This window comes from Pan troglodytes, chromosome 20 (assembly GCF_028858775.2).
Source record: "Pan troglodytes isolate AG18354 chromosome 20, NHGRI_mPanTro3-v2.0_pri, whole genome shotgun sequence".
Lineage (NCBI taxonomy): Eukaryota > Metazoa > Chordata > Mammalia > Primates > Hominidae > Pan > Pan troglodytes.
Window position 1 is genome coordinate 50,825,683 of NC_072418.2, and position 56,593 is coordinate 50,882,275.

Sequence of the window (56,593 nt, forward strand, 5' to 3'; positions counted from 1 at the left end):
AAGAATCACTTCAACTGTGGCCCAGAGTGAGGCCTCTGAGGAGCTGATCTGGGAGAAGATGTCAATGTCCCCCCAGGGCTGAGATCAGGGCTGTGGATAGTGAGAGAGGAGGTAGGAAGAAAGTGGTCAGACAGGCAGTTAGGGTGAGTCCTTGGTAAAACTCCTTCAAACGAAGAACAGCCTGAAAATCCAGCTGCAGGCCCCAGATAAGAAAGAGCTCACATCAGCAAAATTTCTTCAAATCAAGAACAGCCTGAATATCAAGCTACAGGCCCTAGATAAGAAACAGCCCGCGTCCTTGAATGGAAATGCCTACTCTGTGAACCTAGATGAACAAATTCCACTCCTTTTTTGGACACATTTTCCTCCCTTTGATGCATGTTTGTCTCATTTCACATGCTTCCTCTGGATTGATCCTTACCTTTCACCTATTTTACATATACTTATCTTTCTGTGATTGGCCGTGGGCAAAATCCTCATTTGCGTAAAGTGTAACATCACTCCAGCCCCTAATTGGTTGCAGGCCAAGCCTTCACCTCAGCCTCTAATTGGCTCTTTTCACTGTTGTGTGTCTTTCTGAGTGGCCAACAGACCAGTCAAGCACACTCCTCCCACTTCCCAGTCCATAAAACCACTGAACTTAGCCCTGCAGCCAGCAACTCTTTGTTGGGTCCCCTCTCTTTGTTGAGAGCTTTTCTGTCACTTTCGCTTGATAAATCCCACTCTGTCCTACTCAGTCTCCAGTGTCGACGTTTCTTATTCTTCTTGGTTGTGGGACAAGAACCTGGAGCTTGCTGGTGGTGGGAGTAAAAGAGCTACAACACTCCCTCCCATTCACTGAACATCAGTAGTGGAAAAGCTGCAACAGGGCTGGGTGTAGTGGCTCACGCCTGTAATCCCAGCACTTTGGGAGGCCAAGGTGGGTCAGGAGTTTGAGACCAGTCTGGCCAACATGGTGAAACTCTGTCTCTACTAAAAATACAAAAAATTAGCTAGGCGTGGTGGCGGGTGCCTGTAATCTCAGCTACTTGGGAGGCTGAGGCAGGAGAAACACTTGAACCCGGGAGGCAGAGGTTGCGGTGAGCCGAGATCATGCCACTGCACTCCAGCCTGGGCGACAGAGTGATACCCTGTCTCAAAAAAAAAAAAAAAAAAAAATTGCCCCTAGTTGAGAACCACTGTCTTAGATGTAAAAGCTGTTATTCAGACAAAGAGGACGGGTGAATGCTGGTGTCATCAGCAGAGAGAAGGGTAGAGTTCATCTCCTGGAGGCACATTTAGAATAGATGCCATCTTTCACATGGGCACATACTTCCATTTCACATTCATTCTTTCTAAAAGAACTAGATTATAGGCCAGGCGCGGTGGCTCGCACCTGTAATCCCAGAACTTTGGGAGGCCGAGGCAGGCGGATCATGAGGTCAGGAGATCGAGACCATCCTGGCTAACATGGTGAAACCCTGTCTCTACTAAAAATACAAAAAATTAGCCGGGCGTGGTGGCGGGCGCCTGTAGTCCCAGCTACTCGGGGGGCTGAGGCGGGAGAATGGCATGAACCCGGGAGGCGGGGCTTGCAGTTAGCTGAGATCGCGCCACTGCACTCCAGCCTGGGTGACAGAGCAAGACTACGTCTCAAAACAAACAAACAAACAAACAAACAAACAAACAAACAAAAAACTAGATTATAAAATTCTAAAAGCAATCATATAAGCAATCATGTATTTTAAAGACAATTATAATAATACTGCCAACAACAAGATTATGTTATTTAGTTTTCACAGTGACCATGGGAAGGGTAAGAAATTATTTTACTTTATTTTACAGATGATGAAACTGAGACACACAGATCTTAAAGGATACTTTTGAACTTTTAAAGTCAGTATTTCTTTTGTTTTCTTTTTTTGTTTTTTTGAGACAGAGTTTCACTCTGTCTCCGAGGCTGGGGTACAGCGATGCGATCTCGGCTCACTGCAACCTCCACTTCCTGGTTCAAACCATTCTTATGCCACAGCCTCCCAAGCAACTGGGATTACAGCCCCCGACCATCATGCCTGGCTAATTTTTGTATTTTTGGTAGACATGGGGTTTCAACCATGTTGGCCAGGCTGGTCTCGAACTCCTTACCTCAGGTGATCTGCCTGCCTTGGCCATCCAAAGTGCTGGGACTACAAGGGTGAGCCACCACACCCGGTCTAAAGTCAGTATTTTTTCTTTTCTTTTTTGTTTTTTTTTTTGAGATGGAGTCTCGCTCTGTCACCCAGACTGGAGTGCAGTGGCGTGAACCTGGCTCACTGCAAGCTCTGCCTCCCGGGTTCACGCCATTCTCCTGTCTCAGCCTCCTGAGTAGCTGGGACTACAGGCGCCCGCCACCACACCTGGCTAATTTTTTTGTATTTTTAGTAGAGACAGGGTTTCACCATGTTGGTCAGGATGGTCTCGAACTCCTGACCTCGTGATCCGCCCACCTCGGCCTCCCAAAGTGCTGGGATTACAGGCTTGAGCCACCGCGCCCGGCCATAAAGTCAGTATTTTTTCATCCATAAACATTTAGATGAAGATTATTTTGTGCCAGACATTCTAAGTACTTTACAAAACATTAAATGATTTGAATGTTTCCAAGAACTCTATGAAGCAGTTAATTTTTTTTTTGGAGACAGAGTCTCGCTCTGTCTCTCAGGCTGGAGTGCAGTGGCGTGATTTCAGCTCACTGCAATCTTCACCTCCTGGATTTTACGCCATTCTCCTGCCTCAGCCTCCCAAGTAGCTGAGACTACAGGCGTGCACCACCTATGCCTGGCTAATTTTTTTTTTTTTGTATTTTTAGTAGAGACGGGGTTTCACCGTGTTAGCCAGGATGGTCTCAAACTCCTCACCTCGTGATCCTCCCGCCTCGGCCTCCCAAAGTGCTGGGATTACAGGTGTGAGCCACCGTGCCCGGCAGCAGTTAATAATATTTTCCTCATTTTACAGATGCAGGATCTGAACCACAGAGAGGTTAGGTTGTGGGCTCAAGAACACACAGCAAACAAGTTCCCACCTCAAATTGAAACCCAGAACATGTGCTCTTAATCACAACACTGTTAGGCTCCCTTTTCTCCCGCAGGAAAAAAATGATTAATTAACTCATCCTTAGTTACAGAGTTAGTGACCCAGCTGTGGCTGGGCATGTTGGCTCATGCTTGTAATCCCAGCACTTTGGGAGGCCGAGGCGGGTGGATCACCTGAGTTCGAGACCAGCCTGGTCAACATGGTGAAACCCTGTCTCTGCTCAAAATACAAAAATTAGCCGGGCATGGTGGTGCACGCCTGTAGTCTCAGCTATTCAGGAGGCTGAGGCAGGAGAATCGCTTGAACCTGGGAGGCGGAGGTTGCAGTGAGCCGAGATCGTGCCATTGCACTCCAGCCTGGGCACAGAGTGAGACTCTGTCTCAAAAAAAAGAAAGTGACCTAGTTGTGATTCAAACTCAGGTTTAGTCCTTTGAATTTGTGCTGAGTCATCATTCTGCTAATGGAATTGGAAAACTTAGAACACTTGTTCCAGGAAGGAATGTTAGGAAAGGAACAAGTGGTCCTGGCAACATTTTATAGTACTTAGTTTAGAAATCAATTTTTCAGTATCCTTCAGTTGCAAAATACAGATTGTGAAATTATTAATGTTCTGTTTTCTTTACTAGTACCTAACAAACCACCCCCAAACTTAGTGGCTTAAAGTAGAGATTTGGCAAACTTTTTTTTGTTTGTTTGTTTTTGGTGGAGGGAGGGAGTGAGGTGGCTCCCTGACCCAAGGTCTTCCATGGTCCAACCTCCCTCACCGCCATTCCACCTGCAAAGGGAGGGCACAGAACTGTTTTCTGTTCTGTGACTCCATAGGGCAGACTTTTTTTTTTTTTTTTTTTTTTTGAGAACGGCTAGAGAATGAATATTTTCAGCTTTGAAGGCCATGTTTCTACTACTCTGCCATTACAGCATGAAAACATTATGGACAATACATCCATGAATGAGTGTGGCCGTGTGCCAATAAAACTTTGCTTACCAAACAAGGTAGTGGGCCCGATTTGGTTTGTATATGGTAGTTTGCTGACTCCTGGCTTAAAACACAATTCTGTGGTTCTAGGGCTTTACTGGGCTCAGCTGAGTGGTTCTAATTTGGAGTCTGTCATGACACTGCAGCCAGATAATATCTAGGGCTGGGATTGTTTGAAGACTTCTTCACTCACACGGCTTGCACCTGGGCTCTGAAGGTTGGAACAGCTTGGGGCTGGTTGGACATCTGTATCTTAAAGATGCCTCTCATACTCCTATTCCAATTTCTTTTATTTCCCCCATTCCGATTTCTAAAAATAAAAGAAAAAAATTAAAAGATGCCTCTCCGTGTGACTAGCTTGGGCTTCCTTACAGCATGGCCGTCTCCCAGTGAGGATGCTCCAAGAGACTTAAGGTGATACTTTCAATGTTTCTTAGGATCTGACTTTAGGAGTCACAGGCATCACTTCTGCTTTATTCTATTGGTTAAAACCTAGTCATAGGTCCAGTCCTGATTCAAGGGGAAGGAATGACACAGGGAATAAATACTGGCTAGATCGCTCTTTGGGTACCATCTTTGGGAACAAGCCACCAGTTTGATTTTTCAGAGAACTTGCTGACTTCCAGATGCTAATATTCTTGTGGCCCAATAAAGATCACACAAACCCAAATAACATGGCCAGGATGGAAATACATACCTTTATGTGATAACTGTTCATAGCAGAAGGTTTTATACCCTCCCTTTGGTAGACAGTTTACTGGAGAAATCTGAAAAGAATGCTATTGATAAAAATTCACTTTGACTGTAAGAATTGTGGTTATTTGATAGGTTTTTGGATGCTCACTGTTGAAACAGAGTGGAGAGTTGATATGTAGGTTGAGAAATAAACATTTAGTCTGGACAATGTGTGTGCATTATGGGAGGATGTGTTAAGCCCTGGCCAGGCCTGCTAGCTTCAGAGAGCTAGCTCATGGGTCAACTTCAGACTCTGGAAGAAGGACTTTCACCCCACTTTCCATCTGCACGCTATGTCAAGTCAGGGGTCCCTGATATCTGTGGTCCAAGCTCTACAAATGCGTGTGTTCACTGTACAGCAGGGGAAGTGTGCCTTTGAGTTTCTGCTAAATAGGCTTAATTCCACCTGCCACAAGCTGACAAAGACCTGAGATCAGGGCTTCATGCTATCTAGTTATCTCCCTGTGTACCTTTGCCCTTTCTGTTTACATATAAATGGCATGCCTGGGCAACGCACCAGGATCTACTTCCATCAGGTTGGTGGAAAAGTAATTGCGGTTTTTGCCATTACATTTACGACATTGCAATTACTTTTTTTTTTTTTTTTTTTTTTTTTTGAGACGGAGTCTCACTCTGTTGACCGGGCTGGAGTGCAGTGGCATGATCTCGGCTCACTGCAACCTCTGCCTCCCAGGTTCAAGCAATTCTCTGCCTCAGCCTCCCGAGTAGCTGGGATTACAGGCACCCGCCACCATGCCCAGCTAATGTTTGTATATTTAGTAGAGATGGGGGTTTCACCACGTTGCCCAGGCTGGTCTTGAACTCCTGACCTCGTGATTCACCCGTCTCGGCCTCCCAAGGTGTTGGGATTACAGGCGTGAGCCACCATGCCTGGCCTTTTTATTTTTATTGATTTTTTTTTAGGTGGGGTCTCACTTTGTCATCCAGGCTGGAGTGCAGTGGCACGATCTTAGCTCACTGCAACCTCCGCTTCCCAGGTTCAAGTGATTCTCCTGCCTCAGCCTCCTGAGTAGCTGGGATTACAGGCATGTGCCACCATGCCTGGCTAATTTTTGTATTTTTAGTAGAGATGGGATTTCACCATGCAACCCCAGCTCACTGTAACCTCTGCCTCCCAGGTTCAAGCAATTCTCTGCCTCAGCCTCCCAAGTACCTGGGATTACAGGCACCCGCTGCCATGCCCAGCTAATTTTTATATTTTTCGTAGAGACGGGGTTTCACCATTTTGGCCAGGCTGGTCTGGAACTCCTGACCTCAGGTGATCGACCCATCTCAGCCTCCCAAAGTGGTGGGATTACAGACGTGAGGCACTGCACCCAGCCAAGAAACCGCAGTTACTTTTGCACCAACCTAATAGGAGCCACTCCTGGACATTGGTCCCGTTTTTATTTTATGATCCAGGGGCTCCATCTGGATTTGCAGGAAGTGAGAACAGAAGTGTCACATTGATTCCAGGCCAAAGCCTTGAGCATTGGCAGAGGACTCCTGCATTTGCAGGATATTTAGGAACGCCCTGGCAACAATAGAAGTGGAACATTCCTCATTTTTCACTGCCCTTCTGACGCTGTGCACGTAATTTTTTTGTAGAAGGAAATAGATCAAATTGTAGGAGTTAGGAAGCAAATGCCTGAGGTTGAATGCGCTCTGTATTTGGTATCTGCTGGATGATAGGAAATGGGTTTTTTTGTTTTGTTTTGTTTTTGTTTTTTTTGAGACAGAGTTTCGCTCTTGCTGCCCAGGCTGGAGTGCAATGACGCGATCTCGACTCACTGCGACCTCCGCTTCCCGGGTTCAAGCGATTCTCCTGCCTCAGCCTCCTGCGTAGCTGGGATTACAGGCATGCACGACCATGCGTGGCTAATTTGGTATTTTTAGTAGAGACGGGGTTTCTGCATGTCGGTCGGGCTGGTCTCAAACTCCCAACCTCAGGTGATCCACCTGCCTCAGGCCTCCCAAAGTTCTGGGATTACAGGCATGAGCCACCTCGCCCAGCCAGGAAATGGTTTTATTGTGGACTTCTATTTTAGTCCCCCACCCCCAGGAAGTATAATCCCTCTAACTGCCTGGATGGCTCCCATCCTGTTTATAAGACTCCAGGGAGGGAATCATCAGTCTCGTTTCAATCTATAGATTGGTGCAAAAGTAACTGTGGTTTTGGCCATTACTTTCAATGGCAAATCTGCAATTACTTTTGCACCAACCTTAATAGGGTTCCTAATTGTTAGGATGTATTGCAAGATACTATAGTGGCATAGCCCAGATGGGGCAAACAGAATATGTATGGTTTGTTTCCTGACTCTGAGCAGTCAGCAGTCGATGCACAGAACTCTGCACGCCCCTCCCCCCACAGTGTCTATTCCGGTTCAAGCATTCCTACTGAAACACTAATTTAAGTCCTTTAATTTCTACCGGTTGACCCTGATGATGTCTGTGATGTTTAGACTTTTGTGTCAGCTTGGCTAGCCTGCAGTATGCAGTTTTTTGTTTTTTTTTTTTAACAGAATCTTGCCCTGTCACCCAGGCTGGAGTGCAGTGGCACAATCTCAGCTCACTGCAACCTCTGCCACCCGGGTTCAAGCAATTCTCCTGCCTCAGCCTCCTGAGTAGCTGGGATTACAGGTGCCCGCCACCACACCCGGCTAATTTTTGTATTTTTAGTAGAGACGGGGTTTCACCATGTTGGCCAGGCTGGTCCTGAACTCCTGACCTCAGGTGATCCACCTGCCTCAGCCTCCCAGGTGTGAGCCACTGTGCCCGGCCCAGTACCCACTTGTTTAATCAAATGCTAGCCTAGGTGTTGCTGTGACAGTATTTCGTAGACACAGTTAACATCTACAATCAGTTGATTTTAAATAAAGGAGATGAATGGCGATAACCTGGGTGGGCCCAAGCTAATCAGTTGAAGGCCTTAAGAACATAAAGAGGTTTCCTGTAGAAGAAATTCTGCCTGAAGACTGCAGCATCAAATCCTCTCTAAGCTTCCAAACTTCCAGCGTGCCCTACAGATTTTGGACTTGCCAGCCTCTACAACTGCATGAGTCAATTTCGTCAATTTCTTTACTCCTCCCTGCCTTTTTTTTCTTTTTTTTTTTTTTGAAACAGAGTCTCGCTCTGTCGCCCAGGCTAGAGTGCAGTGGCACGATCTTAGCTCACTGCAACCTCTGCCTTCCGGGTTCAAGCGATTCTTGTGCCTCAGCCTCCCAAGTAGCTGGGATTACAGGCGTGCGCCACCATGCCCAGCTAATTTTTGTGTTTTTAGTACAGACGGGGTTTCCCCATACTGGCCAGGCTGGTCTTGAACTCTTGACCTCATGCAATCCACCCGCCTCTGCCTCCTAAAGTGTTGGGATTACAGGCATGAGCCGCCGTACCCAGCCCGATTTCTTGAAATCAATCACTTTCCTGTTGATTCTGTTTTCCTGGAGAGTGCTAACTGTCCCCTTATCCTATGGAACAGATTTACTCTTCTGATCCTTTCATTTATTTGATACTTGGTGAATTATATGAACACTAACTATGGGCTGGGCCCATCTTGTCCAATAATTTCCCCTCTGCATATAAGCCCAGACTCAATTTAAGATCCCTAAAACATGCACCAGTGCCCAGATGTCCTTAATGGAGCTAGGGTTTCAGGCTATTGAAGATGTTAGGAAGGGAGGACAGAAACCAAACACAGTAAGTTCTCAACACAGAATTCAGAATTTCTCTCTTATTCTATATGATTGATCTTCTGACTACATATACACCTTTTGTGACAAAATACGAACACCTTTGGAGATTAAGTGCTTAACCAGTGGGGTTGCTTCATATATCATTATCTGTAGCCTCACTCCCTCAATTATTTCTTTCTTTCTTTTTTTTTTTTCTTTGAGACAGGGTGTTGCTCTGTCACCCAGGCTGGAGTGCAGTGCAGGATCTCGGCTCACTGCAACCTCTGCCTCCCGGGTTCAAGCGATTCTCCTGCCTCAACCTCCCGAGTAGCTGGGACTACGGGCATACGCCACCATGCCCGGCTAATTTTTTTTTTTTTGTAAAAAGAGAGGGGGTTTCACCATGTTGGCCAGGCTGGTCTTGAACTCCTGACCTCAAATGATCTGCCTGCCTCGGCCTCCCAAAGTGCTGAGGTTACAGGTGTGAGCCACCGTGCCCAGCCATATACTCTTAAGTTTGGTTGAAGTTTGTTTATATATTGTTAGGTTACAGTTTGCCACATAAGGAGGCAGCTTTAGGCCAAATTTCACTTAATTTAAACGAATGGTTTTCTCAATGCTGCAGTGAGGTGAGGGCAGAAAGGCTTGAGCGCTTGATGTGTCAGGAGGGAAATGTCTTCACTAACGTAGAACAACCTGAAATTTCAATGGATCACATCTGAGAAATGAATCTGAGGATGAGTTGAAATCAAATATATAAAGTCAGGTAGGAGTGAGGACAAAATGCCAATACTTGATGTTTCATAAATGCTTTCATACATACCAGGGAACTATTATTATCTCTATTTTAGAGTTAAAAAAGGGGGTGTTCAGAGTGGTTAATCATTTTACGAAGTCATGTAGCTCCTAAGTGGCAGAGCTGGGATTTGATCCCAGGCACTTTCATTCCAAGTCTGTGTTTTTAATCGGTGACTTATGGTCCCCAAAAGATACGTTCACGTCCCAACCTCTGGAACCTACCATTGTGACCTTATTTGGAAAAAGGGTCTTTGCAGATGGCATCAAGTGAAGAATCTCAAGATGAGAGTATCATTCATTACCTGGTGGGCCTTAAATCCAATAACAAGTATCCTTATGAGATAAAAAAAGAGAAGACACAGGCACACAGAGTAGAAGGCCACATGAAGTTGGAGGCAGAGATTGGAGTGTTGCAGCCATAAGCCACCGAAGGCCTGCAGCCACCAGGCACTGGAAGAGACCAGGAAGGATCCTTCCCCAGAGCCTCCAGAGGGAATGTGGCCTGACCGATACCTTCATTTTGGACTTCTGGCCTCCAGCACTGTGAGAGAATAACCCACAATAGTGTGGTGGTTTGTTCTGGCAGGCACAGGAAGCTAATACAGTGCTCTTTAGTTCTACATGGCCCCGCTTCCTCCAGAGCTACGTGGGCCTTCCCTATTAGTTGATGTTCATCAGTTCTATTGCACAAAGCTGAAGATGTCCAACAACGGTACTCAAATCCCACACATCCTCAGGGACCTTGAGGGTTCTAGGCTCTCTAAGGTAAGGTACCTGTTAGGGAGGACAGAATCCAGAAACAGTGAGTTTGTTTTTTTTCTTTTCTTTTTCTTTTTTTTTGAGAGGGAGTTTCACTCTTATTGCCTGGCTGGAGTGCAATGGCAAGATCTCGGCTCACTGCAACCTCCGCCTCCCGGGTTCAAGTGATTCTCCTGCCTCAGCCTCCCGAGTAGCTGGAATTACAGGCATGTGTCACCACTCCAGGCTAATTTTGTATTTTTAGTAGAGATGGGGTTTCACCATGTCGGCCAGGATGGTCTCCAACTCCTGAACTCAGGTGATCCGCCTGCCTCGGCCTCCCAAAGTGCTGGGATTACAGGCGTGAACCACTGCGCCCAGCCAACAGTGAGTTTTTAATACAGAACCCAGAACTTCTCTCCCATTCTGTACTCTTCTCTAACCATATAAACAAAAATTAATAAGCCAAACGTTTGTGGTGGGGCATGGTAGCTCACGCCTGTAATCCCAGCACTTTGGGAGGCCGAGGCGGGTGGATCACGAGGCCAGGAGTTCGAGACCAGCCTGGCCAAGATGGTGAAACCCCGTCTCTACTGAAAATACAGAAATTAGCTGGGCGTGGTGGCAGGCTCCTGTAATCCCAGCTACTCCAGAGGCTGAGGCAGGAGAATTGCTTGAACTCGGAGGGCGGAGGTTGAAGTGAGCCGAGATTGTGCCACTGCAATCCAGCCTGGGTGACAGAGTGAGACTCTGTTACACACAAAAAAACAAAAAACAAAACAACAAACAAACGTTTGCATCTGAAAGAAATCTGCAGACTTTTGCATCATTTTCGTTGATATTTCTCTCAGGTTCATCAATCTTGCCAGAAAATCTGCAGCATCTGCAGATATTCTTACTAGAGAAGCCACAGTGAGCGTGAACATTTCAGCCGGGGATGGGAGGAAGGAAAAGCAGTCCTGGGGACATTCTTTGCTCCAGGGGACCAGTGATGCTCCATTAAGTAGCACTTGCAGATCAAGTTCTGTTTCTGCTTTGAACAGAATGTTCAGGCACCCGAGAGATAGAACAAAGTGCTGAACTCCGTTCTTCACATCATTAACCTTAATGACGTTCAGACAGTTCCCATCCGTACACAGAGTCCTACAGATTTTTGAGATCCAAAAGGTTATTTTACTATTGTCTTACCAAATTTATAGGGGTCTTGTCTTCAGCATTAGGTAGCAGCTATGTGAATCTTCAAGGGATAAAGGTCCTCTGCTTCCTCACAGGGATTCTCCCACAGTCCCTTCCTGGATGCCACAAACACAGGATGTCCCTTTCCCCTCAATCCCTGCACCTTCCAGGCAACATTTAATGCACCTTTTTTTTTTGAGACAGAGTCTCACCCAGGCTGGAGTGCAGTGGTACAATCTCGGCTCACTGCAACCTCCGCCTCCTGGGTACAAGTGATTCTTCTGCCTCAGCCTCTTGAGTAGCTGGGACTATAGGCACATGCCACCAAGCCTGGCTAATTTTTGTATTTTTAGTAGAGACGGGGTTTCGCCACATTGGCCAGGCTGGTCTCCAACTCCTGACCTCGTGATCTGCCCACCTTGGCCTCCCAAAGTGCTGGGATTACAGGCATGAGCCACCGCGCCTGGCCTTTTTTTTTTTTTTGGGGGGACAGAGTCTCACCCAGGTTGTAGTGCAGTAGCATGATCTTGGTTCACTGCAAACTCTGCCTCCCAGGTTGAAGTGATTCTCCCTCCTCAGCCTCCCGAGTAGCTGGGACTACAGGTGCCCACCACCATGCCCCGCTGATCTTTGTATTTTTAGTAGAGACGGGGTTTCACCATGTTGGCCAGGCTGGTCTCGAACTCCTTACCTCAAGTGATCCATCCGCCTCAGCCTCCCAAAGTGCTGGGATTACAGGCGTGAGCCACTGCGCCCGGCTTCTTGAATTAGTTTCTAGGAGAAGCCAAGAACCCCCCCGGGCTAAGCCTCAATTTTGGGGCTCGCCTGTGCTGCATCAGCTTCACACCTAGAGAAGAGAGTAAAAGAGAAGGGACAGCCGTCCTTTTGGGCTGCCTTGAAATAAAGGTTGACCCATGGGTTCATGTATTGTCATTCATGCTCATTTTCTCTTCCTCTCTTTCTCTCTCTCCCCTGCCCCTTAAGTTAGCTTTTCTAAACCCTACCTGGATAAGGATAAGAAATAGAAGGAGGGGACACTTTGGGATGCTACGAAATAAAATACAACAACAACAACAATAACAGCAGCAGCAGCAACAACAACAACAGCAACAAAAGGGGAAGAAACAAATCTGGCCGCTGCACATTCCTCCTTGCCAACAAAAAGCCGTGGATGCAAAAAGCTGCCCTTCACTGCATAGACAGAAGAGGGCGCGCTCGAGCTATGAATCTCGGAAATTACTCAAACCATCAGCCTCTGCAAGAAGCAAAGCGGACGGCCGGGCGCGGTGGCTCACTCCTGGAATCCCAGCACTTTGGGAGCCCGAGGTGGGCGGATCACGAGGTCAGGAGATCGAGACTGTTCTGGCTAAACCAGTGAAACCCCCCTCTCTACTAAAAAAATAAGAAAAGCGAAGTGGATCTCCCATAAACGAGGTACTGCAGGAAGAAAGCAGAAAATGAGACCCGAGTACACACATGCACGCGGGCGCGCCCACACACACACCACAAGAAATGAACCGAGAGGAAAGGAAATATTTTCAAATAAGCATTTGGAGATGGGAAAAACACCTTGAAACAGAAATTCATAAAGTACAGAAATTTTTTTTTAAGTCAAAAAAGGAACAATAATAAACAGGCAGAAAATGAATAAAAAATTAAATGTCATATCAGAAGTGAAGATAAATTAAAAGTGGTCAAAGGAGAAGAGATCGAAATGCAAACTTAAGAAGGGGCAATTTTTTTTTTTTTTTTTTTTTTTTGAGACGCAGCCTCACTCTGTCGCCCGGGCTAGAGTGCAGTGGCGTGATCTTGGCTCACTGAAACCTCTGCCCCCTGGATTCAAGCGATTCTCCTGCCTCAGCCTCCCAAGTGGCTGGGATTACAGGCATGAGCCACCATGCCCGGCCTAGAGTGATCACGGAAATTAAACAACCTGCTTCCAAATGACTTTTGGGTAAAGACTGAAATTAAGGCAGAAATAAAAAAATTATTTGAAACTAATGAAAACAAACACACAACATCCCAGAATCTCTGGGACACAGCTAGAACAGTGCTCAAAGGAAGTTTATAGTGCTAAATGGCTACATTAAGAAGCTAGAAAGATCTCAAATGAACAGCCTAATATCACACCTAGAGGAATTAGAAAAACAAGAGCAAATCAACCCCAAAGCTAGCAGAAGAAAAAAAAAAAAAAAGCCAAAATCAGAGCTGAGCTGAATGAAATTGAGATGTAAAAAACCATACAAAAGATCAATGATACCCAAAGTTGATTTTTTAAAAAAATTATTTATTATTTATTCCATAAATTATTGGGGTACAGGTGGTATTTGGTTACATAAGCTCTTTAGTGGTGATTTGTGATTTTGGTGCACCCGTCACCTGAGCAGTATACACTACAGCCTATTTGTTGTCTTTTATCCCTCGCCCCTGCCAACTCGTCCCCCTAAGTCCCCAAAGTCCATTGTATCATTCTTACGCCTTTGCGTCCTCATAGCTTAGCTCCCACTTATCAGTGAGAACATACGATGTTTGGTTTTCCATTCCTGAGTTACTTCACTTAGAATAATAGTCTCCGGTCTCATCCAGGTCACTGCAAATGCTGTTAATTCATAAAAAGTTGATATTTTCGAAAGCATAAATAACATTGAAAGACCACTAGCTAGATTAATAAAGGAAAAAAGACAAGATCCAAATAAACACAATCAGAAATGACAGAGGTGACATTACCACTGACCCACAGGCATACAAGAAACCCTGAGACTATTCCACATGCCTCTATGCACACAAACTAGAAAACTAGAAGAAATAGATAAATTCCTGGAAACATCAAACCTCTCAAGATTGAACCAGGAAGAAATGGAAACCCTGAACAAACCAACGATGAGTTCCAAAATTGAGTTAGTCTTACAAAACCTACCAACCAAAACAAAAAACCTTAGACTAGACGGATTCACAGTCGAATTCTACCAGCTGTGTAAAGAAAAGCCGGCACCAATCCTACTGAAATTATTCCACAAAATTGAGGAGGAGCAACTGCTCTCAAACTCATTCTATGAGGTCAGAGTCATTCTGATACCGAAACCTGGCAGAGACACAACGAAAAAAGAAAAATAGGTAAAGTAATACATATGTTAATGATCTCGATTTAGCCATTCTACGGTATATACATATTTCAAAACAATATGTACATGATAAATATGGACAATTTGTCAATTAAAAATAGATAAAAGGAATAGGAAAAAATTCAAATGGCACAGAATTTGAAAGGAGAAGGTACAGAACAAACTCCAGTGTCTTCTTTATTCAACTATCTGAAGCACTTATTTAAATAATTAACTTGTTTAGTTAATTTATTTTAATTAAACAAGTTAATTATTTAAATTATTTAAACAAGTGTTGAATTGCTTTAGTTTCTGCTAATTGTTCTAAATAAACAGACATACAATACAAAAATCACAAAATGTCAGAATAAAATTTCTTTTCACAAACATATAACAAAAACTTAGCAATAATTAATGTAGTAACATAGACTGGTTTAGTGTCTTACATGTGTGAAGAACTTGTGAACAGAATTTGATTCCTCAGTTGAATATTGGTTCTAGAATTTGAGAATCATTATTCATTCTGAGCAATCAAAGTTTAACCTAAAATTAAACAGAAAAATATTTAACTTAAAGCTAGTCCCAGAATAGCACAGCTAACATCACACTTAACTGTGAAACCTTTTCCTCTAAGATCAGGAAGAAGACAAGGATGTCCACTTTTGCCACTACTGTTTAACAGAATAGTGGAAGCCCTTGCCAGAGCAATTAGGCAAGAAAAAATAGTAAGAGGCAACCAAACTGGAAAGGAAGAAATGAATTATCTCTGTTCACAGAAAACATGATCTTGTGTATAGGAAACTCTAAAGATTCTACATACAAAATGTGTTAGAACTAATACATGAATTCAGCAAAGTTGCAGGATATGAAATCAACACATAAAAATCAGTTGCATTTATATACTAACAACGAAGAATCCAAAAAAGAAACAATTCCATTTATAATAACACCAAAACCTCCCAAAGCTTAGGAATAAATTTAACCAAGGAGGTAAAAGACTTGAAGTTAAATAAGATATAAATAAATGAAAAGACATTCCGTGTTCATGGACTGGAAGATTTAATACTATTAAGATGTCAGTATGGACCCAAAGCAATCTACCAATTCAATGCAATTCCTACAAAAGTTATAAAGGTTCTTTGCTTTGTTTTGTTTTCGCAGAAATAGAAAAATCTATCCTAAAATTCATACGGAATCTCAAGAGACTCAGAATAGCCAAAACAGGCTGGGCATGGTGGCTCATACCATGTAATCCCAGCACTTTGGGAGGCTGAGGCAGGCAGATCACCTGAGGTCAGGAGTTCAAAATCAGTCTAGCCAACACGGTGAAACCCTGTCTCTACCAAAAATACAAAAATTAGCCAGGCATGGTGGCACATGCTTGTAGTCCCAGCTACTTGGGAGGCTGAGGCAGGATAATTGCTTGAATCTAGGAGACGGAGGTTGCAGTGAGCTGAGATGGCGCCACTGCACTCCAGCCTGGGTGACAGAGTAAGACTTTGTCTAAAACAAACAAACAAAAAAACGAATAGGCAAAACAATCTTGAAAAATAAGAACAAAGTTGGAGGCTTCACATTTCCTAATTTCAAAACTTACTACAAAACCACAGTAATTAAAACAGTGCGGCGCTGGCATAAAGACAGCCACATAGACCAATGGAATAGAATACATTGAAATTTTCTAAAGGACAATTTTTTCAATTTCCAACTTTTATGTGGTTTAACATTCGTAAGCAAGTTTGTGTTCTTTGAATCACTGAGAGCTTTTGAGCATGTAGCAATATCCTGCACAAATTTTGCATGAGTGTGTTAAAGACGGGTAAGTATTAAATGTCTCATGCAGCCGGACGCAGTGACTCACACCTATAACCCCAGCACTTTGGGAGGCCAAGGCAGGTGGATCAGTTGAGGTCAGGAGTTCGAGACCAGCCTGGCCAACATGGTGAAACCCCGTCTCTGTTAAGAATACAAAAATTAGCTGGATGTGGTGGTGGGGGCCTGTAATCCCAGGTACTTGGGAGTCTGAGGCAGGGGAATCACTTGAATCCAGGAGGCAGAGGTTGCAGTGAGCCGAGATTGCACCACCACACTCCAGCTTGGGTGACAGAGCAAGACTCCGACTCAAAAAAAAAAAAAAAAAAAAAAAGGTCTCATGGAGGAAGTCAGTTCTGTAGAATGACCCCACTGCAAGATGCTCTTCCAGTGCCAGGAAGTGGATTACGTTCTAGGAGCCATGAAGGAGAGTTTACAGAAGCCCATTCTCCGCTTCATCATCATTGTAACACAATGGAAGCTGATGACATGGCTGCTTGGCTACACTGTATTTATCAGCTTCTCCTGCATTTAGACTGGGGGCATGTAACTACACACTCTAAGTAGGTGCTTACCCAGGTCCAGAGTCTCCAGGAATAAGATCAATGTAGAAGAGCAGCTACAGAAGGAGTCGGTTGACTTGAATGACATAAAAATAAATCATGGTAATTGCTTAAGCCTCAGCATTTTTTTTGTACTGTCCCATTTAGATAAATGAATAGAGTTTGACAACAGTCTTTCATGTCTTTGTTGGTGCCACCAAGCTCTGAAATTCCCAAGGAACATAATGTTTCTTCACGTGCTCCATTCTCGTAGGAGGCTAACTACGATGACGTGCAATGTGACTTTTCCCTATCTTAATAGCTGGGCCCACAGGTCTGGGAACCGATGTGAGTCATACGCCTTTCTGAAAATATTTTTTTTCAAACTGTATTACTCCTGGGCCCTGCGGAACTCATTGCAGAAAGTATTTGGTATCACACTGAGCTAACACAGAGAAGTGAACTTAACTCAGGACTCTATCTCATTTTCCTATAATCTTCCACTCTAATCACTGGATATAAGTGGTATTCCTAGTCCTTGAAAACTAATCTTTGCTCAAAACCAGTATTCAGTAGGCTCTGGAAAGTTTATGTATTTACCTTTGTAATTTCTTTCTTTCTTTGTTTCTTTGTTTCTTTCTTTCTTTCTTTCTTTTTTCTTTCTTTCTTTCTTTCTTTCTTTCTTTTTTTTCTGAGAGACTAGAGTTTCGCTCTAGTCTCTCAGGCTGGAGTGCAATGGCGCGATCTCAGTTCACTGCAACCTCCGCCTCCCAGGCTCAAGCGATTCTCCTGCCTCAGCCTCCCGAGTAGCTGGGATTACAGGAATACGCCACCATGCTCAGCTAATTTTTGTATTTTTAGTAAAGATGGGGTTTCACCATGTTGGCCAGGCTGGTCTCGAACTCCTGACCTCAGGGGATCCACCCCCCTCGGCCTCCCAAAGTGCTGGGATTACAGGCGTGAGCCACCGTGCCTGGTCCCTTTGCATTTTTTTACTGTGTCTGCCTATGGCCTTATAGCAGTGCCTGGTTACCCAGCCTTGCCTTCACTCAAGGGGCATTGAGTTGGTGAACTGTCTTGTGCCTGGAACTGGGAGAAAAGCCATGACTCTAGCGCGATGGTTCCAGTCTGGCTGTTATACTGTGGATCTTCTGTGCAATGAACGTCTTTTTTTTTTTTTTTTTTGAGACAGAGTCTTGCTCTGTCACCAGGCTGGAGTGCAGTGGTGCAATCTCAGCTCACTGAAACCGCCCCCTCCCGGGTTCAAGCAATTCCCCTGCCTCAGCCTCCCAAGTTGCTGGGGCTACAGGTGTGTGCCACCATGCCCGGCTAATTTTTTGTATTTTAGTAGAGACGGGGTTTCACCATGTTGGCCAGGATGGTCTCGATCTCATGACCTCGTGATCTGCCCGCCTCGGCCTCCCAAAGTGCTGGGATTACAGGCATGAAGCACTGCACCTGGCCACAATGAATGTCTTTAAGCGAACTGTCAGTTGAATTCATTTCTGAAAAACCTATGATTATTACCACCAGATGTCGCTCTTGCACCAGCCATTCTCTATGATCTGATTAGTAATTATACCCTGCTGCCTGGTATCACTTTGCTTCTTAGGGATTAATTGCCACCACCTGGGCTCAATCACACCAGGCTCTGCCTGTCTCCACTGGAACCCTGAAGCTCACTTCAAAAAGCATGGCTTTCCGCTAGCATTCCTAGAGCGGAAAAGCAAGTCAGCCATATTCTTTACAAAAGATTTCCTATGCTTTGTGAAAGATTAAGATGAGATTTGTGGGTTCACAAAGACAATGTTTCCATTTTTTTAACCATAATCTATAGAAAGAATAGACTTTAAAATATGAGCTGACATCTATCTATCCATCATCTATATCTTTCTATTTAGGCATCCCTATCTATCTATACAATCTCTAAACCTTTTTAGAAATAACTCATGCCATACACATGAAACACTCTGTGTTTTTCCATCCACGTTTGCAGTATTTTTAATTTAAACAATGCCGGTTGTGCTTTGATAAATGGAAGATTATGACTCACCATTTGAAAAGAGCTGGCCTAAGTGTGTATCTTTCTTTTTCTTTTCTTTTCTTTCTTTTTTTGATGGAGTCTCACTCTGTCGCCCAGGCTGGAGTGCAGTGTTGCTATCTCGGCTCGCTGCAGCCTCAGCCTCCCAGATTCAAGCGATCCTCCTGCCTCAGCCTCCCGAGTAGCTGGGATTACAGGCGCCTGCCACCACACCTGGCTAATTTTTGTATTGTTAGTAGAGATGGGGTTTCACCATGCTGGCCGGGCTGGTCTCAAGCTCCTGACCTCAGGTGATCCACCCGCCTTGGCCTCCCAGTGTTGGGATTACAGGCGTGGACCACCGTGCCTGGCCCTAAGTGTTTTCTAACATAAGCATGGATAGGTTTAAGAGTGGAAGGTGGGCGTTTGTGTGTGTGTATGTGTGTGTGTGTGTGTGTGGTCACGGGGCCTCTGGACATTGCCATCCCCCTTCACCTCTGCACCTGCCTAATTGTCATTAAACTATCGGGACCCAGCCTGGTTGTTGTCCCTTGTCCCTTCCTAGAAGTGATCCCTGATCCTGCAGGCTGAGCAAGGGTCCCGTTCTCTGGCCTCCTCTTACCCCTGGAGTCTCTGGTTTTTTTTTTTTTAATTAGTTAATTAATTAATGTATTTTTGTGACGGAGTTTCACTCTGTCTCCCAGGCTGGAGTGCAGTGGTGCAATCTCAGCTCACTGCAACCTCCACCTCCCGGGTTCAAGTGATTCTCCTGCCTCAGCCTCCCGAGTAGCTGGGATTACAGGCACGCACCACCACACCCAGCTAATTTTTGTATTTTTAGTAGAGACAGGGTTTCGCCATGTTGGCCAGGCTGGTCTCGAACTGCTGACCTCAGGCGATCCACCTGCCTCACCTTCCCAAAGTGCTGGGATTACAGGCATTAGCTGCTGTGCCCAGGCATATACTCACTGTTTTCTTGGCCATTCATGAACACGTGAACAGCAGGGAAGAACTGGAGTTGTTCAATGCCCTCATGCCCTGCTGAGGTTGAACAAGGTGATGCTCCACCTTCTTGTTTCGGCTTTCAGTGTATACAAGGGTCCTTCAGGCTGGGCGTGGTGGTTCACAACTGTGATTCCAGCACTTTGGGATGCCGACACGGGCGGATCACCTGAGGTCGGGAGTTCGAGACCAGCCTGACCAACATGGGGAAACCTTGTCTCTACTAAAAAATACAAAATTAGCTGAGTGTAGTGGTGCATGCCTGTAGTCCCAGCTATTCGGAAGGCTGAGGCAGCAGAATTGCTTGAACCCGGGAGGCGGAGGTTGCAGTGAGCTGATATCTCGCCATTGCACTCCAGCCTGGGCAACAAGAGTGAAACTCTGTCTCAAAACCAACCAACCAACCAACCAACAAAACACACACACACACACACACAACACACACACACACAAACAAAACAAAAAATAAACAAGTGTCCTTGTGATCAATTTAGTCTCATGTTTTTCCCATTTTTGTATTTTTTCTTGGCGACGTCACTGTTTAAATCACCCCCAAGTGTAGTCCTAAAAGCAAGGGGTTATGGCGCACCTTATGGAGGAAATATGTGTATTAGAGAAGCTTCATTGAGGCCTGCATTCAGCCCTGTTGGTCTTGAGTTCAGTGCTAATGAATCGACATTATGTATTAAATGAAACATCTTTAAACAGAAACACATATAAAAGAAGGTTATGTATTAGTCAGTTAACAAAAACATTGTGACCAGAGGCTCTCAAGAAACTAACCTTCTATTTCCCCTAAAAGCACCAGCTCGGTGTTCACTAATTCAGTGTACATGGCTACTTTCTAGGACACATTTACCACATACAGCAAGAATTGACCGCATCAGCTTATTTTAGATTCACAAAGACCTATGAGACTTCTATCTCCACTTTACAGATGAGGAAACTGAGTCTTAGAGAGATCAAGAAACTTGCCCTTCATCAATGATGCAGCCTGGATAGCAAACATATCCTTTGTCCTGTTGCTCAAAGAATACTCAAGAAAGGCCAGGCGTGGTGGCTCACGCCTGTAATCCCAGCACTTTGGGAGGCCGAGGGAGGGTGGATCACTTGAGGTCAGGAGTTCGAGACCAGCCTGGCCAAATCCCCATCTTTACTGAAAATACAAAAATTAGCTGGGCGTGGTGGCATGTGCCTATAGTCCTAGCTACTTGGGAGGCTGAGGCAGAACAATCGCTTGAACCCAGGAGGCGGAGGTTGCAGTGAGCCGAGATCACGCCACAGCACTCTAGCCTGGGCTACAGAATGAGACTCTGTCAAAAAACAAGAACAAAAAACAAAACAAAACAAAACAAAATAAAAAAACTTAAGGAAGCTCACAAAGCTCATAGGTGTTTGGAAAATAAACGTCCTCTGCCACGTTAAAAAAAAAAAAAAAGTATACTGGCAGCTGGAGTAGGAGACAACCTGCAGGGGAAGTACCTGAGCATACTGTTATCTTCTTGGGATGTATGAATGGGGTCGATCAAGGGGACTCAAGCTGGGGTGCACACTGAGGTCACCAGGGGAGCTTTAGAAGGTGTGATGCCTGGGCACCACCCTAGGACTTTCTGAATGAATTGATATGGGCAGCATACCGGCCATGGAGAATTTTTAAAGTTCTACAGTTGAATGTAAACTAGATCAAAGTTCAGAAGCACTGGGGCCAGGCACGGTGGCTTATGCCTATAATCCCAGCACTTTGGGAGGCTGAGGCGGGCAGATCACTTGAGGTCAGGAGTTCGAGACCAGCCTGGCCAACATAGTGAAACCCTGTGTCTACTAAAAATACAAAAAATTAGCCTGGCACGGTGGTGCACCCCTGTAATGCCAGCTACTCGGGATGCTGAGGTGGGAGGACTGCTTGAACTTGGGAGTTAGAGGCTGCAGTGACCTGAGATCATGCCACTGCACTCCAGCCTGGGTGATAGAGTGAGACTCCATCTCGAAAGAAAAAAAAGAAAAAAAAAAGCACTGGGATAAGCCTAGGGCTCAAGAGACCAGGCATTTCATTTCTTTCTTTCTTTTTTTGACTCAATGGATGTTTAATGATTTAAAATTTAATTTAACTTAATTTTAGATTCAGGGGATACGTGTGCAGGTTTGTGACATGGATATATTGCATGATGCTGAGATTTGGGCTTCAATGGATGCCGTCACCCAAATAGTGAACATAGCACCCCCACAAGTAATTTTTCAACCCTTTCCTCGATCCTTCCCCCCGCTTTTGGGGTCCCCTGTGTCTATTGTTTCCATCTTTTATGTTCATGAGGTTTGTTTAGCAACCACTTATAAGTGAAAACACGCAGTATTTGGTTTTCTGTTTCTGCATTAATTCACTTAGATGGCCTCCAGCTGCAATTATGTTGCTGCAAAGGATACGATTTCATTCTTTGTTATAGGAGACTGGCCATTTCTAGTAAGCTGCATGCTGCTGTCTTCTTTCTCCTTTGTCTTCTGTATTAGTTTGCTGGGGCTGCCATAAAAAAGTAACACAGATGGGGTGGCTTAAACGACAGAGATTTATTTTCTCACTGTTCTGGAGGGTAGAAATACAGGATCAAGGTGACATCAAGGTTGGTTTCCTCAAAGCGTCTCTCCTTGCCTTGCAGATGGCCACCTCCTTAGTCCTCACAAGGGCTCCCCTCTGTGCATACACATCCCTGGCATCTCTCTGTCTGTCCAAATTTTTTCTTCTTATAAGGACACCAGTCATATTGGATTAGTGCCTACTCTGAATACTTCATCTTAGCTTAATTGCCTCTCTAAACACCCTTTCTCCAAAAACAGTTGCATTCCGAGGTCCTGGGGGTTGGGGCTTCAACATATGAATTTTGGAAAGGACACAGTTCAGCCCATAACAGCATCTCTAGCCAATTCTGAGGTATTGTTTGAACATTACAGCCTACTTCCATCTGTGTTGCTTGGAAATAGAAGTTATATGTCAACCCATAGAAACGATATTGAAGGGGAAGTCATTGATTCCTGTGGCCACCATGTTGGTAGGAACCACAGTGAATGTGAGGTGCCCGAAGGAAGATGCATCTTAGTGGATGGATGCCTGGACTCTGATGTCCACTCATCACTCTCCCTGCAAAGATTTCCCTTTTGCTAGAAATGCTGGAGAAAAAGAGTTTTATTTTATTAAGAAAATTGGGGGTTACTGTATATCAGACCATTCTGACCTGCTGAAGAATCCATGGCTTTCAGGAAGAAGATTATTACTGCTGGATGCATCGATCATGTTTTGTCTGTATCTGATAGCCAGCAGATGCAAGCAAACCTAACCCAAAGAACAGAAGCAGAAATCAGAAAGCAGACACAGATTGCCCCAACATTTCCTGCTCATTCTCTGCCAGGTACTAAAACATCTGATCTGGAGTCTGTGAAGACACACATCTTTTCTGCATATAAAATCAGTCTCTCTCTCTTTTTTCTTTTTTTTTTTTTTTTTTGAGACAGAGTATCTGTCTCCCACACTGGAATGTAGTGCTGCAATCTCAGCTCATTGCAACCTCTGCTTCCCGCGTTCAAATGATTCTCCTACCTCAGCCTCCTGTGTAGCTGGAACTGCAGGCACGTTCCACCACGCCCAGCTAATTTTTGTGGCCTCAGCTACTTAGGAGGCTGAGGTGGGAGGATGACTTGAGCTTAGGAGTTTGAGGCTGCAGTGAGCTATGATGGCACCACTGCACTGCAGTGGCATGATCATAACTCACTGCACTCCAGCCTGAGTGACAGAGCAAGACCCTGTCTTAAAAAAAAAAAAAAAAAGAAATCACTGATGGACCAGGCACAGTGGCTCATGCCTATAATCCCAGCACTTTGGGAGGCTGAGGTGGGCGGATTGTCTGAGCTCAGGAGCTCATGACCAACCTGGGCAACACGGTGAAACCCCGTCTCTACTAAAATACAAAAAATTAGTTGGGCATGGTGGCGTGCACCTGTAGTCCCAGCTACTCAAGAGGCTGAGGCAGGAGAATTGCTTGAACATGGGAGGCGGAGGTTGCAGTGAGCCGAGATCACACCGTTGCACTCCAGCCTGGGCGAGAGAGCGAGACTCTATCCCAGATTTAAAAAAAAAAAAAAGAAAGAAATCACTGATGGCTGCCTGGAGGGTGGATTTTAGGAGGGTGTGAGTGGTAACAGTAAAAGTAGCTTGGAGACTATTGTTGTTGGGGCTGGTGCTGGTGACACCAGTGCACCTGCAGACAAGTAGATGGATTTGGCACGTTTTTTGAAGACAGTCTTGGTAAAACTTGTAAATTAGTTGGACGTGGTAGACATGGGAAAGAGAAGAGTAAAAACAGACTCTTAGGTTTGGGGCTGGGCAAATGGGTGGATGGTCATGAGATGGGAAGATTATCAGAGTTCCTGGCCTGGGGACATGAAGCAGAATTGAGATTCTATTTTGTTTTGCATGATTATTCAACATCCAAGTAAACATATCCTTTATCCAGTTTGATATATGCTTTTGGGGTTTAGGAGAGAACTCAGGACTGGAAATAGAAATTTGTGCATCAATGATGTATGGGGGATATTCAAGTCATGAGGCTTTATAAGATTCCTGTGTCATTCAGGATTCAATCAGGAGACAGAAACGACACCTGTAATTCAAATGGAGAAAAATGTAATATAAGGATATATTATAAATGGTGAAAGGGTATTAACTAGAAGGGATAAAGAGAATCTTAAGAACCCTAAGGAACAGCAGATTGTAGGAAGAAGCCACTACCTGTAAGGCAGGGAGAGGGAGAGAGAGAGAGAGAGAGAGACTTTAGAATGTATGTGTGTGTGAGAGAGAGAGACTTTAGAATTTATTTGTGTGTGTGTGAGAGAGAGAGAGACTTCAGAATTTATTTGTGTGTGTGTGAGAGAGAGACTTTAGAATTTATGTTTGTGTAAGAGACAGAGAGAGACTTTAGAATTTATTTTTGTGTGTGTGAGAGAGAGACTTTAGAATTTATGTTTGTGAGAGAGAGACTTTAGAATTTATGTTTCTGAGAGAGAGAGACTTTAGAATTTATGTTTGTGTGTGTGTGAGAGAGAGAGAGACTTTAGAATTTATTTTTGTTTTATCTTATTTTTATTTTATTTTTGAGATGGAGTCTCACTCTGTCACTCAGGCTGGAGTGCAGTGGCACGATCTTGGCTCACTGCAACCTCCGCCTCCTGGGTTCAAGTGGTTCTCCTACCTCAGCCTCTGGAGTAGCTGAGATCACAAGTGCTCACTAACACACCCAGCTAATTTTTGTATTTTTAGTAGAGACTGGGCTTCACCATGTTGTCCAGGCTGGTCTCAAACTCCTGACCTCAAGTGATCCACCTACGTCAGCCTCCCAAAGTGCTGGGATTACAGGCATGAACGACTGCGCCTGGTCAACTTTAGAATTTATGAGACCAGTGTCTTATTCTTCTCTTTTTCAGATATGTGGGTTGGTTGTTGTTATCCTATTTCTGTCCCAACATTGTATCATGATATGTTGGGGAAAAGGACTAAAATGTGTATTTTTAGTTCAGAAGTCTCCAAATAAGGATAGTACAAAGGTTGACTTGATGCGGATCGCAAGATCCTAATGCTGTGTCCCGATGAGATTTGGGCACTCTTGGGATGTTGGCTAGATTGACTTGCATGTGGAAGAAACATGAATAATAGTGATGAACAGGTGGGCTGTGATTATTTTGGTTATTGTTTACCAAATACCCTTCTCCTCTTCCTACCATGAGCAGAATTTACTTCCCTGTCCTATTAATAGTGGACCTGTTCATGTGCCGTGATGTGGCAATGGGATGTTAGCAGGATGGATACAAGCGGTCATTTTAAATGTGTTTCTTCAGTCTTTGTGCTTCTGCCTTTAGTCATGAGAAGAGGATGGCTCAGACAGTCGCTCCTTATGGGAGGATAAAAAATCTGCATCTCGGAGCCAAACTAAGCCTAAATCAGACAAATCCTAGCTGACCCATGATTGCATGGTTACAAAAATAATGCTTATTATTTTGAGGGTGGTTTGTTATGCAGCAGCATTGTGAATAGCTAACTGATACAGGGAGAAAAATATGGTGGTGGCACCAATGGATTCAGCAGTGGCAACTTCCTGACTTCTGAACCACAGCTTTGGTGTTGGGATCTCTAAAGCATTATCACTGGGAGCGTCCCTGCTTTGGCTCTTCCTACCTTTCCAGTGATTTTGTGAGCCACTAATTCTCTGTATTTTATCGTTTAATTAATTAATTAATTATTTTTGAGATGGGGTCTTGCTCTGTCTTCCAGGCTGGGGTGCAGTGGCATGATCTCTCGGCTCACTGCAACTTCCGCCTCTTGGGTTCAAGCGATTCTCCTGCCTCAGCCTCCGGAGTAGCTGGGATTACAGGCGCATGCCACCAAGCCCAGCTAGTTTTCGTATTTTTAGTAGAGATGGGGTTTCACCATGTTGGCCAGGCTGGTTTCGAATTTCTGACCTCAGGTGATGTGCCCGCCTCGGCCTCCCAAAGTGCTGGGATGACAGGCGTGAGGCACCACACCCAGCCTGTATTCTGTCTTTTAAAATAAAGAGATTTTATTGTCTGCACAGACTCATGAAAGGTCTTCTTTGACCGAATCCCTCTCATTTTTTATAGTATAGCCATATTTCTCTTGTTCTAGTCCTCAATATGCCACACCTGTTCCTGCATTAGGAACTTTGACTTGATGTTCTCACTGTCCCCAGATAACCTTTCACTGGATCTTCACATAGCTGGCCTACCAATCTGAAACAGACTGTCTGTCACTTAATATTTTATTACCCTAATTTTTAGCATAGCATCCATTCATACTAAATTCCTTTCTTATTAATTGAGGGCACTCCTAAGAACACGCGTCTTGTTTTATTGTGCAAGAAGGAGATTTATAATAACATTAATATCTGTTACCAATTTGTCTTGTTCATTGTCAAAGCCTTGGAAATATAATTTGAATAAAAAGGTTTTGGAATACTGAAAAGTCTTTAGAAATTTTTGTTCTGTCCTATGTTCATAGTCTTTGAAGAAAAAGTTATCATTCTGACTGTTTTTCATACTTGTTCATCTGCTTCGCTGGTTGTAATTGATGTCTCTGCATTCCTAAACAAGATAAATACCTGGGGTTTGCTCTATTAAATCGGAAGATAATTGGCACTTTCCTCGTCTTCAACATGTGTAAACGGTGAGTGGAATCTAAAATCTGCTAGATTTCACAATTTAACAAGGGCGTGGTGTTAAAAGTCTTACCTCATTTAGGTTGACAGACTGAATGCTTGATTCCAGTTGTCCCATGCTAACCTTGATATTCTTTTTTTTTTTTTTAACTTTTAGGTTCAGGATACATGTGCAGGTTTATTATACAGGTAAATTGTGTGTCACAGGGCTTTGGTGCACATATTATTTCATCACCAACATAATAAACATAGTGCTTTATAGGTAACTTTTGTATCATCTCCCTCCTCCCACTCTCCACCATCCAGTGGGCCCTGGTGTCTGTTGTTCTTTTCTTTTCTCCATGTGTTCTCAATGCTCAGCTCCCACTTATAAGTGACAGCATGCAGTATTTGGTATTCTGTTCCTGCATTAGTTTGCTTATAACCTTGATATAGTTATGTGAACCAAATATCTTACTGTATTCTTTAAGGTAGTTATATAGAGCTGGATTTTAAATAGAAATTGGAAATAGAAAATTCTTCACCATGGTTACCTCGGATGTGTGGAATTAGAATATTGAAGCTGAGGTGGAGAGAGTGTTTATTTTAATATATTAAAATAGCATAGTATTTCTTTTTAATGTAATTTTTAAAAAATTAAAAAATTCCCAGTTTTATTTCCTTCCTATATATGCGTGTGTGTGTGTGTGTGTGTGCACACACACATCCCCACCCCCACCCCCACACGTACGTAATTGAGAGCATATCCAGATTTGGTAAATAAGGCTTCCTATAATAATGTAGACGGCCGGGCGCGGTGGCTCACGCCTGTAATCCCAGCACTTTGGGAGGTCGAGGCGGGCGGATCACGAAGTCAGGAGATCGAGACCATCCTGGCTAACACGGTGAAACCCCGTCTCTTCTAAAAATACAAAAAATTAGCCGGGCGTGGTGGCGGGTGCCTGTAGTCCCAGCTTCTCAGGAGGCTGAGGCAGGAGAATGGCGTGAACCTGGGAGGCGGAGCTTGCAGTGAGCCGAGATTGCACCGCTGCACTCCAGCCTGGGTGTCAGAGCGAGACTCTGTCTCAAAAAAATAAAAAATAAAAAATAAAAATAAATAATAATGTAGGCAGTAACAAGCCAGAGACAGTAGTTTTTACATGATTCTGTGTTTTTCATAAAAAATTTGGAATATTTTACTCACTTCTAGGGAACAGTCTCCTGTCATTTTATTGGTACCATCTCATCAATCACCAGCACGCTCAATTAATTCATTTTAGGACAACTCATACATCTCTGTGGTCCTTCCACTTCCATGGGGATCCATATGTGTGCACACAAACACATACACTTTTCATTCATAACGACAATAAAAAGTACAGCTCCCATTTTATTCTGCAAATATTTTGAGGTTAAGAGAAAGGGGAAGCTGGTTGAAATTCTGGTTCAACATTTGAGAGTTGCTGGTTGCTACAACAGTTGGTTGTTGAGAGATTGGACCCTTCCATTCAGCCAAAAAAGAAAGATAATGTTTGCCTGGATATTATTGGGTATTACAAGAGAAATAAGCAAGCGAAGTACACGCGGGGAGGGCGCCATCTTGTTCTTGTTCCCGCCACTGCTCTGACGCAGCAAGAAGAAGTCAAAATCAGTTGGGGCTTCCAATCTACTGAGCCTCTCCCTGCTTCTCCTTTCATTCACTGCCATCTTTTCTTTGCTGTTTGTTCACTTCTGGCTCCACGTTTATCCTTATGATCTTTCTTTTGCACATACTCTATCCTTAGCACTCTGTTCTTCTCCCACACCCACCAAACACCCACTTGGAAATAAACCCAAACATGGCCCTTCTCAGTGTGATCCCATGAGCAGGTATAGCTGTGGTGAAATCTCATAATTTAGTTTGGTGGGATTACAAACTCATGTTCCCCAGCCATGCTGAGTGCTATCTGCATGCACCTCCCGGCTCACTCTCCACCCCTCATTCTGCTCTGAGCTCCTTTCCCTTTGCTTTCTACTTGGACTTGACCAATGGGATGCACTGGCAGGAGATTAAAGGGAAGAAGGTTGAGGTATTAATTCCCTTGGCTCCCATGGATTGGTCACTTCCACAGCCACTTTCTCTCTCTCTCTTTTTTTTTTTTTTTTTTTTTTTTTTTGAGATGGAGTCTTGCTCTGTCACCCAGGCTGGAGTGCAATTGCACGATCTCGGCTCAATGCAACCTCCACCTCCCGGGTTCAAGCGATTCTCCTGCCTCAGCCTCCCAAGTAGCTGGAATTATAGGTGCCGGCCACCACGCCTGGCTAATTGTTGTATTTTTAGTAGAGACAGGGTTTTGCCGTGTTGGCTGGGCTGGTCTCAAACTCCTTACCTCAGGTGATCCTCCTGCCTCAGCTTCCCAAAGTGCTGGGATTACAGGCGTGAGCCACTGTGCCCGGCCTCTCTCTTTTCTACCCGACCCTCTCTCCTCCCTCCTTTCCATTCTCTCCTATTCTGTCTCTTGCTTGCTCTCCATCTCTGTCCTTTTTCTTCCTCCCTTGCTCTCCCACGCTCTCAATTCCAGGAATTTCTCTTCCCCTCACTGTTTAGGTATTGCTCTTACTATCCCTGAATACTGCACTATTATCTATAGTTTCCAGTTTCCTCTAACTACCCAATTTGAGCGTGCAGTAAGCTTCCTGACTGACACATTAACCTCAAGCAAACCCCCTACACTAGCCAGACGTCTTCCAACATTTCTCTGGTCACCTCACTCTCCACTCTCTTCAATGACCATGACACACCTACCCCACTATACCCATCCCTCTCATTGTCACAAGATTACTTTTCCTACTACTTTCCTGATAAAATACAATTAAAAAAAACTCTCTCACATATGAATCCCCTCAAATCTACAAATCTGCTTATATCCACATGCACTTATGTTTTCTTATACCTCGTAACAATGGAAGACCAGTTTCTACCGAAGGTGACTCCACTCCCTCCTCCTGGGATCATCCCATCTCTTCCTTTTTTCTCTGGGCCTTCTATCAGATATTTCCTCTCTACTATTCTTTGTTATTTTCTTTCATGTTTTTTTCCTTTTGAGATGAGGTCTTGCTATGTTGCCCAGGCTAGTCTCGAACTCCAGGGCTCAAGCAATCCTTCTGCCTCTGCCTCCCAAAGTGCTGGGATTACAGGCGTCAGCCACTGCTCCTGGCCTCTATAATCAAATTGGATTGTATCCAGATTCTGCTTACCAAACGATGCTCTGTGGCTTCTCTTTGGACTTAGCCAGCTCTCAAGTGCTGGCTTGCCCACTGCCTGGCTCCCAGGGCACTCACCATGGACCAGCCCCAGTGGCTTTCCCTCACTTTGTACAGTGCACCCATCTTTGTTGCCCTTGTTCGTGTGGTTCATATCTGACCCTTTTTAAACCTCACTCTGATACTTTATCTCCACACCTGTATTCCTACCTCAGGTATCACCTCAGTTATCACTTTTTTTCTGTTTTAGAAATATTCTTTATTAAGGTAATGCATTTTTTTTTTTTTTTTGAGACGGAGTCTCGCTCTGTCGCCCAGGCTGGAGTGCAGCGGTGCGATCTCGGCTCACTGCAAGCTCCGCCTCCCGGGTTCACGCCATTCTCCTGCCTCAGCCTCCTGAGTAGCTGGGACTACAGGCACCCGCCACCACGCCCGGGTAATTTTTTGTATTTTTAGAAGAGACAGGGTTTCACCGTGTTAGCCAGGATGGTCTCGATCTCCTGACCTCGTGATCCGCCCGCCTCGACCTCCCAAAGTGCTGGGATTACAGGCGTGAGCCACCGTGCCCAGCCAAGGTAATGCATTTTTAATACACGTTATTTTTTAGAGCAGTTTTAAGTCACAGAAAAATTGAGTAGTAGGTATAAAAATTTCCATGTACACCTAGCCACCGTGTTATCAATATCCTCCACCAGAGTGGAACATTTGTTACAACTGATGAATCTACATTGACACATCACTATCACCCAAAATCCATAAGCTTATTTTACTTCATTTATTTTATTTTAGAGGTGGGTCTCTCTTTCATCACAACTCAATGCAACCTTGAACTCTTGAACTCAGGTGATCCTCCTGCCTCAGCTTCCCGAGTAGCTGAGACTACAAGTGTGTGCCACCATGCCTAGTTACATTTTTAAATTTTTTCTTTTGTAGAAACGGGGTCTTGCTATGTTGGTCCAGGCTGGTCTTGAACTCCTGGCCTCAAGCAGTCCTTCCTTTTTGGCCTCCCAAAGAGCTGGGATTATGGGCATAAGCCACCACGCCTACCCCATAGACTTAATTTTTAAAAGGGACTAATTTTACACAGTTAGCAATTAAAGTGCTGAGGCTAAACTACAGATTTCCATATTAAAACCCCATAATCCTTAATCAAAAACCTCTACTTATTTATAGTTAGATCACCTTCAACTCACATCCCAGAAAAAAAAAAACCCCTCTCTAATGAGAAAGTGTTCTTTCCAAGGAGAATGATTAGATGCCTTCATCCCCCTCCCCTGGTAAATCTCACCATCATTCACAGTATTTCCAAATTTGGTCCTTGTTAAAATTCTTCGTCAGTGAACACCATTTTTTCCCAAATGCTTCCCCATCATCAGTACACTCCCAGTAGATCAAGCGTCTGTACCAGAAGGGAAATACACAGTTTGCAAAATCTGCAGAGGAGGAAGAGGAAGAAGCAGAGTAAGAAACCTTTCTAGTTTGCACCCACCTCCACCACACCATGCACACACATGCACACATATGCACACACGTGCATGCACGTGAACAAATGTGCACACATACACATGCACACTCACACAGACATACATGTATGCACACTCGTGCGCTCACACACACACGCGCAAATACACACTTTTGCTTCCTATTCAGTATCATCTGCTCTGCCCTATTTCACCAAAGGCACATGGGAACAATATTGGTGGGGGGATTCAGATCCCACCTTACTTTGATGTTCTACTAAAAAGATTCTTTTCAAAATAATGTGGTTGAAATGCTCATAACATATCTATGGTGCAATGTGATTTTTATATCGTCAGAAATCGAACATCCTTTATTTTCGCAACTTAATTGGCTATGGATTGTATTTTCAGAACCCTCTTGTGTTTTGCCTCAGATCCCAGCCTCAGAGACCAAGATTACTGCTCTGAGGTATTTAGAGACGGGACACTCACCTTCTGCACTGCAAAACTTCCAGTATCCTGCGTAGGTCTTGTTTAACGAGCACCACTTGTGTCTTGCCTTGGACTTGATGCAGTCATAGTATGTTCCATTTTTATAGTGGAATGGAAAGACACACTCCCCATCTAGAGAAAACAAAATTCTTCCTCTGTTTCTGGGTGTGTTAGGAGAGAGGTTATCAAGCAACTGTCTTCCTAGGCGCTGTTGCCCTTTGAAATCAGAGTCATTGGCTGTGGCTGTAGTAAATGTTATTGTACCACTCAATAGCAGAGCTTTGGCTCTCTAATGACAAAGCTCTTTTGTTTTATATTCCTGCCCCTGCCCTAATTCTTTTCCAGGTTATAAACAGTCTCAAAATTTTGCTTAGCATTTGCCCCAGTTTCAGAAATCTCTCCTAAGCGTAGAAACATAAATGTGGGCATTTATCTACCCAACAATTCTTCCCCCCTGCCCCTGGATCTCTTATTTTTACCTCTTTCCATCATCTCTCTTTCTCTCCCTCTCCCATACAACTATACATGTGTGTATGTGTGTCACCTGGGTATATCTATGTTGTATGCTTTTATATATATACTTATATATGTTATATGGTTTTGTATATATGCTGTATGGTTAATACAGGAGATATATATATATATATAGTTACATGTGCATACACACATACAGGCACACATACATAATTTTTTGCTACCCTTCAAAATGAATCATATTTTATACTTGAGTTTCTGACTTAACACATCACAGAAATCTTCTTAAAGTGATTGTGTAGCTCTAACTTCTTCATGGTTCACTGCAGTCTTATCCTCCTGGGCTCAAGCAATCCTCCCACCTCAACCTCTGGAGTAGCTGGGACTGCAGGTGTGTGCTACCATGCCCAGTTAATTTTTAAATTTTTTGTAGAGATGAGATCTCACTATATTGGCCAGGGTGGTCTCAAACTCCTGAGCTCAAGCATCCTCCTGCCTCGGCTTCCAAAAATGCTGGGATTACAGTCATGAGCCGCTGAGTCCGGCCTTAACTTCTTTCTAATGCTGATTCATGTTCTGTGATATGGATTCACCACAATTTATTCAGTATTTCCACATTCAGATTTTTCCTACTGTAAATAGAGCTGTAGTAAACATTTCACATATTTAAGTCCTTATGTATTGAAGCATTTGTTTCTATAGAATCCCCAAAGCAAGGTTGCAAGGACACAATGTATATACAATTTTAACATTGATGAATATTGCTTTGTCAAAGGAAAATGGCAATTAGTCTTTCCCACCAATTGTGCTCCTTTACCTGAATTTTCATTAGCACGAAGCATTTACACACTTTAGAAATGTTTACCTGTATTACAGAAGATTTCTGCCTTGCTTTAAAAGATCTACTGGTCTTTAGACCATACATACATTTTCCATTTTCTTCTTAAATTAAACAATTTTGTTCCTTTTACATTTAAAATTTGATTAAGCTAGAATTTAGTTTTGTATATGATGCCAAAGGGCAATGCAACTTTATTTTCTTTCAAACATATTTAGTAATGACGGATCGATGATGAAATAAATCACCTGTACATTTAAACAATCATGTTTAAAACCATGGATTATTCTAATATATCCTGGGATCCATTCTATATTTTCTATAAAGTTTCTTGAAATTATTAGAGAGGTAAGGAAGCATGGTGGTAAAATGAGCAGGCTCTGGAGCCAGCAAGCATCACAAAATATTTCTTCTTTTCTTCTCTCCTCTTCTCCTCCTCCTTCTTCTTCCTCTTCTTCTTCCTTCCTCCCTCCTCCTCCTCCTCCTCTTCCTTCTATTTTTCTAGGCTGATTCCATGTTGTTTATATTACAATATTTTAGTATGTCTACATATCTGATGAGACAAAATATTTCTCTACTACAGCACTTTGTTCATACTTCTAATTATTATTGGATGTTTTTTCTATATAAATTTTAAAATCTATTATTTCCTGTTAGATTGGCAGAAATTAAAGAGTAGACACATTTAGTGCTGATGAAAGTTCAGAGTGATTTCTATACCTCTGTTTTCTTTATCTGTTCATGAGGCACTTATGTTACATTTTATATAAGGAGAAAAAATGATTTTTTTTACTGGAAAAACATTACTGATTTCCCCACTTTTACAAAATTAAAAGAAAATATACATTAATAATCAAAGTTTTCTGATCAACTTACCTTTAACTTCTGGAAAATGAGTTATAGTTTCTGAAAAATAAAATTTAGAGCTGACATTTATTTCACTATTATTAGGCTTTAAAATGGGCTCTTACGTAAAATAAAATTAAATAAAAATGTTAGTTTAGGAAAGTGATATTGTTATGGCATTATGTTTTCCATCCAAGAACATGGCATCGGCTCTTTTTCAAAATGTATTTTTTTGCTCTTCAATATGATTTTCTTATTTATTCTATATAAATCCTACACATTTCTCACAAATTTAATTCCAAAGTGCTTTTTTTTGGTCATTGATGTTAAACAGAATGTTTTCCATTTCCATCAATGTCCAGTTGGTTCTTACCAGTATAGAGAAAAACTATTGACTGTTGTATGTTTATCTTGCATCCAGCCACATAGCCATATTACTTTATTAAAACTAATAATTTTTATTCACGTTCTTAGGGATTTAAGGTATACAATCATAAAATAATTTTGCCTGTTATTTTATATAGATTTTTTCCTTTCTACAATATCACTTATGTTAGAAGCTAAAATAGTGTTAATGTAACACCCCTGTGCTTTCCTAGTTTTAATTGGAATGACACTTAGATTAAGAATGTTTATTTCAGCATGATTAGTATTAGATTAAAAAATAAGAATTAATTTAAAAATATTAATCCCTGAGGGAATTTTAAAATGAAATTGGCTTTATAATATCAAGTAGGCATTAATAAAGATGAGTATATAAATAGATACGGAAAAATTTGTACTTCATTTTTAGGTGGCAAAAGGCATTTTCTATTTCATTCTTTTCCATAATACTTGATTTTTGCTAAAAATCACATTATGAAGTTACATGTAATGACATGTTTAATCACCCAAAAGTAAAATTAACAGTAAAATTATGATTTATCTCCTCTTCTTCTTTCTTTTTTTTTGAGACTGTCACCCAGGCTGGAGTGCGGTGGCGTGATCTCGGCTCACTGCAAGCTCCGCCTCCTGGGTTCACGCCATTCTCTTGCCTCAGCCTCGGGAGTAGCTAGGACTACAGGCGCCCGCCACCATGCCCAGCTAATTTTTTGTAGTTTTTTAGTAGAGACGGGGTTTCACCTTAGCCAGGATGGTCTCGATCTCCTGACCTCGTGATCCCCCTGCCTCGGCCTCCCAAAGTGCTAGGACTCTTCTTCTTTTTTCTTAACATTTTTAACATGAAATTTACTTTATATATAAGTACATAAAATAGTAATCTTTAATGAAAAGTATGATTTCTTACCAGGAAAGGGAATACTCAATGGTTTCACATTTTATTGCAAAAATTTGAAAAGAAACGCTAATAAAAGTTTTTTGATCAACTCACCCACAGTTGATGATAATTCATCTGAAAAACACAATTTTGAACAAATATTTATGTCACTTTAAAATAAAAGAGATGAAAGGATTTCACCAATTTCTATTCTAGTAAGAATAATACTATTTTGAAAGTTAGGCATCAAAGTTCAATAGAGCTTATTTTTAGTAGTGTGATTGTGGGTGATTTCTTACTTTCCTTTTGCTTTAATTGTATTTTTCAAATATTATTAAAGGATAGGAATGATTAAAATTATTTTTAAAACAAAAAATTCAGCAGGCAAAGGAAATGATTTACTTTTCTCACATTTTTCTGTAAAATAAAGCACTTCATGATAGGTTTCTGATATGGAACACTACAGGTTTTTATTTCTGTCACCACTTCTCACTGAATACCTGAATTCTACTATTAGAGATTCATGTCTTTGGAGTTGCCACTTTCAAAATGGAAACCTCTTCCTCTAGGAGGGAAAAATAAGAATGATACCTCTGAGGTATGTAGGAAATGCAAATAAATGCTCTGAACATCTTCTCTATCCTGGGCACTATATTTTATTTAACTTATCAGAACAATTTTGTGAGGCAGGCATTGTTTCCATCATCTTAGAGACAAAGTTCAGAAATGTTAGGTTCCATTAAATTTAAAAAGTTAAGCATATGGCAATTCAATTCGAATCCCCCCGGAGGGGTTGGTTCAGTAGGAAGTAACGGCCCAAACCCTGGCACAGGCTCGACCACTTACCAACCATCTGCCCTCAGTTTACTCTGCTGTAAAATGGAGAGAGAACATTAGGATGTCAAGTCCTCCCCAGTTTGAATATCCTAATATTCTTGGAATGGAGGAAACTGCCTGATAGCTTTACTTTTTTTTTCTTAAAGCAGCATTTTTCAACCATTGTTCCTTCATGAGCCATTCAACCTGTAATATTTACCTCCCCCTCCTTAGAACTTGAATTTTTTGTTTTGTTACTTTGCATGGTTCCTGATGAAGTGATTTTAGGCAAAGGCTATTTGATTTAAAACCAGCATGTTTTAGTTAAATATTACATAACTGTTACAAAGTTCATTTAATTGAGGCTTTAAGAACAGTCATAACTTTAGGATGAAATACAACATAGAATGAATTGTAGAATAAATATAGAGTGAAAAATTTGATTTTTTCCCAAATAGCCCGTAATAGATGATGCTTAATAACCATTAAGATGATGTCAGATAGAAAAGCACAATTTACCAACAAGTAAATTTACAAATGTCATGTTTGGTTAAGAGAACATCCACGTACTATAATGTAATTAGCAGATATCTCTCATATTAAAGCATTATAACTCGACATATTCTGTGTTCATAACTAGTTCATCAAATTTGTGGATTACACTTGAAAGAGCAATGACTTAATTTTTTATTTTTTGAAAAGATTTTTGCAAAAGCAATGATGTTAATTCTGAATTTGTTGCGTATATTTCATTTATTACTGACGATTTTGCTATTTGCTCGTGTTTATTCATTCCACAAGTTTGTTTTTCAGCTAAATTGTCCTGGCTGCCATTGTGGCTTGAAAGTAAAACGTTTTTCCTTAGGCACATCTTATTTAAGAAACAGTCATAATGGACCAGCACAATGGTTCACAAGCTTTGTTGCATATTAGAATCACCAGCTGAGTTTTTAAAAACCCAGATCCCTTCCACTTCTGGGTATATATACAAAATAATTTAAAGCAGAGACTCAAAGAAATATTTGTAAACCCATGTTCATGGTAGCATTATTCATAATAGCCAAAAGGTGGAAAGAACCCACATGTCCGTGAGCAAATGAGTAAATAAACAAAATATGGTAGACACATACAATGGAGTAGTATTCAGCATTAAAAAGGAACAAAATTTGAATAGATGCCACCACATGGATGCACTTTGAAAATACTAGGTTAAGTAAAATAAGCCAGACACAAAAAGACAAATATTATGATTCTACTTATATGAGGTAACTAGAATAGTCAAATACATAGAGACAAAAAGCAGAATGGTGGTTGTTAGGAGCTGGAGGGAGGGAGGAATGGGGAGTTATTATTTAATGGGTGCAGAGTTTCAGGTTGGGACAATGAAAAGGCTCTGGAGATGGATTGCACAATTTGAATGCATTGAATGCCACTGAACTGTGCACTGGTTCCAGTATACAGGGAAGATCTCACGATGAAGGGATCTGCATTTATTCAGCCAGTCCATCAACCCACTCATGTAGACAACAAATATGGATTGAATGACTACTATGTGCCCAGCCTAGTGCTAGGTTCTGAGCTACCCAAAAAGGGAGTGGCTGAAATGGTAGACTCTGGACTACAGAAACCATGAGATTCAGGTGGGAATCCAAGATCAATGGACTCATCAGGAGTTAAGCTTGTCTTTCTCTGAAATATGGGGATTATAATTGTTTCTACTTCCTGGATTTGTTGGATTCATTCAGTATGCATTCCATAGTGAAACTATTAGGAAATGGATTTTGGTTTTGAGGACCATCATAGGCCTGATTTCCATGAATGGGGAGATACAGACGAGCGAGTCCAACATAGCCTGTCTGCTAAGCACTATGATCTTAGAACAGATATCACCAGGTAAGCATCAGAATGCAACATCCCCATATCATAAACACAGTGCACCATCCTCGGTGCTATAAAATTATGAGTCCCCACTCAAATGTCCCACTCTGATTAACACCAGAAATTCTGCCATCCACCTGGTGGATCATTTGTTCTGAATGTTGGGATGTTATGTTTCAAAAAATACCTTGCAAGTACAATGCAACTGCGAAGCAAGTGGACTACAAAATGAAGCCGGTCACTTTGTGAAAGATGCAAGAATGTATGAATTTAATGACAGTGATACAACAAAGTTAAAAAGAGCACATATTGTGACTCCATAAGGGCTTTGAAGAGAATTTTTTTTTTTTTTTTTGGCACGGAGTCTCACTCTGTCACCCAGGCTGGAGTGTAGTGGCACGATCTCGGCTCACTGCTACCTCTGCCTCCTGGGTTCCAGGGAGTCTTCTGCCTCTGCCTCCCAAGTAGCTGGGACTACAGGTGTGCACCACCACCTGTATTTTTACTTGGCTAATTCTTGTATTTTTAGTAGAGACAGGGTTTTGCCATGTTGGTCAGGCTGGTCCCAAACTCCTGACCTCAGGTGATCCACCCACCTCGGCCTCCCAAAGTGCTGGGATTACAGGTGTGAGCCACCGTGCCTGGCTTGAAGAAAAAAAAAAAAATATATATATATATATATATATAATATAAATATATATAATATGTATATTATACATAAAATATAAATATATGTAGTATATATTTTTAAATTCAAAGGATTAAGAAGGGCCCCTAAAAATTAATATAGTCCTAGAATTAGTCTTAGAATACTTATACAAAACTGGCTTTCTTTATGACCCTTTGAGGAAAGCGTAGAATGGAAGAAGACAAAGCTATGCACTGGAAAATCGTAACAATTTTGTCAGGAAAGTCCTGCATCCCAATTCTTTTCATTCTCAAGAATTCACCTTTGGTCATAATTCAAGCTAAATTCTGTTATAATATATAAGGTTTTAAAAATACCCTTATTTGAAATAAAAATGAGTCTCATTTTTTCAGTTAAACCCAAATCGAAATTGTTTTATGCAGCCATAACAAAGAACAAAATCATGTCCTTTTTAGCAACATGGATGCAGCTGGAGGCCATTAGCCTAAGCAAATTAGTGCAGAAACAGAAAACCAAATACCACATGTTCTCACTTATAAGTGGGAACTAAACATTGGGTGCACAGGGACACAAAGATGGGAACAATAGACACTGGGGATTACAAAAGTCGGGAGGTAAGGAGGGGACCCAGGCTTGGAAACTACCTATTGATGGCCGGGTGCAGTGGCTCATGCCTGTAATCCCAGCACTTTGGGAGGCTGAGGTGGACTGATCATGAGGTCAGGAGTTCAAGACCAGCCTGGCCAACATGATGAAATCCCGTCTCTACTAAAAATTAGCCGGACATGGTGGTGGGCACCTGTAATCCCAGCTACTCGGGAGGCTGAGGCAGGAGAATCGCTTGAACCTGGGAGGCAGAGGTTGCAGTGAGCCAAGATCGCACCACTGCACTCCAGTCTGGGCAACACAAGACTCTGTCTGAAAAAAAAAAAAAAGAAAAAAGAAAAAGAAAACTACCTACTGGGCACTATGTTCATTATTTGGGTGATGGCTTCAATTGAATCCCAAACCTCACCATTTATGCAACATACTCATGTAACAAATCTGCACATGTACCCCCTGCATCTAAAATAAAATTTTTTAAAAGAAAAATCTTTTGAAAGAAGCCAGAGGGGGGGGGAAAATACCTTACCTGTAGAGAAGCAAAGATAAGAATTATGTCCAACTTCTTTCCAGAAACCATGAAGATAAGAATGAAGCATTTACAGTGTTGAGAGAAAAAAAAATCTTCAATCTAGAATTCCGTACCCGGCAAAATTATTCTTCAGAAGTGAAGGAGAAAGAAAGACAAAGATTCTCAGACAAACAAACATTGAGGGAATTTGCTACCAGAAAACCTGCCTTGAAAGAAATGTTTAAAGTTCTTCAGAGATATAAAGAGAGGAAGCACATTAGAAAAAGAGTAAGTAGGCCCGGCATGGTGGCTCACACCTGTAATCCCAGCACTATGGGAGGCCAAGGCGGGCAGATCACCTGAGGTCAGGAGTTCGAGACCAGCCTGGCCAACATGGTGAAACCCTGTCTCTACTAAAAATACAAAAATTAGCTGGGCATGGTGGTGTGCGCCTGTAATCCCAGCTACTCAGGCAGCTGAGGCAGGAGAATCACTTGAACCTGGGACGTGGAGGTTGCAGTGAGCTGAGATCACACCACTACACTCCAGCCTGAGTGACAGGGCAAGACTTTGTCTAGAAAAAAGAAAAGGAAAAGAATAAGTGAATGTAAATAAAATGAAAGCATGTGAAATGTGTTCAGGAGCTTATGAAGTCCCCTGAACCCAATCACTTTTCCAGAGGATGAGCAGTGAATTTCAGCATCGTCAACAGCATATATTGGCATTCCTGCAGTTGCCCGCAGGAGGATATAGTTTATCAGACTTTATTCTTCCAAGCTATGGAGCCCCAGAGGAGGGAGGAGGCTGGGGAAGCTGGTCGAACAGACTAGGGAAAAAAAGCTGCAGTCGCCTCCCTATCGTGGGGAATTGCTGTAGCCTGCTACATGGTAGTCCTATGATCCTAACTTGGCCAAGATTCTTGTTTGGGTTTCAAGAGCTGGGTCAGGAGTCTTCCCAAAGGGCTGCACTTGCTGTTCCATTCTATGTTCAATGGAATACAGCACAAGATAGAAGACAAAACTTATGAATCTAGAGAATGTCAGAAGGCCTGGAAGAGCACTGATGAAGAGCAATAACAATGAATGGGGAGGAGTTGGGGTCCTTGGGTACCAAACCATGGGAGGCTCATCCCCCAGACAGGAGAGCTGCGTGGCCTCTGTGATTGCTTCTTCCTTGGTTTTGTGCTGTAGAATTTTACTGGTCAGGCATGGTGATTTACGCTTGTAATCCCAGCACTTTTGGAGGCTGAGCCAGGAGGACTGCTTGAACCCAGGAGTTCGAGACCAGCCTGGGCAACATAGCAAGACCCCATCTCTGCAATAAATAAAGACACAAAAATTAGCTGGGCATGGTGGCATGCACCTGTAGTCCCAGCTACTTGGGAGGCTGAGGCAAGAGGATCACTTGAGCCTGGGAGGTCAAGACTGCAGCGAGCCGTGATTGTGCCACTGCACTCCAGCCTGGGTGACAGAATGAGACCCTATCTAAAAAAAAAAAAAGAAAAAAAAAATCTAGACAAAGTACCATAGACTGTTTGGTCTAGAGCAATAGACATTTATTGTCTCACAGATCTGGAGGCCAGAAGGCCAAAATGCCAGGGTTGGTTCCTTCTTAGGAGCTCAGAGGCAGAAACTATTCCATGCCTCTCTCCTTGCTTTTGGTGGCTGCTGGCAAGCTGTGGCATTCTGTGGCTTGTGGCAGCATCGCTTTAATCTCTTCTTGTGACTATGCGTGCTTGTCCTCCCTGTGTGTGTCTGTTTCCTCTTCTTATAAAGATACCAATCATTGGATTAGGGCCAACCCGTATCCATTGTGACTGCATCTTAATTACCGACATCTGCAAAGACCTATTTCAAATACAGTCATATTCACAGATCTCTGGTAAACATGAATTCTGGAAGGACACTATGCAATGCAACCCCAGACAGTGAGGATGAAGACGAAGAATTTGAGTGTCACTAGGCAATACAGTTTGTGGAGGCTAAAACACCTCTGTCTTGGATGCTAATTCACCGTGTTGGTTTCTGATTAACCCCGTTCTCGGGATGTCCCTAAAATTTCTATTTTATCTACTGTTCTTTGTGTAAGAACATGTACTACATGTACTTATTTTATTTTATTTTTTTTTGGAGACAGAATCTCACTCTGTCACCCAGGTTGGAGTACAGTGGCGCTGTCATAGCTCACTGCAGCCTTGACTTCCCAGGCTCAAGTGATTCTCTTGCCTCAGCCTCCCAAGTAGCTGGAACTACAGGCACACACTACCATAGCTGGCTAATTTTCAAAAGTTGCTGTAGAGACTAGGTCCCACTATGTTTCCCAGGCTGGTCTCGAATTCCTGGGCTCAAGCAATCCTCCCACCTTGAACTATGCATGGCCAGAGCATGTCTGTACTATTGATCCTGCCCTTAGGTCAAAACAACCTTGATCAAAGAACCTTTAGGCAGGGCTGGGTGTGGTGGCTCACAGCACTTTGGAAGGCGGAGGTGGGCAGATCGCTTGAGCTCAGGAGTTTGAGACCTGCCTGGGCAACTTGGCGAAATCTTATCTCTACCAAAATTACAAAAAAATTAGATGGGCATGGTGGTGTGCTCCTGTGGTCCCCGTACTGGGAGGCCGAGTTGGAGGATTAATTACTTCAGTCCCGGGAGGTGGAGGTTGCAGTGAGCTGAGATCACGCCACTGCACTCCAGCCTGGGTGACAGAGTGAGACCTTGTCTCAAAAACAAATAAAATAAAATAAAAATAAAAATTACAAAATCAGAAAAATTTTAAAAATTAAAAAAAGAGAAAATCTTGCAGTTTTCAGTAACATGGATGAACCTGGAGGACATTATGCTAAGTGAACCAAACCAGTCACAGAAGGACAAATATTGCACGATTCCACGTGTATGAGAAGTTTAAAGTAGTTAAACTCACTCTGTGATTATCGACTACTAAATCCAAACCCTTATCCTGCCTCTTTAATACTGTAATAGTACTTTTGGTACTGTAATACTAGTAATAATGACATAATGATAGCAGTTCTGTTCTGAGCGTCATGCATGCTAACCCATTTAATCTTCCAGCAATGCTGGGAGGCAAAAAGAATCATGATCCTCCTGTTTCAGATGTGGGAACTTACAGACATCCAGGACTCAAAGTCTTGCTCGAGGCCACAGGCTAAGCTTGGTTGGAACCCGGAGATGCTGGAGGGAAAACTGGTCTCCTGAGCTTGCCAGGAGCAGAGTCGAGTGGGACAGAGGAGGCGAGAGGAGCCTTCAGTTCTTGGTGAGTGGGGGTGCATGAGAGCTCTTAGCCATGGTTCCTCCTCATCCTCTTTAAATAATAATGGCTCTTGCAATGCAAGATTCACATTTTAGCCCAAACCTTTGTTGACATCAAACGATCGGTTGGCGGGCAGTCCTACCGCACCAAAGCCTGAACTGGCAAAAGTGAAAACCCCAGAGTTCTCGGTGCACGAAGCATGTCCAGGTCTACACACCTGGACAGTTCTCCCCACAAGGGACCCCACTCCCATGTAATCCCTTAGACAACCCATCAACTTGGAATAGTAATTACATGTTGGACATGGCAAATTCCTAGCCCTGGAAAAAGATCACTCAATCAAGTCCTTTGTGAAGTCTTGCCAATTCAATTATTTTTTCTTTTTCAGGCTAGGCGTATAGCTGATTTAGCATGTGCCACACACATGGTCTGTTTCCTCTTCTGTCTTCCCACTAGATCGTGCACTAGTGGGAAGAGGTGGGGGTGCATATCGCATGCTCATGAGTGGAGACGCTCATGCTATTTAGTCTCTGCATCCTGTGTATCTAGCAAACCTATCATGTCACCGTTTTATTATTATTATTATTATTTTATTATTTTTTATTATTTTTTTTTTGAGATGGAGTCTTGCTCTTGTTGCCCAGGCTGGAGTGCAATGGCATGATCTCAGGTCACTGCAACCTCCGCCTCTTGGGTTCAAGTGATTCTCCTGCCTCAGCCTCCTGAGTAGCTGGGATTATAGGCACCTGCCACCATGCCCGGCTAATTGTTGTATTTTTAGTAGAGACGGGGTTTCACCATGTTGGCCAGGCTGGTCTTGAACTCCTGACCTTGTGATCTGCCCGCCTCGGCCTCCCAAAGTGCTGGGATTACAGGTGTGAGCCACGGCGCCCAGTCTGTCACTGCTTCTAAAACGTCAAAATGTAGTGCTCCTCTGATGAGGATGAGGAGGAACCATAGCTGAGAGCTCTCATACATCCCCATTCATCAAGAACTGGGACTCCCTTCACCTCCTCTGTCCCACTTGACTGCTCCTGGCAAGCTCAGGAGTCCAGATTTCCCTCCAGCATCTCTGGGTTCCAACGAAGCTTAGCCTATGGCCTCCAGCAAGACTTTGAGCCCTAGATGTCTGTGAGTTCCCACCTTCCCCTTATTTGTGATGACATCTTATTATCTGCAAGCCGGATTGCTGTGGGGACCCAGTTGTTATTGTCTGTATTGAATTCGACCACCATCAAAAACTTGCAGTTTGCTACTCAGTAGCTCAAAAGAAACTCTTAAGAGACAATAGGCTGGGTGTGGTGGCTCCTGCCTATAATCCCAGCACTTTGGGAGGCTGAGGTGGGTGGATCACCAAAGGTCAGGAGTTCGAGACCAGCCTGGCCAACATGGTGGAACCTGGTCTCTACTAAAAATACAAAAATTAGCTGGGCATGGTGGCACGTGCCTTTAGTCCCAGCTACTCGGGAGGCTGAGGCAGGAGAATTGCTCGAATCTGGGAGGCTGAGGTTGCGGTGAGCTGAGATCATGCCACTGCACTCCAGTCTGGGTGACAGAGCAAGACTCCATCTCAAAAAAAAAAAAAAAAAAAACAAAAAAACAGAGAGACAATAAGTCCAGGAGGCAGATGCTTGCAAAGGAGAGAGAGGGAGATAGTGAATAGGCAACAGTTCTGCAGATCAAAAGTAGACTAGCACCACATCATTTAAAATACAGGCTAACGAGCCCGGGGCCCATGAGTTTTTATTCTCTGTTGCATTATTAAGAGAAATGCTTCATCAGTAAGGCTCTGAATAGCACAAGTATTATGTGGAAAAATATGACATCCATAAATTAGGAGACCAGACATTGACAGCGGAGAAGCTTTAGGATCGTCTTAATTTGCCTTTTCCCACTTATCTATATTCCTTTTTATATATCTACAAACATGATGTCTGATTTAAAAAAAAAAAAACCTGTGGCCAAGTACAGTGTTATTTTTCAGTAAGTATAAAATAATTCTAGTGGATAAGAAAGCAGTGGTCATAGTTACATTGGGAGTATATTTTCTTTTCTGTTCTTTAAAAAAAAAAAAAGCAAGCAGTGTTATTTTTTTTTAATGCAAAGATGTCCTGAAGAATACTTAAAAGAAATATCTGCAAGATCATTCTTCTTGGTCATTCCACAAAAAATTGTTTTTGAAACTATGCTTAGTCCTCATCAAACGTTATCAGATGCATCCATAGTGAAGTCCCTTCTTATTTTTCTATTTCGCTTCATAATTGTTACAGGCAACACCACTTTGGAAAAGGAATAAAATCGACTTTATGAAAATTAGTCTCATTTTCAAAACCTCTGCAGGAGGCATTTAAAATCTCCTAGCATGAAGGGAGGAGACACATGGTTTTCAAGTAACATGTCACTAGGATTTTCCAATTTACATTCTTAGTCTTTCATTATTTTATTAGCCGAACTTTCTTATTTTTTAAAAAATCTTTACCCATGGATTGTGTTTCTGACGTGAAAGGGAGAGTATCTTTTTCTTTCTTAAGGTACCTAAAGCAAGGGAGACTGTTGCCCTCCATGGCGACTGGGATTTGATTACATACAGCAGCCGATGTGCAGGACTCCGTCCCAGCCAGGGTCACCTGTCTCCTCACCTTCTTCCAGAACGTTGAATAGAGCGCCGACCACACCACCGACCACACCGTGAATCAGGCAGACCCAAACCAGCAGGAGCCCCATGTGCCGGGCCATGCTCCTGTCAGACACTCGTGGTCGACCAGCTGATGTCCAAGATTTTATAGCCCCTGGAACTAACCACAACCGCTTCCCCTCCCTGTCCCTCCTCTCTTTCCCTCCTCCCCACTTCTTCCTTGTCCCTCTCCTTTTTCACCTTCTCCTCCTCCTCCTTCTTTTTCTCCCTTCTCCTTCTCCTCTCCTCCTCCTCATTCTTTTTCTCCCTTCTCCTTCTCCTCCTTCCTTTCCTCCTCCTTCTTCTTCTCTTCCCTCCTCCTCCTCCTTCCCCTCCTCCTCCTTCGTCTGCTCCTCCTCCCCCTCCGTCTGCTCCTCCTCCCCCTCCTCCTCTTCCTCCTCTTTCTCCCCTCCTCCTCTCTTCCTCCTTCTTCCTACTCTCCCTCATTCCCCTCCTTCTCTCCCTCCTCCTCTTCCTTCTTCACCTCCTCCCCCTTCCTCCCCCTCCTTTCCCTCTTTCTCCCCTCCTCCTCCTTCCTCTCTTCCTCCTCTTCCCTCTTCCACCTCCTTCCCTGCCTCTTCTCCCTCCTCCTCCTTCCCCTCTTCCCCTTCCTCCTCTTCTTTCATCTTTCATCCCCACCTTCTCCCTCCTTCGTTGCTCTCACTCTGCTCCAAAGTTAAGCTATCTACCTTGCATAGGAAGAAATATAGAAAAAGAAATACTTAAAATAACAGGGAAGATGCAAGCTGAGGAATTTCGCGTCGTTTCCACGAAGAGAAGCATCAGGGAGCCCATGGGCAGTCACAGGTTTCCCGGTATCTCAGATCTTCCTGGTCTTTGTCAGCCAGGGCTCAAGAATCCCCTGGAGAGGCCCAGGGAGGCTTCTTGGAAAAGCAGGTTTGCTTCCCTAATATAAGCACCTTTGTTGATGCTCCACAAACCTTCAGTGTGGGCCACTGTTCTCTGGAGGCCCTTGGTGATTAACCTAATGGGCTGCAGATGGCTTTGAAGTTCTGAGGAACAAGCGGTGCAGCCTTATGGACACCTACATTTCCAACTATGAAATAAATAAATAAATAAAAGTATTAAAAAAAGAAAAATCAGATTAATCATGAATTCTGAAACACAACGTGTTCTTAGTTACTGTTCCTTTTTTTTTTTTGAGACAGAATTTTGCTCTGGTTGCCTAGGCTGTAGTGCAATGGTGCAATCTTGGCTCACTGCAACCTCCGACTCACAGGTTCGAGCGATTCTCCTGCCTCACCCTCCCGGGTAAATGGGATTACAGAAGCCTGCCACTATGTCTGGCTAATTTTTGTATTTTTAGTAGAGACAGGGTTTCACCATGTTGGTCAGGCTGATCTCAAACAAGGTGATCCACCTGCCTTGGCCTCCCAAAGTGCTGGGATTACAGGCGTGAGCCACCACGCCTGGCCCTTAGTTACTATTCTTAGAAGAGGGGCTGGGCACAGTGGCTCACGTCTGCAATCCCAGTGCTTTGGGAGGTTAAGGTAGGGGGATCATTTGCAACCAGGAGTTTGAGACCAGCCTGGGAAACATAATGAGACCCCCCATCTCTACAAAAAAAAACATTGACGAATTAGCCGAGCATGGTGGCATGTGCCTGTTGTCCCAGCCCTTTGGGAGGTTGAGGTAGGAGGATTGTTTGAGCCCAGGAGTTTGAGACCAGCCTGGGAAACATAATGAGACCCCCATCTCTACAAAAAAAAAAATTGACGAATTAGCCGAGCATGGTGGCATGTGCCTGTTGTCCCAGCACTTTGGGAGGTTGACGTAGGAGGATTGTTTGAACCCAGGAGTTTGAGACCAGCCTGGGAAACATAATGAGACCCCCATCTCTACAAAAAAAAAAATTGACGAATTAGCCGAGCATGGTGGCATGTGCCTGTTGTCCCAGCCCTTTGGGAGGTTGAGGTAGGAGGATCGTTTGAGCCCAGGAGTTTGAGGCTGCCAGGAGCTATCATCGCACCACTGCACTCTAGCCTGGGCAACAGAGTGAGACCCTGTCTCAGAAAAAAATTGTGGAAAACGGGCTATCTTTTCATCTCCATTTTTTTTTTCTCAGTAAGATGGAATCTCCTTTGGAAAAAAGTGTCAAAAGAAAGCCCTCCCCCAACTAAACTGTCAAAAATGTCAGCAACTATCAAATTAGAAACTCTTATGAAGGAAAAGCCTACCCAAGACTTTAAAAATACCTTTGAGGAATCCTAGTTTTTGGAAATGACTGTTGCCTTCACTTATTTCTAACATTTCTTTTTTCTTTTCTTTTTTTTTTTTTCTTTCTTTTCTTTCTTTTTTTTTTACATGGAGTCTCGCTCTGTTTCCCAGGCTGGAGTGCGGTAGCGTGATCTTGGCTCACTGAAACCTCCACCTCCTGAGTTCAAGCGATTCTCCTGCCTCAGCCTCCCAAGCAGCTGGGACCAGAGGCGTGTGCCAGCAGACCCAGCTAATTTTTGTATTTTTACAAAAATACAAAAAATATTTTTTTTGGGGGTGTGCTGGGGTGTGCCAGCAGACCCCAGCAGAGATGGGGTTTCACCATGTTGGCCAGGCTGGTCTTGAATTCCTGACCTCAGGTGATCCACCGGCCTCGGCCTCCCAAAGTGTTGGGATTACAGGCATGAGCCACTGTGCCTGGCACCTCTTTCCTTCTTGTTTGAACATCTTTTACAGATCTTGATTACAGTCTACAACATAATGGGTGGTCTCTGGCACACTGCCTTTTTGCTATTATTATTGATACTTTATGAAGACCAAGTGTGCTAAGACATTGTACATTTGCGGAGCCACCCATTCTCCCCTTTAACATCTTTGTTTCATGTCACTCTTCACTGCATTGCATGTCATCAGTTTCCCATTCTGCAAGTATTTCTTCAATCAGTTTCCCTTTATTATTAGCCATATGAGATCCAAAAATCCCTTAGCAGGTTAATGTGGACTGGGTGCAGTGGCTCATGCCTGTAATCCCAGCACTTTAGGAGGCCAAGGTGGGTAGATCACCTGAGGCCAGGAACTTGACACTAGCCTGGCCAACCTGGTGAAACCCTGTCTCTCCTAAAAAATACAAAAATTAGCTGGGTGTGGTGGCATGTGTCTGTGGTCCCAGCTACTTGGGAGGCTGAGGTAGGAGAATTGCTTGAACCTGGGAGGCAGAGGTTGCTGTGAGCTGAGATCATGCCACTGCACTGTAGCCTGGGTGACAAAGCGAAACTCCATCCTCTGGCTCAAAAAAAAAAAAAAAAAAAAAGCAGCAGCAGCAGGTTGATGGAAGAAGAGAAAGGGAAAGAGAGGAAAACACACACACACAAACACATCAATATATAGTGAGACATTCAAACAGAAAGAGAGACACTGAACAAAACCCAAAGACAGAGAAAGAGCTTCAAAGAGGAAGGAAAAGGAGGCAAGGACAGAGGGAGAAAGAGAGAGGGGAGTGGAGAGATGGTGAAAGAGAGACTGAGGAAGACAGTGACAGGGAGGGCCAGAGAGACAGCCAGCGAAAAGAGGTGAAGGCAGACAGACAGAGAAGTCAGGGCAGAGGAGGCTGCCATGTGAGAAACCCCCAGCCTGTGAGCCTCTTATTCTGAAAACACCCACGCCTGGAACATGAGGATGCAGCACCAGAGAATCAATAAAACGAAGAGCCCCAGACACGGAGGGCTGTGGTAAGCCAAGATCATACCATTGCACTCCAGCCTGGGCAACAGAGCAAAATTCTATCTAAAAAAAAAAAGAAAGAAAGAAAGAAAGAAAAGAAAAGAAAATAGTAGGGCTTTTTCATTGTTCAGCTGAAACCTCTCCAGCTCCTCATAGCTGAATTTCTGGGAACGTTCCCTCCTCTGTTCATTGATATTCTTGTCCCTGACCCCAGCCCCCGCAAGGCCCCGTCCATGTACACTTGACTGAATTTTATGGGCCTCGTGGATATGCATGGGCTTATCTCCAGACATCATAAATTAACCACAGCTGATCTCATCCAGACTGTCTTCTGACAGTAACCACTGATGAAGAACCCTCCTTTGAGAAGCTGCCGTTGTGTCCTACAGACAGGCTGGGGCCAAAGCCATTCAACCAATCCCCAGATAATCCAGAGCTCTTGGGAGCAGAACCTTAAAGAGAGATCGTGGAGAGAGCCAGGGCCCAGAAGAACTCTCTCAAAGGTACATTTTGACCCGGAAACTTGGGAGGGTGTGACAAGTGGGGTCTTAGGGCCCCCATAGCAAAGAAGGAAGGTCTAGAGCATCATGGTGCACTAGAAATATAATACGAGCCACATAAATCATTGTAAGTTTTATAGCAGAAGCACTTTTAAAAAGTAAGAAGAGTGCAATTTATTTTAATAACATGTTCTGTGGAATCCATGTATATCTAAACGATTATCATTTCAACACATAATGAATACAAATAATCATTAATGAGATACTTTACATTTTTTCCCTATACTTTGTCTTCATAATCAATAAGTATCTTACACTTACAACATAGAACAATTTGAACTTTCCCATTTCAAGTGCTCAAGAACCAGAAGTAGCTGGTGGCTGCCATATTGGTTCTGGAAGGGGACAGCCAGAGAAAGTAGGGAAGGTGGTCTTGTGGGTGAGGTCCTTTCTCTGTTAATAAACTCAAAGAAATGGGTTAAACCAGATTCTATGAATGATGTAATGCTAAGGAAGGTTGCCTGAATCCCAAGTTTAGGGAAGAAACTGAAGAAAAGGGAACAAGTTACCTGTTAAGAGACTGGGTGAATTACTTATTAAATTCTTGGTAGTGGATTAAAATCTTCATGGTTCTATCAATGTTTGGACCATTTCTCCAAGGTAAGGCTTACTCTCCCTATTTTAGGAAAAAGAAAGTTGAGATTCAAAAAGAGCTTACTGAGATCCTGTTGCTTCTCCCTCCAAAGGCAGCCTAAATATGTAATAGAAGAGGTGTGTGTGTGCGCCTAGAGGTGGAGGGAAGGCTTACACTGAAGTTTTGTTTCAGATCTGGGGTCATTTGCTGCTGAGAAGCAGAAGGACTCATTATTTTGAAGGTACACTATACTTCAGTGACTTTACAGCCCCATGTGTGCCTGTAATTATCACAATGGCTTCTATAGTTTAGGTTTTATCTCCACTAAACAGATAGGAATACTGACTTGGAGTTCAGAGAGGTGAAATGACCTTCCCAAGGCCACCCAGTTGAAACATGGGAGAGGTAGGATTTGAACCCTGGTTGGTTGGGTGCTATTATCTTCTGACCGCTCCACTGTGAAATTGTTTTGGCTTAAGAGAACGAGAGGGCAGAGGCTGTGGGCTAAGCTGCCTCTTCGGCACCCTATCAGGGCCTTAATACTACCAGTTGTGTCTGCCATTATTTTCCATGTTGGGTGGTAGATATTGGTGCCAATGTCTTATCTATAGCTGTTTGAAGACAGCTATCATATCTGGTTCCTCTTGGTACCCACCACATTTCCTTATAGATGATAGGGTTCTTGAATACTCATCGGATGGGTGGTGGATTGAAGGAAGATTAAAGAATGAAAGGAAGGATGGGTGGATAGAAGAATGGATGAACGGTGAAAGAATGGATGGATGGAAGGATGGATGAGAAGTGGATGAATAAATTGAAGGATGGATGAAACGATTTATCTCTGATTGTTGAGGGCAGAAATCATGTATGGTTCCTCTTGGTACTTGACACAGTTTCTTATGGATGGTGGGTTTCTTAAATACTTATTGGATGAATGATTGATGGATGGATGATAAGAGGATGGATTCAATGAATAACGGATGAATAGAAGGATAAATGAATGGACAGATGAGTGGATAGATAGATGGCTGGTGAAAGATGGACAAAAGGATGGGAGAATTGATAGACGGATGGAAGAATGGGTGGAAGGATGAATGGGTGGATGAATTGATGGATGGATGAATGGATGATGGAAGAAGATAGATGAAAAGATGGATAGATGGAGGAATGGATGTAAGAATGGGTGGAAGGATACATGGGTGGATGGGTGGATGGATGGATGATGAAAGAAGAGTTGGTAAAAGGATGGTTGATGGATGGATGGATGAGGGAATATTAACAATGAAGAGTATCATTAAGCAGGGAAAAAATTTCTCAGAAGGTAATATTTTCAGGAAAGTTTGAAAGCCAATAAGTAACAAAAGTAAAAGAAGAGAATTAGAACATTCTCAAAATGTTTGCTTAATTAATTAATTACTGCCGGTCTAGCATGGTGAATGAATGTTATCATCATCATCATCGTCATCATTAATGGCCAACATTTATTGTGAGTTATCTCTATAGCACGCATTGTCTTAAGCATTTTGTATCTTTCATCTAATTCAATCCTCCCAACAACTCTATGAAGTAGAACTGTTTATTAGCATCCCCATTTTATAGAGGGGTAAGCTGTGAAGTACCTTATTAAATGTCACTCTGCTAGGCACCACTGAAACATCCACACAGGTTTTTAATTACTGGAATGCCAGTGGAATTGGAATGCCAACACCAAGAGGCCCCTGGCACAGCGCTTTGCTCTATAGATGTTCAATAAATTTGGTAAGTCAATAACTACCTCATAAAATTAATCCATTCCTAAGACAGCCATCTCATTGTTGTAGATTTTTCATTTTGTGATTTTAAACTGCCTCCTATTGCTTTACTCAGGGTGTTCTATCTTTTTTAAAAACCATTTTAACTCTGCATGTTTTCATGTGAGCATATGTGCATGCATATACCTGTATATGTGCACATATGATGTGTGTATATTACGTATACATATATACACATCTATAATGTATACAGGCATGTGCACGTATATGTATATACACATTATGTATGTGCATATACATGTATAATTACTGTTTCTAAAATGTTTTATTGATACACAACAATTGTATATATTTATTGAGGTACACGTGATTTTTTTTCTTTTCCTTATTTATTTATTTAATAGACATGGTGTCCCACTCTGTTGTCCAGGCTGGTCTCAAATTCCTGGTCTCAAGTGATCCTCCCACCTCAGCCTCCCAAAGTGCTGGGATTACAGGTGTGAGCCACTGATGTGATATTTTGATACATGCAGACAGTAATGATCAAATCAGGGTATTTAGGATATCCATTACTTCCAACATTTATCATTTCTTTGTGTTGGGAATATTGCAACTCTTCTCTTCTAGGTATATACATAATTAAATTGTTTTTAAAGACATAAGTCACACATCTGTGATAAAAACTTAATTGGAAAGAAGTCTCCTATTTACCCCTGGTTCCCACTTCCAGAGGTGATTGATATCAGTGGCTTCTCACATGCCCGCTCAGGAAAACATTCTGTGCATGTATGTGCATGGGGAACACAGATGCAGTGTCTTGCTGAGAACTACAAGGCTCTGACCTAGGTTTGCTAGTGTCACCATCTTTTCGTTCCTCTGCACTTACTCCATAATTCGTAGTCAGCAGCTTCCAGTAAAATCTCAAGGATGGCCTGGGCGCGGTAGCTCAAGCCTGTAATCCAGCACTTCGGGAGGCTGAGGTGTGTGGATCATGAGGTCTGGAGTTCAAGATCAGCCTGGCCAAGATGGTGAAACCCCGTCTCTACTAAAAATACAAAAATTAGCCGGGTGCAGTGGCAGGCACCTGTAATCCCAGCTACTCGGGAGGCTGAGGCAGGAGAATCGCTTGAACCGGGGGACAGAGGTTGCAGTGAGCTTAGATCATGCCACTACACTCTAGCCTGGGTGACAGAGTGAGACTCCGTCTCAAAAAAAAAAAAAATCAATCAATCAATCAATCTCAGGGATTGGGCTAATGAGCCCGGGCATGCGCATTAAGAGACAAAATGGCAGAGTCCGGGGTGCGGTGGCTGACGCCCGTAATCACAGCACTTTGGGAGGCCAAGGCGGGCGGATCACGAGGTCAGGAGATCGAGACCATCCTGGTGAACACAGTGAAACCCCGTCTTTACTAAAAATACAAAAAATCAGCCGGGCGTGGTGGTGGGCGCCTGTAGTCCCAGCTACGCGGGAGGCTGAGGCAGGAGAATGGCGTGGACCCGGGAGGCGGAGCTTGCAGTGAGCCGAGATCGCGCCACTGCATTCCAGCCTGGGTGACAGAGCCAGACTCCGTCTCAAAAAAAAAAAAAAAAAAAAAAAAAAAAAAAAAAAATGCAGAGTCCAACCTTTTGGGGGACATTTCACTGGAAGGGGAAGAAAGTCTCAGATGAGCTTGTGTACAAGTCCAGTAAACACACCGCGTATGCTCACTTCCCAAGCCTAAAGAAGGCACTGCGCATGCGGGAGGCCCACCCTAAGGGGAAAAATGAAGAGTCCAGCCATGTGGCCCTCCCTTCTGTGCGTCAGAACATGTCACATTGTTTCCCACATCAGCAGCTTTGCCCTCACTGATCCCTCTGCCTGGAATGCTTGTTCCTCACACTGTGTGTGGCTGACTCTAGGTTTTGGTTCAAATATCACCTGCTCAGAGAGGCCTTCCCTGACCACCAAAGGAGACATCTATCAGGCATGATTGTTTACATTCCCCTGTTCATTATTTTTTTTTCATTGCACTTTTCATATTCTGAAATGATTTTGGTTTTGGTTACCGTGGTAGAATACACATAAGATTATGATTTTAACTATTTTAAAGTGCACAATTTAGTGGCGACAAGTACATTCACAATGTTGCACCATCTTCACCATTATCTATTTCCAGGAACTTGTCACCACCCCAAACGGAAAGCCTTATTTCTTTCTTTTTTTTTTTTTTTTTTTTTGAGAAAGAGTCTCGCTCTGCCACCCAGGCTGGAATGCAGTGGTGTGATCTCGGCTCACAGCAACCTCCGCCTCCTGGCTTCAAACGATTCTGGTGCCTTAGCCTATGGAATAGTTGGGATTACAGGCATGTGTCACCACGCCTGGCTAATTTTTGTATTTTTAGTAGAGATGGGGTTTCAACATGTTGGCCAGGCTGGTCTTGAACTCCTGGCCTCAAGTGATCCACCCACCTCGGCCTCCCAAAGTGCTGGGATTACAGGCATGAGCCACCACCCCGGTCAGAAAACCTCATTTGTATTTTGTCTTTCCCACCCTAGTAAAATATTAGCCTCATGCAAGAAGGAATTTCACCTGTCCAGTCTACCGACAACTCCACATAGTAGGAGGAACACAACAAATATTTATCACATACGTGATTTTTTTTTTTTTTTTTTTTTTTTTTTTTTTTTTAGGAAATGGGGTCTCGTTCTGTCATTCAGGCTGGAGTGCAGTGGTGCAATCATAGCTCACTGCAGCTTCAATATCCTGGGCTCCTCCTTCCCCCTCAGCCTCCTGAGTAGCTGGGACTACAGGTGTGCACCATCTTGCTCAACTAATTTTTAATATTTTGTAGAGAAGGAGGGGGTCTCACTATGTTGCCCAAGCTGGTCCTGAACTCCTCAACACAAGTGATCCTCCCACCTTGGCCTCCCAAAGTGCTGGGATTACAGGCCTGAGCCCGCACGCCCAGCCTATGTTTACCATGATTATTTGTTGAGCACTCAGCATGTGCCAAGAACTCTGCTTAACATTGTATCATTTCATTCTTCCCCCACCCCGGCCGCCCCCCCAAATCCTGCCCCCTCCCCCATCCCCCATAGATGGAGTCTCACTCTGCCCAGGCTGTAATGCAGTGAGCCAAGACTGGCACGATCTTGGCTCAGTGCAACCTCTGCCTCCTGGGTTCAAGCAATTCTCCTGCCTCAGTCTCCTGAGTAGCTGGGATTACAAGTGCGCGCCACCACGCCCAGCTAATTTTTGTATTTTTAGTAGAGACGTCGTTTCACCATGTTGGTCAAGCTGGTCTCGAACTCATGACCTTGTGATTCGCCCTCCTCGGCCTCCCAAAGTGCTGGGATTACATTCATTTCATTATTAAACAGTCCTACGGGATAGATTTCAGTTGTCTCATATATAGAAAAGAAAGCTGAGAGTCAAATACATTCCAAAACACTCCGAAAGTCACACGGATGAGCAGAAATTCGTATACAGGCCACCCTTTTCTGAAGCCACAACCACTTACGTATTTCTCCATTGTGGAGATGAGGACTCCGAGCTGTGCATGTGTCCCATGGAGCCACACAGCTGGCTTGAGAGGGAGCCTAAGGTTAGACACCTTTGCTCCGTACCTGTTCCAGGATGGCTGATTCAAATGGGACAGAGATAATGAAAATGATAACGATTAATATTTACAAAGCACGTTTTATGTGGCAGGCAGGGTTTTCAGCCCCCTGTGTGTGCATTAGTTTTCTGCAGTGGCTGTAACAAATCCCCACACACCTAACCGACTTGATACACACTTGTTCTCTTACAGTTCTGTAAGTCAGTCTCACTGGGGCTAAGATCAGGGTACCAGCCAGGCTGCGTTCCTTCTGGAGGCTGTAGGGAAGAATCCGCTTCCTGGCTTCTTCCAGCTTCTAAAGGTCGCCTGCATTCTTTGGCTCGTGGCCTCTTCCTGGCATAACTCTAACCTCTGCTTTCTGTTGTCACACCTGGTTTTCTGACTCTCCTGCCTCTCTCTCTCTTTTTTTTTTTTGACACAGAGTCTCGCTCTGTTGACAGGCTGGAGTGTGGTGGTGCAATCGTGGCTCACTGCAACCTCTAACTCCCTGGTTCAAGAGATTCTCCTGCCTCAGCCTCCTGAGTAGCTGGGATTACAGCTGAGTAGCTGGGATTACACCACACCCAGCTAATTTTTTTTTTTTTTTTTTTAGTAGAGACGGGGTTTCACCATGT

General features: G+C 43.3%; 1 protein-coding gene across 1 annotated transcript; it reads right to left on the reverse strand.

The window, feature by feature from the left end:
* Window positions 1–22,777: 22,777 nt before the first annotated feature.
* Window positions 22,778–46,699, reverse strand: BSPH1 (binder of sperm protein homolog 1). The gene is made up of 6 exons (XM_016946873.2): window positions 46,538–46,699; window positions 35,532–35,552; window positions 34,193–34,222; window positions 32,005–32,136; window positions 31,341–31,485; window positions 22,778–22,941 (listed from the first exon to the last, which is right to left on the reverse strand). Exons 1-5 carry the CDS (start codon window positions 46,608–46,610, stop codon window positions 31,343–31,345), a joined length of 399 nt encoding a protein of 132 aa, XP_016802362.2. The 5' UTR covers window positions 46,611–46,699; the 3' UTR covers window positions 22,778–22,941; window positions 31,341–31,342.
* Window positions 46,700–56,593: the final 9,894 nt, after the last annotated feature.

Coding starts and splice junctions, on each gene's coding strand:
- BSPH1 (XM_016946873.2), bottom strand. CDS start 46,610: ATGGGCTCCCTGATGCTTCTCTTCGTGGAAACGACGCGAAATTCCTCA. Junction 35,553..46,537: donor CATCTTCCCTGTTATTTTAA/GTATTTCTTTTT, acceptor TGTGTTTTTCAG/ATGAATTATCATCAACTGTG. Junction 32,137..34,192: donor TCATTTTCCAGAAGTTAAAG/GTAAGTTGATCA, acceptor TGTTTTCTCTAG/ATGGGGAGTGTGTCTTTCCA.